General features: G+C 43.8%; 2 protein-coding genes across 8 annotated transcripts; one reads left to right on the top strand and one right to left on the bottom strand.

The window, feature by feature from the left end:
- Positions 1–4,549: 4,549 nt before the first annotated feature.
- On the top strand, positions 4,550–21,438 carry LOC129675836 (galectin-3-like). Of its 4 annotated transcripts, none has more exons than XM_055605938.1 (6): positions 4,550–4,630; positions 14,387–14,408; positions 16,308–16,589; positions 17,653–17,741; positions 20,118–20,283; positions 21,179–21,438. In XM_055605938.1, exons 1-6 carry the CDS (start codon positions 4,590–4,592, stop codon positions 21,332–21,334), a joined length of 756 nt encoding a protein of 251 aa, XP_055461913.1. In that variant the 5' UTR covers positions 4,550–4,589; the 3' UTR covers positions 21,335–21,438. The 4 variants fall into 4 exon arrangements, with proteins under 4 accessions (XP_055461913.1, XP_055461916.1, XP_055461914.1 ...); XM_055605941.1 differs by lacking the exon at positions 4,550–4,630 and adding an exon at positions 8,061–8,124; XM_055605939.1 differs by lacking the exon at positions 4,550–4,630 and adding an exon at positions 8,314–8,376.
- A 65-nt stretch (positions 21,439–21,503) lies between these two features.
- On the bottom strand, positions 21,504–60,770 carry Dlgap5 (DLG associated protein 5). Of its 4 annotated transcripts, none has more exons than XM_055605937.1 (17): positions 60,647–60,770; positions 58,296–58,531; positions 55,505–55,698; positions 55,227–55,289; positions 53,690–53,774; positions 53,477–53,599; positions 51,536–51,606; positions 47,790–48,064; positions 45,247–45,341; positions 44,569–44,686; positions 39,455–39,540; positions 37,854–38,014; positions 35,957–36,046; positions 32,036–32,255; positions 29,182–29,362; positions 26,398–26,458; positions 21,504–23,871 (listed from the first exon to the last, which is right to left on the bottom strand). In XM_055605937.1, the coding sequence occupies exons 2-17, from the start codon at positions 58,528–58,530 to the stop codon at positions 23,731–23,733; spliced, it is 2,199 nt and encodes a 732-aa protein (XP_055461912.1). In that variant the 5' UTR covers position 58,531; positions 60,647–60,770; the 3' UTR covers positions 21,504–23,730. The 4 variants fall into 4 exon arrangements, with proteins under 4 accessions (XP_055461912.1, XP_055461909.1, XP_055461910.1 ...); XM_055605934.1 differs by lacking the exon at positions 60,647–60,770 and adding an exon at positions 60,251–60,305; XM_055605935.1 differs by lacking the exon at positions 60,647–60,770 and adding an exon at positions 60,251–60,305 and having other exon boundaries at positions 45,247–45,338.
- Positions 60,771–65,075: the final 4,305 nt, after the last annotated feature.

Genomic DNA, 65,075 nt, shown 5'->3' with positions numbered 1-65,075 from the left:
TGTGTGTGTGTGTGTGTGTGTGTGTGTGTGTGTGTGTGTGTGTGTGTGTAAGTGCTCGAGCGCACTTACAGATCTGGAGCACCTATAACTCCAGTGCTTTTGAGGGGCAAAGGTGAGAGAATCACTGGGGCTGGCCTCCAGCCTAGCTCCAGGCTCACTGAGAGAGCCTGCCTCAGAAGAATAAGGCAGGGGGTAGAACAGGACGCACAGCCTCTTCCTTCTTACGTGCACAGGCACAGGCGCACAGTCCCCTCCTACACAACAAAACAGCAGAAACAAAGGAAGTAGGATGAAAGTCCAGAAAGCCAGCCGTTGGTGGCATATGCCTGTGGTCCTAGTACCAGGAGGTAGAGTTAGAAGAATCAAGATATTCTTGAGTATAATGCAGTTCACAACCAGCCCCAACTACCTAAGGTGGCCCTGTTTGAAACAAATGAATAAAACAAAGAGAGGAAAGTCCTCTGTGTTTTCTGCCCAATCAGTTCTCCCCAACTTGCTGCAAAGATTTTGATGGTTGCTGGCCAGGAAAAGCATTGAGAATTTGCCTATTGGGGTCCCAGCATGCACATCTGTAGCCTGTCTGTCCTGTTTCCCACACCGTGCCACCGCCCTGGCAAGGCCCACAGTTCTGTTTGCAGTGTGAGCACTTTTATGTCAGGGAAGTGATTCTTATCAGCAGTGTCACATGTACCCCCCACGAGCTGCCCCACCTGTCCTACCAGCTGCATCACTACCCCACAAATCCCACCAGCTGTGCCACATGCCCCACCAGCTTTCTTCCTTCTCCATTTGCTCTGAGCAACACTCACTCTGAGAGAGGGGTTTTGTTATTGTTTTGTCTTTTGAGACTGGAGCTCACTATGTAAACTCATTAGCCTCAAACTCACTTCAATCCTCCTGCCGCAGGTTCGAAAATATGGGCTTACAGGCACAAGACACTACTCTTGGCTGTCATTTTGACTCAGTCTTTTTAGCCTGGGAGGAACAACTTATTGAGCAAGTCTATGCGTTCCTGGGGGGTAAGAAGAGCATGACTGGGGAGTAGGGAAAAGGGCGGAGTTGCTGACGGGTGTGTGACAACAGTGCTGGAGCCTGCAGCAATAGGACAGGGAGAACTGATGAAAACGGGTCAGGGTCTGTGAGAGCTCACAACCCAGCTTCGGGGAGCTACCTGGAAGGTCCACTCCAACAGCAATTCCCAGAAAAGACTTTCCTAACAGAAGTTGGGTGGCTGGTTTGGGCTTCATGGGGAAATCCTGGAGCATGAGTTATGTAGCCATGTGAAAGACGTGGAAACCAGTGCTTTCTGGCTCATGCCTGATTAGCACTCACAGTCCTTCCCAAGCCAGTGGGTGAGGAGAGCCTATACTCTGTCCTGGTTAGAATGCCTTTGTAGCAGATGACAGAAAACAGCGCTAGTCAGTCCAAGCTTTAGACAAGAAATGTTTAGAAAGGGTCCCGGGAAGGGCGGTGAAAAGTGGGACTCACAGTCAAATGCAGACATGAGATCGGGTATTTAAATATGTCAGGACGGCAGCTGAGGATCGCTCCTCCTCCAGCAGGGCCCTCCTCCTCCCTCTCCCCGTCCTCTTTCTCCTTCTCTTCTCTTCTCTCTGCCTCCTTTCTTCTTTTCATTTTTCTTCAATAGGATCTTTCTAGCTAGCCCCAGCTTAGATCAGTTCACATGCTTCTGTCTCAGCCTTCCAAATTCTATCAAGATCCCTTGTCTTTTATTTTAACTTTTAAATTAAAATTTTAAGTGAGGGTACAAAAAAAAACAGTTTTGAAAAAAACACACCATTTCTTTATTTGTTTGTTTGTTTGTTTGTTTGTTTTATTGTGTATGTGACTGAGCAAATGGTGTGTGTGTCTGTGAACATGTCCCCCAGTGCCTGTATGTGACAGTCAGAGGACAACCTAGTGGAAATGGTTTTCTCTTTCCACCATGTGAGGCTCTGGGAACCAGTCCAGATTGTCTGGGCCCAAAGTATGGTTTCCACAATGTTTTTTCTCATACGTGTGGGTTACTATACTTCATTCTAATCACCCCTCCTTCCTTTCTGCCACCCTCTATCCTCCATCAAGCCTCTTTATCCCAGACCTCTCTTTACCCTTCACTTCTAAAGACAGAGAAGGTCCCAGGTTAACACTGTACAGGGTCAGCACCCATATACCTGCCCGATGTCTGTCAGGCCCAGACTTACACTCCCAGTGGGAAACTCCAAACACTGAGACTGTGCAGGTAGTTTGCCTCTGAGTCTACCAACACTAGTGGGTCAAGAATCTATAGCAGGGCCCAGCCTCTCCTTCAAACATGGCAGGAAGCTCATTCAGAAAGAAATGAGAAGCCACCTAATTCGTACCTTCTGCCCTGTCTTCCTGCTCAACTCAGTGTTCTCGCTGCCCACTTCCTCCTGTCTTCCAGGCACCCTTCTCAGTACTTAGGTCTCAGCTCAGCTATCATCTTCTAAATTGCCACTGATCATTTTAACTAACAGGACAATTACCTCCTCTAGTCCTTTCTTGAACCTAACTCTCAGTACTTTTGGATGTGACTGTATTTGGAAACAAGGGTCGTTAAGGAGCTGAGGCAGTAAAAGTGGGGTCACCAGGGTGGGCCCTGATACAGTAGGATGACTGCTGTCCTTATAGAGAGAAGACTGGGACATGGAGATGTATAGAAGGAAGAGCATGTGAAAATCCAGAAAGAACACAGTAATGTCCAAGCCAAGGAGAGAGGCCTTAGAAAAAACTTTCACATGTATGAAATTGTCAAAGAAAGGGAGAGGCCACAGAGGAGGACATTGCAGCCAGTCCTGGTGAGACCTGATAAGCTAGGGTCAGATGGAAGGGGAGGAGGACCTCCCCTATCACTGGACTTAGAGAGGGGCAGGGAGGAGATGAGGGAAGGAGGGTGGGATTGGAAGGGAATGAGGGAGGGGGCCACAGCTGGGATACAAAGTAAATAAACTGTAATTAATATAAAAATTATAAAAAGAATATGAAAGGATATTCCATTAAAAAAGAAGAGCCAGTCATGGTGGTGCACACCTTTAATCCCAACACTTGAGAGGCAGAGGCAGGTAGATCTCTATGAGTTTATGGCCAGCCTGGTCTATGTAGGGGGTTGTAGGTCAGCCAGGGGTACACAGTGAGACCCTGTCTCAAAAAGAAAGAGGAAGAGGAAGACAGGAGGAAGCGAAGGAATTAACTCACTGTTCTTGGACTTCTGGACTTTCTTTTTTTTTTTTTTTTTTTTTTTTTTGCAAGTAAGTATCTGTTGGCAAAGCCCCAGCCTACAGTACTCTACAACAGCAGCCATAGCAAACTTTTTCGTTCCTTTCCATTGCCTTATCTTTTGTCTACTTACAGGGGCAGCCGACATGTGTCAAATGCTTAGTCCTGGAAGTGGCCTCTGTAAGGGGCAGCCACAGGGGTCAGGTGTGTTGAGCTGATGTACATACCGAGGCCCCCGAGCTCCCCGGAGACGCTGTGGAAGGAGTAGAGTTTCTGGTAGCTAGTGCTAAAGGCCAGCTTTGGTTTGGCTTGTGGCAGAAAAAGGAGAGAGGTGACTAGAGGTAAGGCTGGCAGAAAAAGGGGCTTTCCACCTTTGACAGCACCTGGGCTACCTCTGAGTCCTTCATTCTGTCGGCTTCTCTCCACACTTGCTGGCTGAGGCTGCCAAAGCATTCTTAAGAGGGCTTGGGCTGTCGCCGTCTGGCCAGGGAGGCTGTGTAAATCACATTTGGTACATTGCTGCCACTGAATCCGTTTTTTGTGTTGGCTAGGTTTTGACGAACTTGTCTCTTGAGTTACAAGGAGCGGGTTTGGAAAACAGCCGGGGCATAGGTTGGGTAGCTGCTAAGCACACTGAAAATGAAGGACCAGCTGCAGACAGCTGAGATGTTAGCTGCAGAGAGCAACAGCCCTTTGGCTCCAGAACTGTAAAGTGTTCTGTCTTCAAGGCACAAATTTTGTCCCCATGATGCCTAGTTTCACCTTCTGTCCCTGGGACCTTCTGTCCCTGGGTTTCTGACTCAGAAGCCAACTATGAGCATCACATACACCAAATGTCCCCAGGTCAGCTCTTCTTGTCACGTGTCACCTGGACATAGTGACAGGATTCGGACATGGGCAGAATTGGAAAACTTGCTGTGGGAAGATCTTCTACTTTCCCTTTCCCTGGCTGCTCTAACAGTCTGCTCTCCCTGAGAGCTATCAAGGTGTTTTTGTTTGTATTTCCCCAGGGCTTCACGCTTTGTGGGGCATCCTTCCTAATTTTGCACAGGGTAGCTAGTTTCTCAGAAAATTCTCCTCCTGGCTTTATTTCATATTTCTTCACATTTTGCTTTTTTTTTTTTTCCTCTGTGAAGTCTTGGACTCACTTTGTAGACCAGGCTGGCCTGAAACTCACAGAGATCTGCCTGAGGCGTGCTCCACCACACCCGGCCATGCTTCCTTTTTATTACATTTAGTTATGTGTGTGTGGGAGGACATTGCGTGCGATGTGTATTGAATGGAGGTCAGAGGGCAACTTACAGGGGTCAGTTTTCTCCTGCCATGTGGGCCCAGAGGCTTGAACTCCGGTCATGAGGCTTGCTAGGAGACACCTTTACCTGCCAAGCCATCTGTAAGTTGATTTTATATTTTAACATGATTTTAGATGTTCATAATTTTCCTGTTCTACTTCTGGCCTTCCTAACCCAATCCTAATTTTCCTATTTAAAAAGTGACTGACTGGTTCTTTTCCAGTCTCTTTCTCTGTTTCTCTGTCTGTCTGTCTGTCTCTCTCTCTCTCAGGGATTTCCTTTGCTTTATTTTTTCTCTCTCCTGCTTTCTCTATTTGAAGTTTCCTCCTTCAGATACCTTCCTGACCTTCCACCAGCTTCCTTCAAGTTCCTCCTCGCACTGTGGGTAGGAAGCTCTTCTGAGGCCTTTGCGTGACTTTCTGTTCATTTGTTTATCAAGTGAGAGTCCTCAGACCTCCATAACAGAAACCAGCTGGCCTGTTACTGAGGGACAAGGTTAGGCTTGTTCCTTTTTTCAAACAGCACACTCATCAGTATCTAGAAGTCATTCAGTGATATCTTATGAGACTGCCTTTTACATTTATTTTGAAAGAGTTTATATAGGCTTTGGGCTGGGTCCTAAAGTCATTTACTGCACATATATAGACTATAAACTCTGGGCACTCCTTGATATAGTAATCCCTTTTTGCTAACTTTATTTGGCATGCAATTGGCAGAGAAGTGTCCTCTACAGTGGGCAGTGAAGAAGTAAGTCTGATCTCATGATTCAGGCCAGTGTGAGTAAGCCTTCTCAGTAACAAAGATACAAGGTTTATCTATCCCTAAAAATGACCAAAGATTACTCCGAGAGCCAGAGTGTGATTCACCCCTTATCTCCATAGCAACCTATTTGGCTGTCCACTTCCAGCTAGCACTTAGAGAGCACTTAGCACTTAGTTCTTATGACTCAACGTTTTACAGCTCCAAGTGTTTTCCTAAGAGACAGAAGACATTCCTGTTGCCCCATCCTGACCGATGCCCCAAGTTAATCAGCTCCAGATGACTCATTCAAACAAATTGGTTACCAGACTACCTGTGTAGAGGAGAGTTGATGGTGTCTGAATTCTTCTCCAGCCACCCAGTGACTTCCTTGTGTAAGCTTAGAGGGGGCACAGCAATGAATGCGTGAGCAGCAACATGGCCTGAAGAGCTTGTAAATCTACACGGGGGAATAAAGCAGGCCTGCTGGCCGAGTGCTGTGTGCACACTTCCCCGTGGTTTCAGGAAACTGGCTGAGATCATTTATTAATACACTCATGATTGATTATTTTTAGAGACTGCAGGAATTCTGGAGAGCCAGGTGACAGACATCTGGACTGTTCCATGGTTTACATAAGCCAGTGTCTACAGTGATTTTTTGGGGGGGTTTCGTTTTGTTTGTTTGTTTTTGAGACAGGGTCTTACTGTGTATCCTGGTGGCCTCAAATTCCTATACAGATCAAGCTGGCCTTGAACTGCCTGCCTCTAAATCCTAAGTGCTGAGCTTAAAGGTACGAGCCACCATACCTATCTACAATGATTAAAAAAGAATATCTTCACTTATTTCTACAATTTTATTTGTCAGTTTTAGCATTTTAAAATACATTTATTTTTTGCATGCATGCATGTGAGCACGTGTGTGCAGGTTAGAGGACAACATCCAAGAGCTGGTTCTCTCCCTTGTTACACGGGTCAAACATGCTGCCAGGCTTTGTAGCAAGCACGCTTACCTACAGTGATTCTTTTGACTAGTGGTTTTTGTTTTGTTTTTACAGATAAATTATGGAAGTTAGTGTTTGTGGGTTCTGCTCCTCCTGGGGAAGGAGCTTAGAAAAGCAATTTTTTTTTTTTTCTGAGTCTGAGATCATTTGGTTTTCTCTACAAAAAGAATCCCATCCTGGTAGCACACACTTGAAATTCCAGCACTCTGGGAGGCAGAGGCAGGCGGATCTCTGCTCTTGGTCTTCCAAGTGAGTCCAGGACAGGTACACAGAGTAACCTTGTATAGAAGGTTGTATAGAAGTATATACAACCTTGTATAGATGTAGTCTAGCCAAGGCTACACAAAGAAACCTTGTATAGAAAAAACAACCAATCAACCAACTAAACAATCAAACAGAAGAATCAGCGACCAGGTGGCTTGTCTGTAGTCTGGGATCCAACACCAAGGCAGAGTCTGTTACAGAGTGACTTCCCACCTTGCCCCACCAGGCACTATGAAGGCCCTGCCTTGATTTTTTTTAATTTTTATTTTAAGGTGTTGGGAGGGTCTCCCTATGTAGTTCAGGCCTTGAACTCCCAATCCTCCTGAATACTGAAATTATAGGCATGTACCACCATATTCAGTTCTTTTATCTTGGTTATTTGTTGTTGATTTGTTATAGGGTCTCACTATGTAGTCTAGGCTGGTTTTAACAGACCATGTTTGAGAAATGGGTTTACTTTATTTTTTTTCTATCCAAGAGACTGAAGTGGGGTGTAGAAGAAGCCAGAAAGAAGCCTTCCCACCCCCTTCCCTTCCTTTTTCTTCCCTTTCTTCCTCCTGGCTTCTTCTACATCCCACTTCAGTCTCTTGGAGACCAAGAATCTTCCTTAATCTGCCCCCAAATGTCAATGACTTGTGGTGAAGTCCTCTAGTTCCCAGTGGCCTGTATCAGATCACACATACACACTTCTGACTGTCATATAAAATCCGCTTGCTTTTCTATCACTTTTGCTTCTCTCACCCCATGGTAGGGGGTACCTTGGCCGTTTGAGCCCAAATGAACCTTTCTTTCTACCCATGGAACAGTCACTCCATTTTGGTGGATTTGTTCTGCCCTTGCTTGCAAATCCCATTTTAGACATGAGAAAATGTAGGTGTAGAGAATTAACTATTACCATGATCACGGTGAAAGTGTGTTAGAGTGCAAGAGTTTATAACACGGTCCCTCTGTCTTCGTCCTCTAACTAAACCCCAAAAGCTTTCAGACAGCTCAAAAGAAGACAAGCTCTTGAAGAATCTGAGTCAGACAGGAAGCTCTGGTCCTGGGCTGTGTTAGGTCTGAAAGGTCAACTTGTTCTTCCACTGTTCAGAGAGAATTTAATCTGTGGTCAATTGCTCTTTCCAGTTCTGAATGGCTGATCACAGCGTTTCCTAACGTGAACCTTCTTACAAGGGTGGCTGTTCCTTGTAACAGCTTTTCAAACAGAGCTTCACCCTGATTTAGCTGTTCCTTGCTGAGCAGCACTCCCCTCCAACCTTTGAGGAAAAAAAAATTTCCTAGGAAACAATTCACTCCCTCATTCATTCATCCACTCTCATTCATTCATTCTTTAATCAACAAATACCCACTGGGAACATACTATGTACCTCAGTCTGAGAGGATGAAAACACCAAAACTTGGGGTATTCAGACCCAGCAAAATCCAGAGCAGGAATGAATGCAAACGGGGGAGGGGAATGCCTCTTACATCTCAGAAGTGTCAGGGACACCTGCTCCTCCTTCCCCTCACTGAGCACTTCTGGGGAATGCTTCGCGTGAAGGAAATGGAGACAGGATAAGATCATGAAAGGCAGCTTCAGACTCGGGAGTCGGGTGAGCCTGGGATTGTGTGGGAGCGGACCGTCAGGGTCCACTGCCGGGCACAGATGAGGGGCACGGGCTGGCGGGCGTGTCCCTGTCCCTTGGGGAAGCTCCGGGGTCCGCAGGGCGCGGCCCAGCCAGGCGCCTGCAGGGCGAGGGATGCTGCCCGCCCCGAGAGGGCTGGCCCGGCACAAGCGTATTAGAAGCGCCGAGCCACGGCCCTGTTCCTACAGCTAGGAAGGGCGGCCTGAGCACAGTGACCAGGTGAGCGGCGCGGGGCGAGGGGACGGGTGCTGCCCAGAGCACCAAGAAAGGGCGCCGCTGGCGGGATAGCGGGCGGACCTGGCTCTGCAGCCCGGAAGGCGATCTTCAGGGTCCCAGGAGCCCTTCCACAGCCCTAGCTCTCCTTCGGGCAACATTCGGAGAAAGTTAGTCACGACTAAGTATCCTGGGGGTGGCGGGGTGCCGACGGGCCCTGAGCACGCCTCGGAAGCCCTGGCCACCGAGATCCACCTTGCAGCTGGCTCCAAGCGGTTGGTTACCCCTAGCACGGCCATGGGAACCAGGTCCCCCTCTCGGCACCTTGGGGGGCTGCCTGGAGTCTCCCTAGGAAATCTCCTGGGCTCCTGGCGTGGCCAGCAGGCTCCTTTGGTGCACCTGCTGAGCCTTCAGCTAGAGACCTTGCTGTGAGCTCTACCGGGCTACAGCCATTCCCTGCACGCTGACCACACAGAAAACAGACTATGTTTGAGAAATACCCAGGCCCTAGGGCGTATGTGGCTGGACTGTAACCTCTAAATTTTTTGCAAGCCAGGTGACTCATCTCTGCCCGGTGTGGAGATTTGTGCAATAACCTCTAAACCTAGGAAGCCTGCAGTGTGGTGGTGTTTGTGTCGGAGTGCCAGCCTCAGCTGGACGCTTTTAAAAGTTGGATTTAGGTTAGATCCATGAATGGTCCTTGGTTGGAGTATCAGTCTCAGAAAAGACCACTGTGCCCAGATATTTTGGTTCTGTTGCTCTTCTTGTGGCGCTCCTGTCCTCTCCAGGTCTTACTATCCCCCCCTTCTTTTATAAGATTCCCTGCATGCTGCTCAAAGTTTGTTTATGAGTCTCATTATCTGCTTTTATACAATGCTGGGTAGAGTCTTTCAGAGGCCCTCCGTGGTAGACTCCTGTCCTGTTTCCTGTTTTCTCAGATGTAGCCCATGGCAGCTCAGTATCCAAATGGGTACCCTAGTAAGGGAAACAGGGATGGTCTCTTACCTGAACTCAGTGGCTAGCATTTTGAGTGCCTCCCCTAGATGGGGGAACAGCCTTGCCAAGCCACAGAGGAGGACAATGTAGCCATTTCGGGTGAGACCAGATGAGCTAGGGTAAGATGGAAGGGGAGGAGGACCTCCCCTATCTGTGGACTTGGAGAGGGTTATATGGATGGCCTCATACTCAGTACATAGTCCAGGCTGGGCTTGAACCCATGGCCTTGAAACCTATGGTTTCAAGCATAGTTTCCTACATGCTGGGATACTTGTCTTTGATGGGGACTAGCTTCCTAAATTCAAAATGTTTAGGAGTTCGGTTTAAAACCTGTACTTAGTCCGTATTCTGGAGGGATTCTTTGATGGGCCTTTCAGGCATACACTTCAAAATGTTTAAGGGAAGGCTCACTAAACTGTGTGCAAAACAGAACTCCTCTATGGGTTGCCTGGATAAACTGATAGTGTTTATGTAGAATGACGGAGTCTATTCAGGGGTTTATGATCAATGAGATATTTTACTGTGTCAAAGACATGCACAAGGCCTTTATTTATTTCATTATCATTTTTCAAGATGGGGTCTTACAGGTAGCACTGGCTGAAACTCCATACATAGATCAGGCAGGCCTGGATTTATGACACCTGCCTGCCTCTGCCTCCTAAGAACTTTTCCTTGGGTGGGTGTGAGAGTTACATGCCTGTAATTCCACCATTCGGGAGGCAGAACCCAGAGAATCTCAAGTTCAAAGCCAGCATAGGCTACATTTAGAATTCCAAACCAGCCTGGGCCATACAGTAAGACCTGTTTTGAAATAACAAATAAACTTACTTCTTGCCTGTGAGCTCAAGTGGCCTAGACTGGACCTATTTGCTGAGTACCCTTAGTAGCCAGAGCCTACATCTTCACTGCAAGACACCTATGTCCAGTTTGCTGCTGACACTCGTTCTTCCTTGACTGACACTCAGCTTTTCCAAAGAGAGAAAAATCAGTAACCGAGAAAGAAGCACAAAGTAATTTCATCTTCCTCAATGTGAGCCCTAGGAGCGTCCTCTCAACCACTGTGGCTTTGGGAAGTGGCCTTCCCACAAAGGAAACGGGATGGTGTCGCCTTGCCTAGGTTCCTGTGGAGCAGCAGGGGGAAGGCCCAGGGTCACTACCTGCTGTTTTACAGTTTTGTTCTTTGTGAACAGAAGTCCCTGAATAGTAGAAGAGTCAGTGGGAACCCAGACAATTGAGTGATTGGCAGGTGGGCCCAGCAGAGCATGGTGCACTTGGTAATCCTATTACAGGAAAAGCTACCAATAAACAGCCGATTACATCAACTTATACTTAAATTCCTTACCCAGAGCTGCACTGATCTGCTTCTGCCTGCTGCTTCCAAATGTGGTCTTTCCAAAAGAGACCCAAGCCCTACACTCTGCTTTAAAAAAATATCTTTCGTGAATTTTTCTTTTTTTTTCTTGTGGTTCTTCAATTTTTTTTTTCTGGTTCTAGAAGTGATAGAATGGAGTTTATACATTTATGCTATCTGTAGAGAGAAAAGAATTTCTTAATTTGATAGTTTGAAAAGAGCATGTTAAAACCCTTTTCAGAACATAGATCTGAGCCAGGTGGTAGTGTTGCATGCTTTAGTCCCAGCACTTGGGAGGCAGAGGCAGGCAGATCTCTGAGTTCAAGACCAGGCTGGTCTCCAAAGTGAGTTCCAGGCCAGCCCAGGCTACGCAGAGAGACCTTGTCTCTAAAAGCCAAACCAAACAAATAGATCTGGAGCCAGTAAGATAGTTCAATGAGTTATGACACTTGTCACCAGGCCTGCTTGAGTTTACGTCCTGGGGCCTGCATGGTGGAAGGCGAGAACCAACTCCTAAAATTTGTCTTTTGACCCCCTCACACATATACCGCTACAGATACAAAATAAATAAGTACTTGAAAAAAGCTCTATCTGGGGGCTAGGGAGATGGCCCAGTTCTGCACAGCCAGGAAAACCCGAGTGCAGGTCTCCACTTTTACAAAGCTGAGAAGGGCCACAGGGGCCTATCTATAATCCTGGACTGTAGATGTGGAAACAGGCGGGTTCTATGGACTCACTCACCAGCCATTCTAGACAACTGGTACACCTCAGATTCAAATAGAAATGGCCTCAAAAACTAAGGCGGAGAGTGATTTCAGAGGATATCTGGGATTCACCTCTGGCCTCCCCTACACAGGCATTTGTACTTTCACAGACAGGTATGTAAGCACACATAACACACACACACACACACACACACACACACACACACACACACCTCAGTTTAAAAAAAAAAGATCTATGGTTGAGAGGTGACACAAATAAAACAAATACTGGTTTTGGAAAAACACAATTTATTGGTTAAAATGTGGTTTTTCTTAGCAATATGATTGTACACAATGGCATTCTGTATTCAGTCTCCTGGGTGTGGAATGATTCACCATGTAATGACCAAAGCTCAATCTTATTTTAAAATTTGTTTACTATTTCACTATGCTATGTAGTTCTGGGTGAACAAGCCAAAGAGTTTCTCAGTGAGGTTACTAACAATTTCAGAGAATTCGATCGTAAAACTTCAAAAATGCATGGTTTTCAGCTAGTATAGAACAAACTTGCATTGGGAGTCAGGAAACTTGGGCCCTTATCCCCAAACTGTCAATGAGATGGCTTTGGGACACCGAACTAGCTCTCTGGGCTCCCCCGGAGGGAACCCAGTAGGGAAACTCAGAGAACTCAGTCTCATCAGCTTGCTAACAAAGTAAAAACAGGTCTGTGAGAGTTCTCTGGGAACTGCAAATCACCATACAAATGCAGGGAGGGCATCAGCATCCTAACAGCCCATGGAATGTGTCACAGTGCCATGTCAAAACCACCATCCAAGGCCCACGTGAGTCATAGTGAAATCTGCTGTCTCTACGATTTCATCTGGTCAGACTAGAAAACGAAGCAAACCAGCCCCAATCAAAGGCTTTTCAAAGAACAAAGAAAAATGTGGAAGTGCCCCTTACAGTTTCTAGTTGTGCCACTCTTCACACATAATTTGAGTGGTGTCTATCAACAGAGAACTTTCTGAGGAAAATGTCGAAGTTAGGTTGTTTTTTTCACTCACATGAAATTTTCACCTGAAACATTATCTAACAGATTTCACCTTCAGACTTAAAGAGTTTAGCATGAGCCTTCAAGCCTCTTAAAACTGTCACACGCTTAAGAGAAAAATAAAAACTATTTTCTTTCGGGGGAAGTGTTTCCTTTTTTTTTGGTTTTTGGAGACGGCCCTGCTATGTGGCCTAGGTTATCCTTAAGCTCAAACTCCTGCCTCAGCCTTTTGGGTGCTAGGATTACAGGTGTGCAGCGTCACGGCCAGCAGCGGATGCTCCTGTTTTTGAAACGGGGTCTGCCTGCGACGCTTGGGCGGCCTTTACAGTTGGGGCCCTCTTGCCTCAGCTTCCCCAAGGCGGAGGTTGCAGGTGCCACTTGGCTGGCTTTAAAAACAGACCCTCCTGGTTGGTTTTCATTGCCCTGTGCATGTACATTTATGTAGCGATAAAGGCAAGCAGCCTCCATTGGTGGTTTGAGGCTGGCCTCAAACCCACGGCAGTCCTCATGCTACGGAACGCTGCTGAGATTACAGGCACGAGCCACCGCACTCACCTAAGAATGTTATTTCTTGGGACAATTGAGTAAACCCGCCACAGCTGGGCAAGCGAAGTCAGAAGAGATTCTCATTTTTTTTTCAAGGTCCAGGTAATTCTCCTGGTAGCAAAATGCTGTGATCTGAGCTCAGATGGAGCTCAGCCCTGTCAAAGCTGCCCTCTGCTGGCTGCTTGGGCTGCTTAGTGCTAGATGTTTGCCTAGGCTGACAATTTAATCCCCAGCACCGCAAGGGGTCGGGGGAGACACTAAAAGTTTCCAAACCAACCTGCCCTCTGCTGCATTCTAAGGGAGCTGGTGAAACTGGGACAGGTTCCAGGCGTCTTGTGCTTCAGTGGCCTGAGCAGGAGGAAGCAGGGTGTGTCTGCAAACCAGCCCCGTGGTGGCTTTGTGCAAGCAAACCTGTTTGGCTGTATCTTGGCCCCCAAATGCTTCTGTTCACATTGCCACCTGACTCACCCTTGTGCTGCTTTACTGCTAACTGCTTTATTTATACAAGTACCCTTTAAAAAGCCAGGCACAGTAGCCCACACCACAACCGGCAATTGAGAGGCTGAGGCAGGAGGATCATAAGTTCAAGGGCAGGGTGGGCTACACAGAAAGACTTTTCTAAAATATAAAGCAAAACGTCCCCAAATCCAACCAACCAAACACTCCCAAACATCACCTGTCCACCAGGGCCCAGGTCCAACACCATCTCCCTTCCCAGCTCATAAAGAAGCTCTCAGATTTGCATGTCCCAGCAGAGCCTGGCAGCATTGGTCACACCCTGTGTGCATGTCCCCCTGCTGGGCTGTGGGTCCTGTGATTATATGGAAAGTGGTGGCTCAGAGCAGGCATCAGTGTGTGCCAATAGAGGTCAAATAACCAGGCAGCATGTCAGCTGTTTTTGAGAGCTCAGTAGGAAGCAACACACAGCTTTCCCCACAGTGTCCCAGGAGGGCGGTGGCTGGGAAGAGAGGAAGGCTGTAGTGTCCATGAATCCTTCCAAGAGTAGAGAAACCCAGGGAGGAAGGCAGCCGAGCGAAGCTGCATCTTGTACCATCTTTCACCTAGAGAAGAGGCAGGAAATTCTCACCCTGCTCCTTGCCCCTCAAGGGCTTTCACTCTCAGGCTTCAGAACACAAGCTCCTGACATCAAGGTCTGACTTCACAACCCAAGTAGGTTTGGAATTTAGCTAGAATGTATCCCCCGCTCCTGCACAAGACGTTTTCAAGGGTCCTGCACCATTGACTTTGGCAAAATGACTGTAGACTAACTGGAATTGCCCATGACCTAGTTGGGTTGCTAAATCTCATGAAGGTTTGCAAAGTCTTTCAGGCTCAAATAATAATAACCCCCTCTGGCTTCTCTCGTAGGAAAATGGCACACAGCTTTTCGGTAAGCATTTCATGTCTGTTTTTCTAGCCCCCCCCCCCCCCCCCCCCAACACACACACACTCACCGCCAGGCTTTCCCTTTGGCCCTTCTACCGTGAAATTCCCCCAGCTCACTTGTACCCTCAGCACCAGTTAGCTGGAGGCTGGCTTTTCCCTCGGCAGAGTCCAGGGAGAGCCTCGGCAACACTGACTGCTCATGCGCACACCAGCAGCTGCTCAGGCTGATTAGAAAGCGCGTGTTTAGAAACACCAGTGCCTGGGGGAAGTTAGAAGAGCTTAGCTCTCCCTGATCCTCCACAATGAGGCCAGAATAAAATCAAATAAAAAGACAGCAGAGGAGGAGAGAGCCCTGAGAGCCCCACCGCCACTGCGGGCCTAGTCACCAGCACACCCCGGGAGGAGCCGTCACCACCACCGCAACCACGAGCAGCAGGCCGAGACCCAGGCCCTCAGCGCCGCCCACACCAAGGCGGCTCCAGGGGCTGCTGGGTAGCAGGGGCAGGGGCCTCACTTCGCGGGCCTGCCAGCCGGGAAAAGAAAGTCATCGCAACTAAGTTTTTGGGAATAGTAAAATGGTTCAATGTAAGGAACCGATACGGTTTCATCAACAGGAATGAATGACACCAAGGAAGACATATTTGTACAGCAGACTGCCATAAAGAAGAATGAGTACCTTCGCAGTGTAGGAGATGGAGACTGTGGAGTCTCACGCTGTTGGAAGAGAAAAGGGCGCAGAGGCAGCGAATGTTACACGCCCTGGTGGAGTTCCAGGTTACGGCAGTAAATACACAGCAGACCATAACCGTTATAGACGCTACCCATGTCGTAGGGGTCCACACAATTACCAGCAAAACTACCAGGATGGTGAGTGGGGAAAAGAACGAGGGATCATAAAGCGCTCCTGAAGGCCAGGCCCAACAGCGGCGGCCCTATGGCAGGCGAAAGTTCCCACCTACATGCGGAGACCCTATGGGCATCGACCACAGTATTCCAACCCTCCTGTGCAAGCAGAAGTGATGGAGGGTGCTGACAGCCAGGGTGCAGGAGAGCAAGGCAGACCAGTGAGACAGAATATGTGTCCGGGTTACAGACCACAATTCAGCAGAGGCTCTTCTCGCCAAAGACAGCCAAAGATGGCAGTGAAGAGGACAAGGAAAATCAAGGAGATGAGACCCAAGGTCAGCAGCCACCTCAAAGACAGTATCCCTCCAACTTCAATTACTAACGAAGACTCCAAGAGAACCCTAAACCACAAGATGGCAAAAAGACAAAAGCAGCGGATCCACCAGCTGAGCAGGGCTGGGCTGAGTAAATGCCGGCTAACATCATCCGGTCTGGTCATCCAACAAGAAGAAACGAATATGAAATTCCAGCAAAAAGAAATGAACAAAGACTGGAGCTGAAGACTAAGAGCTTGCTTTTGGCCCGTTGACCAAATATACTAGAACAGTTTGCATTATCTATGCAGCGTGGGGTTTTTATTATTTTTACCTAAAGATGTCTCTTTTTGGTAATGACAAACATGTTTTTTAAGAAAAAAAAAAAAAAAAAAAAGAAAAGCCTGTTTTTTCTCAATACACCTTTAATGGTTTTTAAATTGTTTCACATCTGGTCAAGCTGAGATTTTTAAGAACTTCATTTTTAATTTGTAATAAGTTTACAACCTGATTTTAAAAAAAGTCAACAAACTGCAAGCACCTGTTAATAAAGGTCTTAAAAAACAAAACAGCAGAGGATCAAACCGAAAGTCTTAAGTCCTTGGAACTCAAGAGAGTAGAACAGGCAAGAGAAAGGTATGGCTCTTTTCTAGTTCTCTGCTTCTTAGATCAAAATGCCTGTAGTCCCTGAACTCTATTTGGTGAATGAGTCCCAGCCTCTAATTGTCTGTCTTTCTTTACAGCTTAATGATGCCTTAGCTGGCCCTGGAAACCCAAACCCTCAGGGATGGCCTGCATGGGGGAACCAGCCTGGGGCTGGGGGCTACCCAGGGGCTTCCTATCCTGGGGCCTACCCGGGACAGGCTCCTCCTAGTGCTTACCCTGGCCCAATGGCCCCTGGGGTTTACCCCAGACCTCCTGCACCAGGAGCCTTCCCAGGGCAACCTGGGGGACCCGGGGCCTACCCCAGTACTCCTGGGGCCTATCCTGCTGCTGGCCCTTATGGTGCCCCTGCTGGACCACTGGTAAGAAGGAAGAACTGTTTCACTGTCTTGATATACAAGAGGAGAGGACATTAGGGGAAATTATGCTTTAAGCCTGCTGCTCTGAGGCATGTCTCAAAGACCAACCACAGAGGAGTATTGGTCAAGTGGAAAAAGGAATGTGTTCACGTTAAGTTTACTCTGTCACTTGTTAAGATATGGCACTGATAAAGGTGCTTTTAATAAACATCAAGTTAAGATTGGAGGAATGAAGCCAGGCCTGGTGGAGCACACCTCTAATCCCCAGCACTTAGGAGGCGGAGGCACAGTTGTACTGTTGCTAAACACTAGTTGAATGAGGTGGCTCATACTTCTAACCCCCCAAAATACTGAATGCTTTGCAAGGCAGCAAAGCTTTAGCTCAAACCAGGGCTGCAGGAAAGGAAACTGATGGGCAAGGGGCAGGGAGACACCTCCAGAGCAGCTGTGCAAGGAGCCTTCCAGTTCACCCATCCACGGGGAGCAGCTCCAGGAAGCACACACGAGACTAGTGCAGATCAGGGCTAGACACAAAAGCCAAAGCTAGGAGGGACCGTCATGAAGGAGAGACCAGGGGCAGGGACAGAGCGCTGGTGTCCACCACATCTTAACCACGTTGCTCAACACTTGTGGCCTGAATTACAGAAATGCTCATTCAACATATGCTCATGTGCAAAGCATTCTGCTGGCAACCTGTGAGCACAGAAGCCCCGGGTGACACAGACCTTTCCAAATGGAGAATTACAATATTGTATGTCATGTGTCAAGGGGCCTATGAAAAAAGGCCGTTGGTTAAAAGTCTAGCTTAAAATGTTAACAAAAGGATCTATATGGGTTAAAACAGGCCTGGTGATAGTCCAAGAACATCTGCTCTTTATTTGTTAACGTCCCAATTAACATTTGTGCACACAGGGAACGCTGCTTTTTATCTTTTCTACCCTGGGATCTCCAGAGGCTTCAGAATCTAGAGGGTTCCATGTTAGCATGGATTCTAACGTTTGCTATGCTTTACTTTCCCTGAGAAAACAGCTGCTTTATTGACACACCCATCCTTGTCTACTCCCAGCCAGTGCCTTATGATCTGCCCTTGCCTGGAGGAGTCAGGCCCCGCATGATGATCACAATCCTGGGCACAGTGAAGCCCAGTGCCAACAGGTACGAAGGGCATGGGCCACCACATGGATTCCCCCAGCTAGTGCTTGATGCCATGCGATTGTTCTGTCACAGCGAATGACAATATCCTCTACTCTGTATTTTGGTGTGTGTCATATGCTTTGATTCTCATGAGTGAGTGCAGGGCAAGGGCCATTGCTTCCCCTTTTGACAGACAGAACTGAAGCTCAGGTCTTACAGTTAGTGAATGGCAAGCTGGGAAGCCCAGCCTTTGGTGTGGCTGTCATTTACTTAAAGGGTTTGAGAAGATTCTATCATGTTTTAGTCAGTGTTCCATTGCTGTAGAGAGACACCATGATGGCGACTCTCATAAAGGAAAACATGTAATTCGGGCTGGCTTACAGTTTCAGGTTTAGTCCATTATCATCATGGTGGAAAGCATGGCAGCGTGCAGGCAGACGTGGTGCTGGAAGAGCCAGGTCTACATCTTGATCCATAGGCAACAGAAGGAGACTGTGTTCTACACTGGGTGTAGCTTGAGCATAGGAGACCTCAAAGCCTGCCTCCACAATGACACACTTCCTCCAGCAAGGCCACACCTCCTATCAGTACCCTGTGGGCCAAGCATTCAAACACATGAGGCTATGGGGGCCATACCTATTTAAATCACCACAAGACTGTTAAAGGTTTCATCAAAACAAATCAACTTTTGCCACTGGAACTGGTTTGATGGAGATGGACCAGGTTGGGATGAGGTAATTTAGGATATCCAATTTCTAGTCATAAAGAGAGGCCTGAGCCCAACCATCACTTCTAGTCATACTTACATAATATGAAGCCAAACACCCAGAGCAAGCTACTCAATCTGTCCCTGAGATTAGTGGTGCCATCAACACTCCTGTAACCACTAGTGCGTCTGTCTCTAAGTCTTAGGGACAAGGGGTACCCAGTCAAGCCATCCGTACAGGTTTATTCAATACTTTTTAAGTGGGGGATTGGGATGTGGTGGTGCACACACCAGCCTAGCTTGCAGGAGACAGAAACAGGGATTCTAAGTTCAAGATCAGCCTGGCATATAGAGAGAGATACATATAAAGACTCTGTCTCAAAAACCCAGAATGTACCAGTTTGTACCTGGTAAAAGAACGGGAGCCATATCCTGTCACTAGACAGACATAGCTTTGATAGGCTGATACTCACTCCTCCAGCTAACCTTCTCTGGTTCTGCGTGGGAAGTGCTGTTCCAAGCAGGAAGTGCTGTTCCAAGCTACCCTCCTTTCCATGCGGCCTAGAGAGATGCTCAAAGCCCCATCACATGACAAAACTTGTCTCACAGTAAATACTCTCTTATATGCATGTATAAGTTATATACACTTATTATTTTCAAAATAGGCATTTATACAGTCTGTCTCAACATAATGCAGAGCTACACAGTAACGTTAATAATTAAGGTTAGTGCTAGATAATTTAGTTCCAGAAACACTTGTGATGCAGCCTGACTACTGACAGCTCAAAACTGATCCTCAGTAGTAAACAGAAAAAAAAATTGTTGTGTGGCCCCACAAACACTCTAATAAATTCATGGGAAAAAGGTAACTGTGTGACAGAGATGGCAACCTCGGTCTGCAGAAGGACACAAACACTGTAGTCTGCCAGCTTCCTAAGTTATTCAGAAGCTCCAGAGACTCAGGCCAGATCCCACATGTCAGCTTCTAGTGTTACTGTAGGGAACACACATTCAGAAACCCAGGAGCTGGGCCAGGCCCACCTCATAGCATGACTGTCCTGACTTTACAACAAAGCAACAGGGAAGAAACATTAGCTACATCTGTGCATCCCTGCTCTTCTGAGCTTTCTGGTTAACCACGGGAAGGTCGGGTACTTGATGGCTCTTAAGTTGCTGGCTTCCTTTTTAGGTATTAAGAGTAATGTATCAGGGCAGGAAAGAGCCACTCTTCCTTATAGCAAGTACAAAATCATCTGAGGATAAGTCTAAAGCTACAAGGGTATCTAGAAGGGGTTGCAATACACAAGAGTGTGTCTGTGAAGAGAGGAGAGCACTACAGTCAGGAAGGATGGTGCCAAGGTCGACGAATCACCACCACAACCTCATAAACAAATGAAAACCAAGACAGCTGGTGACCACACACTTGGAATCCCGGCCAACGTGGGAGAGAATCACAAGTTGGAGGCCAGCCTAGGCTACATAGTGAGATCCTGTCTCAGTGAACAGACAACACAGACTGTCCCGCTGCACTTGGAGTTAAGCACAGTAACGAGAGGTTCGTCCTGCTCTATTCAGTGGGAACCGACGCGCTGGCTTATTAGCTTCCTGGACAGAAAACCACTTCTATATATTCTGAGAGGATGTTCTTGACTTGGTACACCCTTTAATCTCTGATTTCTGGCTTAAAACAGGTTTGCTCTAGATTTCAAGAGAGGGAATGACGTTGCCTTCCACTTTAACCCCCGCTTCAATGAAAACAACCGAAGAGTCATCGTGTGCAACACCAAGCAGAACAACAACTGGGGAAGGGAAGAGAGACAGTCAGCTTTCCCGTTTGAAAGCGGCAAGCCCTTCAAAGTAAGTTCTGCTGCTGCTGCATGCTCCCGGTGTTCTCTCAGGAAGGGCCCCGGCCAGTCTTCCCCCACGCCCAGCATCCAGGCTTAGCAGGCTGGGAAGACAGGCAGGAGCCACCTCACCATTGCCACTCCAAACTCTAACAGGGTGTCACTTTTATATATCACAAAGCTGCCACTTACAGAAGGATTTAAGGGCGAATGTCCCCTAACTGTGGGGAAAAGTATTTCCTGGCCTTTCCAAAACTTGCTATAAATCAACCAGTCCTATAAATCAATATTTGTCATTAAGGAGTTCTTATGTTGCTGTTTTAGGCCTACTAAAACTTTGGTTTTTTTCTAAAAAACAAAACAAAAACGGGGTTTCCTTGGGTAGCCCTGCCTCTCCCTCTGACAGCTGGATTAAAGGCATGCACCACCACAGCTGGGCTAAAACTAAATTTTTATGTAGGCAAACTAGGCTTTTATGTTTCCATTATCTATCCTGATAACTTTTCTTGGTTTTCGAGATAGGATTTCTCTGTGTAGTGCAGGCTGGCCTCGAACTCAGTGATCCCCCTTGCCTCTGTCTCCCTGAGTGATGGAAGTAAAGGGGCGTGCCACCACGCCCGGCTCCTTCTGATAATTTTGATGTTTTTTTTTGTTGTTGTTGTAGTTTAAATCTGGCAATCTATATTCATTTTTGCTATTCAGTTACTGTCTCTGGATCTTTATCATCCCACAAATAAAATGCTGGACTTCACGAACTCAGGCCACACTGGTTTAAAAGCAATATGTATTTGTCTTTACACTGAAATTGACAAATAAAAATTACACACAGACCATATGTCCTGGAAAACACATATGGTGGAATGCTTAACTTGAACTACTTAACACATGCTTTTCCTGACCGTTTCTAGATACAAGTCCTGGTTGAAGCTGACCACTTCAAGGTCGCAGTCAACGATGCCCACCTGCTGCAGTACAACCATCGGATGAAAAACCTCTGGGAAATCAGCCAGCTGGGGATCTCTGGTGACATAACCCTCACCAGCGCGTCACACACCATGATCTAATCCAGAAGGGCCAACCCCTGAAACTGGCTCTGAGCTCATCACAAATGAAAGAATTTACATTTATTCCTCCTCATCCTTCCATTTAGTAAATATTCTCATGCTGAGATGCCTGCTTTTTTCTTTATTTTTTCTGATACTAGGTATCAGATCTTAGGAACTTTGGAATGCTAGGCAAGTGTTCTATCACTGAGCTCCACATGCCCAGCCCTTTACTTTGTGCGTGTGTATTTGTGTCTGTGCAGCTGCTTCTTGGAGCTGGAGTTATGGGTGGTAGTAAGCCGCCTGTCTATGATGCTGGAAACCAGACTCAGGTCCTCTGCAAGAGTAGTTCCTACTCTTAACTGCTGTGCCCTTGCTCCTGCCCTTTTTGACTTCTGAGAGGGGATGGTGTGGAGTTGCCCACTCAGGCCTTGGATTTGCGGTCAGGCCCATCGATGCCTGCTTCCTTTGCCTGTCTTTCTATGCTTTTTGGAGCAGTGTAAGTAAAGAAAAGCATGTAATGTTAACAAACCATCCCGAAATACACTGAGAAGAGTGGAGACAGTTCCCCAGCAGACGCTCATCGCTGGCCACTGGGATGCCAGTTACTGAGCACTCCCTGTTGGTGGTTCCAGGTGAAACCAGACGGTGCACTTATGCATCCTAGGTTCAGGCCAATTGAGCCACAGGAGATGGGGGCTGCTGCCGGCACTGAGTCTGCACGCTGCCTTCCACACGGTGACATGCAATGTAGGCTTTGTTCTACACAACAGCGAGCAGCTGCTCACCCCAGCACCACTGCGATCAACCTCGGACGCGGTTTAAAGGGCAATCATGGACGCAGTCCTGAAATCTGGCGTGTAGGCTGTTTTAAACCGTTTTTCTTTTAAAGCCACAGGTAACTGCCTTCAAATCAGTATTCAATGCCAATGCGACTTTGTGTCTTGGTTTTTATGTACACATTTTCATACCTAACCCTTTCTAACTTTCCTATCATCAGCAAGCTCACAGATTAGGAAAATGTCAGAATTCTCCTTGTTCTACAATATTATCTCCTCTAATACTTTAAACTGGTGAACGCCACAAGCTAGCGTCTCAGGAAAAACAGAAATCAAGAGGTGTGCAAAAGCAAGCGCTTTCAATCAACAGCTGAACATGCAGAGAGCTGGGTACCTCCTTCCCCCATGAAGATTCCAGGTATCAGCCTCACGTCAGCAGGCTTGGTTCCCTACCCATCAAGCAACCTCACCACCCATAACTTTCCATCACTCACTATTGGGCCATTCAATCAGTCTTCATCTTTTGGAAAGGGAAGACAGTCTACAAATATTTTCTTATGCAAACACCTTATGTAACGTTCCAATAAATTGCTTGGGCTTCATAATAAATACTGTCTTTCCCCAAAGCCAAACACATCTACTTCTGACATCAAAAGCAGATTGAGAGCTGGGCACAGTGAGGCGAGCCTGTAATTCTAGCATTCTGGGAAGGCAGAGGCAGGCAGATTTCTGTGAGTTCAAGACCAGCCTGGCCTACAAAGTGAGTCCAGGACAACCAAGGCCACACAGAGAAACCCTGTCTCAAAACAAAAACAAAAAAGCAGACTGAGGTTTCTCTTGAAAATGCCTAATCCTAAACCTACATTGTGCTGAATGTCTCCTTCCAAAGCTCAGCTCATATTCAGACCAACAACACAGGGTCTGGCTAACAGGATTTGCTGCTGCGAGCTGTTGTTTGGAGCACTGCACTTTCTGTTTATTTTCTGCGGGGGTGGGGATATGTGTGTGAAGGAAGGGCTGGCACATGCTACATGAATGTGGCAGTTGGAGAACAACTCATGGGTATGATGGCAAGTGCCTTTATCTTCTGAGCCGTCTCCCTTCTGTATTAGCACTGTGTTTTACAATCACAGAGTTAAGGGTTTATAAAAGAAAAGGGCTGGAGTGATGACTGTTTTTAAGTGTGCACACTGCTCAGGACAGCCACCTGAGGCAGCACAAAACATCCTGTAATTTCAACATTTTTTTTTTTAAAGACCTTCCCCAACAATCTTTTCAATGGTAGGAAAAGTAACTGTAATAAATGGACTTCATGATCCAGAAAACTTTATCTAAAGGAATGTAGGAAATCAAAGCTATTTGATGTCAACAGATACAGGAGCCCAAATAAAAAAGTACAAAATGAGGGTGCAGATGCAAATACTCGCTTCACTTTTAACATTTTAAATAACCTGCAGCGCTTTTACAGTCTTACCCCTAAAGTGTGTCTTGATGAACACTGAACATTAAAACATTGTGTGATACAATATAAACAAACAGAAGTGAATACCAGTGCATAGCTCTAAAATTTCCAGCAGCTTAAGAACACATCGGAAAATTAATGATGTGAAGTAAAAGCTGTGTAGAATTATTTTTAAATTAAGAGTCCTCCTGGTGTTCTTTACTTTGGGGTCTTAGAGGTGAGAAGACGATGAGGTCATCACCAAAGGAGAAGAGTCGGGCGTGCTCTTGCTGTCTGGTCTCCTCCTGCCGGCAGGGGCTGGTGCAGCTTGGGGCTGGCTAAAGAACACATTCAGAGAAGTCACTGAATCCACCATCTAGAGTTGCCCCGAAAAAATTCTCTACACTGTTAGTTAATTTAGTGCCAAAGAATAAGTAAGTTTCCCTATGTAACAATGAAATTATTTTAACATAAGACCTACTGTAAACCTTTTTGTTTGTTTGGTTTTGGAGACAGGGTTTCCTGTCCTGGACTTACTCTGTAGACCAGGCTGGCCTTGAACAAAAGAGATCCGCCTGCCTCTGTTTCCCGAGTACTAGGACTAACGGTGTGTGCCACCAAAGCCTTTAATTAAAAGGCATACCATAAACTTTTACTTAAAAAAATGACTAATATATAAATGGACTTTGACAGCATATGTAGGATGGTTTCAGATTCCGCAAATCCTAAGCCATGTAAAGCACTCAGCGGTCTTCTACCTACTGGGATCTTTTACCTTCCCCAGCCAAGCCCTATTTCAGTTTTAAATGACGCTGTTTGGCAAGCACTAATCTGGGCCTAAACAGAGAGCTGGACTTACGTACCTAATGTTTACTATTTATGGAAATGGAAAAAAATCTTAGACAAGTATAAAGTACTAAGACCCAATAAGACAATATAACTAGAAAGCACCTATGATCATATTACAGAATAATTTTCAGATTTACTTATATATTTAAAATCAATCATTCAGAGATGAGACCTAAGAATAGGATTAAATCAGGTTTGATACACAAATTAGCCTTACATTGTTGAAGTCCCTAATCTAAATTCCAGTTTATGAGTAAAGAAAATTGAGACTAAGAAAAATGTTCATAGCAGAACATTTTTGCTCCAGACACACAGGGCAGCCTGGAGCCTGACCACAAAGACAGTAGATGTGCAAGGTCACAAAGGCAAAGACAAAAATCCTTTAGGAAATAGTTGCTTAAGGAATACAAGCATCTGCTGCTCCTTAATTCTCTAATTGCTTTAATGGATTGCTTGTTTCTAGTGAATGCATGCAAGGGCATATACACAAGAGTATATGCACGAGAGCATATGCACAAGAGCAGAGAGGTCACAGAACAGCTTGCGGGGACTGCTTCAGTCCTTCTACACTCTGATTCTGAGGAGTGAAGTTAGGTAGTCAGGCTTGCTCAAGTGCCTCTAACTACTAAGTCATCTTGCCAGCCTTGTGAATGTCTTATATTCGTATTCAGGACTAGCAAACCAAAGTCATTTCCTGATTCACTGCAGCAGCTGATCCTGCAGTCTTTCATGACAACTCAGTAAGCTGCGTCAGACTCACCGGAAAAACCAGGTGACAAGGTCCTATTCCAGATCATTGAAATGAGACTATCTAGAGATAGAATAAAGCCGCAACTATCAACCCAATAGGAAATCAGATTTCTGAAATGATGGTATATTTTACAAATATAATAAATTCACACTGTACTCTTAGTAAGAGATTAAGTATATATGTGTGTGTGTGTGTGTGTGTGTGTGTGTGTTATGCTATATACCCATGTCTGCATTAAACTAATATGGGAGGGAACTTTTACAAGAAGACTTCAGAAGTGCTAACTAATGTTTAAACTAAATTTTCAAGGAAGAGATTACTAAAAGTAAAGTCTGGGGAGCTTAAAAATAAAATAGCAAAAGCCGGATGGTGGTGGTACGTGCCTTTAAGCAGGGGGATCTCTGTGAGTTGGAGGCCAGCCTGGTCTACAGATTGAGTTCCAGAACTGTCAGGGCTACAGAGAAATCCGGTCTCGAAAAAACAAACAGCAACAGCAGAAAGTCTAAAGAACACCCTGCGCCCCACCAGTTTGCTTCACAGCACCTGCACAGACCATAAAGAGCACAGGAATGGAGACAAGCTTCTCAGCAAGCATCTACACTTAGTTCAAAGCCTGGCAAATTTTTTGTGAAGAGAAAATAAATTATAAGAGCAAACTGGACCTGGTGGCTTCCAAGGATGCTGGGGAAAGAAGGTTGCAGTTCAAGGTTTGCCAGGTCTACACAGTCATAGAAGGAAGATATAATACACCGTATAGCTATGATATCATCAAGTTTGGTTAAAAAAAAAAAAATAGAGGCCAGGGCAAGAGAAGGTTAAGAGCTCTGGCTGCTCCTCCAGAGAACCCAAGTTTGATTCCCAGGAGCCACAACCTTCTGTAACTCCAGGTCCAGGAGACTTGACACCCATTTCTGGCTCCAACAGGTACTACATGCACATGGTGATTGATACGCATGCAAGGCAAAATGTTCATATACATAAAATAATTCTAAAAAAATTTTCAAAAGAGGCCAAAGATCACTGATTCTTCCTCTTGTTCACTACTTCTGTATTCATCTTGACGTGGCTTGAAGAATTCAAAGAGGGTATGGTTTCAAACAAACCAAGAGCCATTCAAATGAGAATGATGACTGCATGACTCACTTAGACTTCCAAAAGAAATTGTTATTTTTTTCTTTCTTTAATGGAGACACTTAGTGTCTCCATTAAATGTCTGGCATAGGCAGATGACACCCTTGGCTACCTACCAACACCTTGGACTTACACAGTCTATGTCACTTGGATCTTGTTCTCTAGGACATGGAGTGTCTTCTACTCGACTGTACCTGAAACAAACAGTGGCATTATACACAAATAAACACACACAGACACTGACTTTTGCTCTGAGTCCATTCTTCACGGAGTCTGCTAGTTTGCATAATAGGGTCAGACACAGAGCCTGGCCCTGATCTATACAGACTGGACAGGTATTGTATGATGGTCATGCAGACGGTGTACTCTTTCCATGGAAGTTCCCAGGACCCTTCCCATGCCGATCACTCAAGCTAATATGGCTCCACCTGCAACATGAGCCTTAGCCAGAGCCGCATAGCTAGGAAAAGGTGGAGAGGAGGCTGCTTCTGAAGCAGAACACCTCTATTGTGCACCGAGTTTGGTTTTTTTGTGTAACAGTCTTGCTATGTAACCCAGGTTGGTTTGTCAGTGTTCCCGCTTCAGCTTCCCAAGTGGTGGGACTACAGCTGTACCACCATGCCTCCAAATTGGCTATGTTTACCTGATAGTATAATTCAATATTTTAATCATAAACTTACGGAGAGACCAGATCTGGGCATGTATGTACCCACATACATACAGACACAACAGACATAAATAAAAATGTAATTGAACAACAAAGTACAGGGCTGACAGAGTACTTGCCTAGCATGTGTGAGGCTCTGTATTCAGTCTTAGGACTACCAAAACACCAAATCCAAGAGAATGCCACAGCCAAACTCATTCTTTTGTACGTTAATAAAAGACAAATTAAGAAAATTTATCTTTCATAATCTCTTCAGGGATCCACAAGATGGTTCCTAGGTAAAGGAGCCTGCCAACAAGCCTGATGACCTTGAGTTCAACCCCTGGAACTCACATGAAAGCTGTCCTCTGGTGCCCATTCATGCATGCCAAGGAATGCATGCATGAATCTACACTTTCAAAGCAAATAAACTGAACGCTAATTTCAGTCTCTTCAAAGTCTGTGTTAAAATATGCTCTTCCAGAGAAGAGATGGAGTCTGCTGTTCTTACAGAGGAAGAGAGTTTGGTTCCCCTGCTAGTCACCTTACAATTGCCTGTAACTCAGACTCCAGGAAATCTGAAGTCCTCCTCTGGCCCCTGTGGGTACCCACACATATAGCACACAAAATTACACAGCCCCTACAGGTACTCACAAACATATATATATATATATATATATATATATATATATCTCTTCTCCACTTTTATGTTGTTTCTAGGGACTGAACCAGGCTTGCAAAAAAAGTGCCTTTACCCACTGAGCTACCTTGCTAGCTCCAGATTATCATTTTGGGGAACAAGTACTTATAATATGACTCAAACACTATTACAGATCTTCCTAATATAGATAATAAATTATAAACTATACAAAGTAGCATGATAATAAATTGGTATATTACAAAACACAGATTTTTATAATACCAAAAGTATTTTTGTAGCCCTGAAGGATAAAAATGCCCAGGTGGATCTCTGGATCTCTGTGAGTTCGAGGACAGCCTGGTCTACAAAGTGAGTCCAGGAAACCAGGGCTACACGGGGAGGGGGGGGGGGACATTCAACAAAATAGTTGAAAACTTTCATGTGCTTCCTGTATTTGAACTCATTGGGCCTGCCTCTCCACCCCAACCCCATTTCCTCCCACCGCCTTATGTATTTACTGTTTTTTGGATTTTTTTTCCAGTGAGGAGTGCTCAACACTTTCCAAACTTCAGATTAGTAATAAGCCCAACATCTTATTTAGACATCAGATACAATTTTATTTCCTACTTGTTTCAAGTTCTTTTCCCCTATCATATGCACTGCATATTTATTTTTGAACCACTTAAAAGGACAGCTTAGGTTATTTTGATGCACTGTATGAAGAATTGATCAACTGAGCAATTATAAGACGAATTTCATTAAGATACCACTTCACTTTTCTCACCCAGGACCTGACGTGGCTGTTGTAAGGGATGACACTAGTCAATAACCTGAAATGATGTCTAGGTTGTCTGCACTCACTGGCTACTTTCTATAAAGACCAGAACAGAAGTATGTGCCTCTTAACCACCCGAAAGCAGCAGAGCGCTCCACTTCTGGAGCGGAGGAAAGTGAAGCTGAGCTAATTAATCTGTCCCAAATTTTCCCAGCTGGTAAGTCATGTGGTTGGTTTGGAGCTCAGGTTTGCTAAGCACCAGAGGGCACCATACTGTTCTTTTTCTCCCGTGTATTGCACAATGCACTTTTCACTTTTGCCAATCTAAAACTGACCAACTTCAATCTTTCTATTTTCTTTTGTTTTAAGTGAGGCTATGCTGCTAAGGCTGGTCTCAAACCTCTGATTAAATAAGGGGTTTATAAGCCTCAGTCTCCTGAATGGCTATGACTACAACCACCATACTTGGTTCCAACCTAATATAAATATATATATATTTAGATTTATTTATTTTTAATGCATTGGTGTTTTGCGTGCATGTATGTCTATGTACGGGCGTAAGATCACTAGAGTAGGAGTTACAGATGACCATGCGGATAACTGGGAATTGAACCCAGCTCCTCTGGAAGAACAGCCTGTGCTCTTAACCACTGAGCTATCTCTCCAGCCCCCCAACATGAAATCTTAAATCTGTTTCCTCACTTAGAAAAGAGCAAGTCTTGCCTACATGTTATGGAATCATATGTTCTAATCATTTAATTAGAAACATATGGCTGTCACATTTTACTACCTAAAGCATGTGAAATGATAGTTTCTATCAACACGATTAAACTCATAATGCACATTAGAGAAATACCTGCTTTCAAGAGTATCTGAAAACAACGTCTTATCAACATGTTCACTTTCGCTGCTCTGATCAGGCTTCTCCAGTGACATCCTTTGTCTTAGAAGGTCCCCTGCAGCCCTGCTCTCAGGCACAACTCTGTTGGCAGAATTAAGTGTTCCAAATCTTTGAGAACGACGCTCAGAAGAAAGTACTAGAAAAAGAAAAAATAACCTCCATAGCAAAAGTCCTTTTGTTTACTTTTTATTCAGAAAGGCAGTGCAAATCCTACTAACTAGGACTTCTCTCATCAACATTTGTTAAAGTCAAGTGCCAAGGATGTTTTTTATAAAAGAGAATTAACACATTAGACTATGCAGGTAGGACTTTGGGACTGAAGAGATGGTTCAGCAGTTAAGAGCACTAGCTGCTCTTCTAAAGGAACCAGGTTTGGTTCCCAGCGCCTCATGGTGTTTCACAACAGCTGTTACTCCAGGTCCTAGGGATATGATGCCCTTTTCTGGCTTCCAGAGCCATCAGACACACACATGGTACAGACAAACATGCAGGTAAAGCATCCATATACATAAAATAAAACATTAAAACTTAAAAAAAAACATAAAAAGAGGTACAACCATGACAATAAAAGATAATAGTAAGAATATTTTAGAAGATACAATGTAAATTAGCAAGTATTCCTTAGCTACCCAGACAAATAAATGCTTGGGTCAAGAGCGACAACACAGCGGCAAGGTGGCACATGTCTTTAATCCCAGCACTGGGAAGGAAAAGGTAGAAGGATCTCTCTGAGGTTGAAGCCAGCCTGGTCTACATATCAAGTTCTAGGACAGCAAGGGCCACATAGAAAAACCCTGTCTCAAAAACAAGACAAGACAAAACCAAACCAACAAAATCCCCTCGCAAAGCAAAAAACCAAACCCAGTTTGAATAACAAGTTCCTTTGATATTTTATCCAGAATAGTATTGATGAGATCTAGCTTGAGAATAACAAAAAACAAAAACAAACAAACAAACAAAAAAAAAAAAAAAACCTGGAAAAACTGGGAACTTTCCCCTAACTGCTAAGTGCAGAGTACACCCTCTTCCCTCTGCCCCACCTCCCCCGCCCCAGGACTCAAACCTCACAGACAGTCAGACAGTTGCTGAAGAAACCCCAAGGATATAGATGCAGGCAGTCCTTGGCACATTCACACAGATGGTTGCTGGAAAAGCCCCCAAGGACACAGGTCGGGGCAAGCAATCCTTGGAGAAACAGCAAAGCAGGCAGCTTAATCCTGAGCAGGCTGGCCCATGCACATAGCTAGACCTAGACTATCCACCAATGAAAAATTGCCCTGTTGCTATTTCCAAAGTGCCTATAAAAACCCTAAGCTTTTGTTCCTCAGGGTCACCTCTCCTTATGGTACAGGAGACCCCAACATGTTGGTTTCAATAAATGTCTTGCTGTTTGCATCTGGTCTCCATGCCTTTCCTGGTAACATATGACTCCCACAAGTCTTACAGTAATTCCTGGGACAGCTGAGACACAAGCTGTATCCTGCTGTAGATGGTTATCAGATACAGCTGAACATGAGTTAGTACATGGAAATAAGGGAACAAGTGAATATTTATAAATACATTCTTGAGATACCGGCTTCCCCTCACATGGCACTGGAATGTCTGGTACCAGAATCACAGTCCTGGCAGGAAGTTAGAGAATGATCTCACTGAGAATGAGCAGCATACAGAACACCTGAATACAGGGATGTGAAGTGGGGACTGGTGGCACAAGCCTGACGCCACAGCCTCTTCAGAGGCCAGGCCAACAGGACTACAGCAAGTTCCAGGCCTGATGAGTTCAAGGACAGCCTGGGAAACTAAGCCAGGCCTTGTCTCAAAAGGGAATTTCAAAAAGGGTGGTTATAGTTCTAAGGACAAGTGCTTGCCTAGCATATGTAAAGCTGAGTTTGATCCCAAGGATCTCAAACGCAGTGAGGTACAGGTTTCCACAAAATAGTTCAGTTGCCTCCTCACCTCTGCTATGCAGAGGGGCTGCAGTCAGCTGAGGGAAGTATGACAGCTCCAATTCCTACTGCATCTTCATTCTAACCTAACTTGTCATGGAACCTTACAGACAGTGTGACTACATGGCTATAGACACTATGATATCACTTGGAAAACACAAACATGATCTTAAAAGATAAATCATGCACAAACCAATATGACCACACCTCTCAAAATGAGATTTGCAGAGCTGGAGAGATGGCTCAGAGGTTAAGAGCACTAGCTGGTCTTCCAAATGGCCCTAGTTCAATTCCCAGCAACCACATGGTGGCTCATAACCATATATAATGAGATCTGGTGCCCTCTTCTGGTGTGTTAGGAATACACGTAGGCAGAATAATGCATAAAAAATAAATAAATAAATAAACAAACAAACAAACAAATAAATAAATAAATCGAAAGAGAGAAAGAAAGAAAGAAAGAAAGAAAGAAAGAAAGAAAGAAAGAAAGAAAGAAAGGAAGGAAGGAAGAAAGAAAGAAAGGAAGAAAAGAAAAGAAAAGAAAAGAGAACCTTTGCTGGGCAGTGGTGGCGCATACCTTTGATTCCAGCACTCAGGAGGCAGAGGCAGGCAGATCTCTGTGAGTTTGAGACCAGACTGGTCTACATAGTGAGTTCCAGGACAGCCAAAATTACACACAAAGAAACCCTGTTTCAAAAAACAAACAAAGAGAGAGAGAGATTTGCATATTGGTTTGCTAGCACAGAGTCTACTTGCTAGAAATCAGTGCACTTAAATCTTTTCATATGAAAATTATTTTTCACCTTTTACTCAAGCCCTCATTTGGCCCAAGTATTTTCTCTTACATCTTAGCAAACACAAACCTGAAAATGATTTAACAGGACTCTCAATTCTGAAAAATCCAGCATCAAACACTATTTTGTCAACTTCCTTTGGTGTTTTCACAGTTGCCCCTTGGGTATGCTCTTCCTGCCTTAGTCTCTCTTTCATTGCAGTTTTTATGGCAGCCAGACGGTTTCTAGCTGCTATTCGTCCATCATCATCCTGTTTTGCTTTCATTGTTCTACCAGGCACAGTTTTTTTCTGCAAAGAGAAAGAGTAGTAATTAAGGTGTGTTCATTACCATCCATTTCCTGTTCCTTTGGTACTGAGGATTGAACCTAGAGCCCCTTCCATAGCAGGAAATCTTTCTACCACTAAAGTGAGCTGCAAGCCCTTTTGACTTTTTATTTTGAGACAGGGTCTCACTAAGCTGTAACAGCTGGTTCTAAATGTGTACCCATTCTATCCTCAGGACCAGAAGAAATTAAAGGCAGCATCATCCCAACAGGGTATCATCTTGTATGGTGGTTGATCCTCAGGAGAACTGTTTGGGCAGAACTGGATGTGGCCCTGCTGAAGGAGGGGTGATCTTGCTGGAGGAGGTATGTCACTGGGGGTGGGGGGCTCAAAATCATCCATGACCTGAGTTCCAGGGGACCCAACAGGCATGCATGTGGTTCATACACATACATGCAGGAAAACATTCATAAGAGAGAGGTAGTGGCTGGGATCTGTACCCTGAGCACTTAGGAGGCCAGAGGAAGACTGCTATTGTGGACTTGGATGAGAGCTGGACTCAACACGTCTTAAAAACACCCAATGGCATGACAACGGCATTCTTCTGAGACAGGAACCAGTTCAGGGAAAGGGTTTACTGAAGGTACTCTCAGACAATGATGAGCAGAACTTGAGCTGGAGCTGTAAGTGTTGTACATAGTACAGATGTGGGACACCAAGAGGTAGGTTAAGATGCACAGGAGCAGGAACTAGGGGGACTGGACAGCTTTTAAGAGAGCTTACTGCTCTTTCAGAGGACTGAGTCTGGGGCCCAGCACCAACACTGGGCTGCTACTAGCAGCCTGCAACTCCAGCTCCAGGGCATCCAACACCATCTTCTGGCCTGAAAACCCACACACATAAACACATCTGGGATGGAGGGGGAGGGGAAGACTGCACAGGAATGGCTGGGCTGGGCTGTAGTTTAGTGGTAAGGCATTTGCCTAGCATACATTAGGTCCCCAGTTCAATACTCTCCTATGCCAAAGACAAAAAACTAAATTAATAAATAAAACCCATGAAAAATATGTGTGAACAGAGAAAAGAGAGTTGAAGTGGGAACTCCGAATATTAAATATTTAAGGGATAATGCAAAACAAACTTGCAAACACTCAGCCTGGACCGTGGTAAGTGCACTAACCATGTCAAGAGAGAGGGCGCAGACAGCAACAAGATTAAAATGCATACGTCACGTCTCTAATAACTTCAGTAACTAATGGGGCAGAGTGACGAAACCGATGAGGAAACACACAGTAGAGACGTGCATGCTTTTCAGGAAACTGTGGCTGAGGAGGAGCTGAGAATGGGGCGGGGCGCGCAATAAGACAAGTGAACAGGCAAGCTGGCTGCTTTAGTGTAATCAAGGTTAGATCCTGAACACATTTAAACAGGGAGTAACAGAAAATAAAGCTAAATGACAAACTGAGAGAGCTCGGTGTGAGTTACAGGCTGTGTCATGAAAGTTTCGGTAAAAGGTTAGTTTTATTCCATTAACAGTGGCCTTAAGGGCCTGGTGTACAGCTCAGACATAAAGCACTGGCCCAGGGTACATACTTCCCCGGGTGATCCCGGAATAGAAAGTTCTCCCAACTAGTGGACGGACGCAAATCAGGGGAGACATCTGGTGAGCACAGGCAGAATTGCAGCTCTTACAGGACACAGCCTCCAGTACATTATTATTTTGAGAGCTAAACTCTCAAATAAATACTCCCAGGGTGTCAGGAGCAGTGGTACAAGCCTGTAATCCCAGTATCCTGGAAGCTGAGGCGGGAGGATTCCATGTTTGAGTTCAGGCTGGGACACCTTGTTGTGGATATAAACATAGTTTTGTTTTAATCCCAGGTGTGGGATGTGGGACTGATTCAGATGGTTCACAGCAGCAAACTATTTGTCTCGTGCAGTCTCTGAGAGAAGCTCTTTGCCAGCTGCAGATAGTTTAAATCTGAGGACTCTGGAGAGAGAATAAATGCCAGGGCCCAGAGGGTGTGGAGTAACTCCAAGAAAGAACAAGGCTGTTGCTGCTTACTCCCTGCGGCTCCTGTTGCTGTTGATGCAGTGAGACAGAAGTTGGAGATCTCCTAAAAGGAGGATTGGACTGGCTCCAAGGAACCCTACTACCATAGCCAGCAGGAAGCAGCTAAGAGAACTGCACACCCTCCCCCACTAACCGTTTCTCTCTCCTACCTGGTGTTGTGATGTTGGAACGGATAGCGGTAGAGTAGAAAGAAAGATAAGAAATGTATACAAGAGGTTTTCTTTTTTAAAGTACACCAACAATACCTAGTGAGACCCATCTCAAAAAAAAACAAAAACAAATATCATGGTACTAGCCCCTTTTAGAAATAACATCCTTAACTATTATAGAATATTTGATATTTATTCAACTATCTAATCTTTCAGATCCTTGCAGTGACATTTCTTTGGGATGAAACAATGAAGTTTCTTTTAATACTTTAACATTTCGCAATCCTAACACAAAATTCAGAACAGTTCTGTTTGCCTAATACTTTATAAACTATAAACCTGAGTTTATAAATTACGTGTACTTCGAAAATCAGAAGAAAACTGGCAATCTCACAAATCTCAAGAGTAAGATGGACTTTAAAACAAGGTCTTAAATTCACATACATATGTGAGTTTAAGTGTGAAAATTTGCAGGAACACAGGTGCCCCAGAGTCCACGAGAGTATCAGAAGCTAGAACTGGAGTGACAGGCCACAGTGAGCAAGCCTGTGTGTGTGTGCGCGCACAAGAGTGCTCTGAACCCCAAAATGGACTCTTAACAAAGCAGACTTTATAGAAAACCTTATCAGCATAGTGACGAAACACATAAACTATCATTCTGCTGTCTGTTCCACAGAAGCACGAAAACAGCGAGGAGGTGTAATCCACCCGTAAGAGCACGGATTCTGCGGTAAGGAAGCCTAGAATGAATTCCTTGGGCAAATGATTACAGCTTTTGTAATACTGGATTTTTTTCAACCATAAACTGTGGACATAGCACCCCTCTAAATGGACTGCTTTAAAGTGTAACGCTATTTGGAATTTAACATAAACAAAACACGAATTATCTAATGCTATTGCAATTACAAACAAATACATAAGTATAGGATGTTTGTTCTGTTTTTCTAAGAGAGTGCTGTGTGGCCCTGGCCATCCTGGCTACATATGACGCTTGCTACATGGCCCAGGCTGCCCTTGAATACATGGTAATCATTCTGCCCCAGCCTCAAGAGCTGGTACTACAAGTACGCCATACACCAAGTGTCGGCAAAGGTACAGGTCTCAGACTAAAACATCACCTGCCATCTACCTACTGTTTAGGAACATAAAAGTCACCTAGGCACCTCAATTCCATCACACATCTTTTATTTTCGTCTCTGTAGAAATAAACATCTTACATTTCATGTTGATGATATCCTTACTTTTCCCCCCAAAGGCAATCAAAATGTAATAAAGCAATATATTAAATTTAGCTTGTGAAGCAAGAAACCCAGAGCGAAATATTTTCAAAGTTTACATGGTGAAGAACCAACACCTCCAAGTTGTCCTCTGCACCCCACATGTACTCCGTGGCACAGACAGACTACCCCACCCAACTACCCACACAGAGAAATATATTTTTGAAAGCAAAAACCAGAGAAGACTCTATGCTAGAAATTTGAGTAGAAAATGCACAAACCTACCCGGAGAACTTTTTTACTTGGATTGTCATCTTTCCATCCAGATTCCTCAAGTTTGATCAAATTGTTGAATTTCTGATTCACATCATCTACCTGTTAATAAAAGCCCAAGTTCATACAATTAATGCTATGTAAAAATTGCTACTTTGTGACTCTAAAATGACTATGTTAAATAAACTGAAAATGGCAACCCAAAGCCATAGTTAGTTATTAAATTTAAAATCCTGTGTGGGGTATATGTGCAGTTGGGTGATGAGAGAGGGAGTGAGAGCAAGAGAGCGAGAGAGAGAGAGAGAGCGCACAACAGGGTCTCACGTCAACCCATGATGACCCACAACTTGCTATACAGTCCAAGAACATACCTGAACTCCCAATCCTCCTGCTCCACCTTCCAAATGCTGGGGTCATCTTGTTTCTCCAGCAAATACTAATCATGTTGTTCTCAGCACTGCACACAAATCATGCATGAACACATGCTGTGTGGTCCCAAAGTCACCACCTGAGTGTTTCCCCACATTCAGAGTATGTTTAGCTTTGCAGAGAGCCACCAAACGGTCCTCTAGCCTGGGCCTGCCATTGGCGTTGTTGTTCCCGCGTGCTGCTCGCTCGCCAGTGCTCACTGTCAGTTTTGCGCTTCTGCCATGCTAACAGGTGTCTGGTTGGCTGTCACTCTATTGCTTTAATTGCTAATTGCCTGGTGACATATGATGCTGAGCATCATTTCAGATGCTCACCATTTCAACAGTCACCATCTGTTTGCACTCTGGGCTACGGCAGCCCTTCAGGTCTTCCCTAAAATCTTTAAATTGGGTTGCTCATCTTCCTGAGTCCTTTCTCACTTTTTTAAGGGGGAGGACGAATGGGAGGAGAGGAAACCCTCCAAATTCCAAATCCAGAGATGAGGAAGAAGGTACCAAGCACTTGCCTGGCAGAGGGAAGGCCTCAGCTTAGGTCCTCAGCATGACAGCAGAGAGGGGAAAACCCCCAGATAAAATGTCAAGGTATTTACACATAATCTATGTTTATCCTTCGGTACAGTTGGAACCATATGTATATTCTTTATAATTCTGAATACAATTCTGAAGGCAAATTCTATAGAATTACTTTTCCAGGGCAATGATAGTGAAGGTGAATGCTGCCACACAAATGATCTGCTTGCTTTTTTCTTCCTTCAAGATTGATTTTATTTTATGTATATATGTTATGTGTGTATGCCTGAGTATACATATGTGACCCATGTGAGTATGGGTGGCCATAAGTGGGAGTAGGATCCATGGCACCAGACTTATAAACTTGTAAACTGTCTAATGTGGGTGCTTGGAACAGTAAGAAGAGCAAGTGTTCTTAACTGCTGAGCTATGTCTTCAGCTCCATATATATGTATGTATGTGTGTATATACATATATATGCATATATGTATGTATATGCATATGTATATATATAAAACATACATATATACATGTATGTATGTATATATACACATACATAAATATACATACATACATATATATATATATGTATAGTATGTTTTTTGTTTTTTGAGACAGGGTTTCTCTGGGTAGCTCTGGTTGTCCTGGAACTTGCTCTGTAGACCAGGATGACCTTGAACTTGGAGACCCTGCTGCCTCTGCCTGGGCTTACAGGCGTGCATCACCATGCCTGTTCTGCTTGTGCCTCTTGGTCATTTCTGGCTACACTGCCTGGCACACAACAGGAATTCAGTCACCGCACTAACTCACTCCTCACACGTGCAGTTATCAGACTCTCTGACAACACAGGGAGAAGACAGTGCAGCTTACATGGGGCCTCCTGATAGCTCGATTATTACATCCTAAGTAGCTAAATTTTATCCCATTTTCCTGTTGTTAGAGCAAATATACACAACATACCTGACACATACCTGAAAACTAACCATATCCCAAAATCCATCCAGATCTGTACAGGTGGTCTCCTTTTCACCTCGTTTATATTCACAGTTGTCCACCAGTCCTTCAAACTGTTTGAATCTCTCCTTAATGAGGAGTCTGGTTTGACCAACTGCTGTTCGAATAAGATCTTTAGCTAAACAAGTTAAGAAATGAAAACAGGCCTTTATAGCAAGCCAGACAACTGAGACTTAACTTAGAGCTTATCGAATCAAATTCTCACAGCAAAATAAAAACAAAAACACCCAAAACACTTTGCCATTGATATTGAACACTAGTTCCTTGCTTCAAGTACCAGTGGTAATTAGCAGAGTCCATCCTTAATCATACAGGTCTTCACAGTGAATATCATTCCCTTTCTCCTTGTGTTATATTTTATTTATTTATTTTATCAACTTTTTTTAAAAAAGATTTATTTATTAGGTATACAGTGTTCTGTCTGCATGTACACCTGCATGCCAGAAGAGGGCACTAGATCTCACTATAGATGGTTATGAGCTACCATGTGGTTGCTAGGAATTGAACTCAGGGCCTCTGAAAGAGCAGCCAGAGCTCTTATCCTCTGAGCCATCTCTCTAGTCCTGGACTTGCATTTTAAGAAACTTCAACCGCAAACAAGTTAAAATACATAAATATCCAAAGACATCATGATGTACTTTATATACATGACTTCTCCAAATATGGTACTAACGATCTTTGCTAAAGTTTGTTTTCATAGTGATTTGAATAATTATTATTTGAAATATACACATACATATATTTCTAAACAAATAATTATTTTGTGGTTGTTGATTTGTTTTAAAGATTTGTTTATTTTATTTTATATATACTGTTCTGCCTGCATATACACCAGAACAACAGAAGAGGGCATCAGATCTCATTATAGATGGTTGTGAGCCACCATGTGGCTGCTGGGAATTGAACTCAGGACCTCTGAAAGAAGAAGCAGTGCTCTTAACCTCTGAGCCATCTCTCCAGCCTTTGTTTTGTGATTTTTTTTTTGTTGGTGGTGGCAGTAGGGGTTTTTTGGCTTGGTTCTTTGGTTGTTTTTTTGGTTGTTTTTTTTTTGTTTGTTTGTTTGTTTTTTGTTTTTTTTGAGACAGGGTTTCTCTGTGTAGTCCTGGCTGTCCTGGAACTTTCTTTGTAGACCAGGCTGGCCTTGAACTCAAGATCCACCTGTCTCTGCCTGGGATTAGCATAGAAATATTAGGAAACATATGTTAGACTACTCTTAGTATTTTGAAGAATTCTCAAACTACAAAGCTGGACAACACTAGAATTTTAATATTGAAATGAAGGTCAAGCCCTTGCTTAGCACATGCAAGATCCTGGGTTCAATCTACACTACTCCTACAAACAAGAGAACAAGCCTTACTTCACACATCATCATCTTTATGGTCAGGTGTGTCTGAACACCTGTAAGCCCAGCCCTTGGGAGGTGGACCAGGATGACCAGGAGTTCAAGGTTACCTTCAAGTACCTGCCAGCCTGTCCTGATAGAACCTCTCAAAAACATCATCAACAAACAACACAATGATAACAACAAGCATGAAACCTAAGATAATTTTTTTCTTACCATCATCAGGAATGTCCAGTTCCAGCTTCCTATCCCACTCCAGGCAGTATGAGGTTAATCTCTCAGTTTCTGATTGGAGGATTTTTCTAAAATTGTGATATACATTTAGTGTTCCAAGTGTCACCCACCTTAGTTCAATCTTACTATTTTGACACTTTAATACTTAAGATTAGAATGGTTTAAAACAAAGGTGCACCAGGCAGTGGTGGTGTGTATGCCTTTAATACTAGCACTTGGGAAGCAGAGATAGGTAGATCTCTGAGTTTGAGGCCAGCCTGGTCTACAAAGCCACTTCCAGGACAGGGACAGCCAGGGATACAGAAAAACCCTGTCTCAAAAAAACAAAACAAAAAGATTTTTAAAAATCAGAGGAACAAAAAAATTTAAATAAAATACTCATGATACTAATTTTGGAGACATGTGTTAGGATTTAATGAACTAACATACTAAATATACTTAATATACTAGCACTCATGAAAGACACATTTCGTATGATCATATACCTTGTGTATGTCCATTCATCTATACCTAAAATTTATATTGGATGGATGATACCAAGAACCATTTTTCAAGCCACTTTCTGATTTGTTGTGCTCTCTGCTCAGAGGCTGACTAGAGCCCAACACTCCTTGCTCTGTAAGACATGCTCAGATACTCTTTATGGAACTCAGGACAAGCAAGCGACAAAAGCTGAAGATAAACCTGTGGAGTCTAGAATTAAAGTTCCAGGGCCTTGACTGGAGTGCCGAATTGCACGCCTGCAGTCCTGGCACTGAGGAAGTAAGTCAAAGTCCAGCATGGCCCACACAGTGAGTGCCAGCCAGCTATGGCTGAAGAGCAAGACCCCGTCTCAAAAAAGAAACCAAGAACAAGAATACACAGCAAACCCGTTCCAGAAGGGTATAAGGCCTTACAGAGTCTAGCGATTAGATGGGTTTCCTGCTTGAGTCAGTTTAGCTTAGACAACATTTGATGATGTCTAGAGACTTTTTTCTTTTATTGAGATTTGTTGTTGATGGTGTTTTGAGATAGGGCTGCTTTCTTTGCAGCTCTGGCTGTCCAGGCAAGACTAGGCCAGACTCGAACACAGACAGATCTGCCTGCTTCTGCCTCCCTAGAGTGCTGGTCCAAATGTGTGTCCCACAACCAGCTGGCTCTAGAGACTTTTTAAAAACAAGGTATCACTATAGAGCCCTGGCTGCCCTTGATTCTCCTCCTTTATGCTGAGACTAAAGGTGTATGCCACTGAGCCTGGCTGCTTGTCACTATAGGACAGAGATGCTCCAAACACTCAACAATGTCCAGAATGGATCCCCAACAAAAAGTGCATAATCTAAAATGTGCATAATGCTGAGGCCGAGAGCCCTAGGCCTACGAGGAGTAAAATCTGTGCTCATACAGACACCCCAGAGGGCAGAGAAATCAATACTTCAAACATGATCCAACAATCCACATCTAGGTACACATCAAAGAATTGAAAGCAAAGTCCTAAGGGCATTTTTGCACACTCACGTTCATTGTAATTGTAATCGGTAAAAGATGGAAGTGAGCCAAATGTCATTACAGCGAGGTGTGGTGGCACCAGGGTCAGTCACAGAAGGATCAATCTACATCAGAGACTGCGATAGTGAGTTATGGGCCAGTCAGGGAAACACAGCATGACACGGTCACAAAAAGAACAAAAACAAAACAAACCACAGAAATGCAAATGACAGATATGTGGAGAAGCTAACTGTGGTACATGTGGAGCACTGTCTAAGGTGTGTCTCCTTTCACGTGTTTGAGTGTTGGCTGACACGCAGTAAGGGCACCACGTGTGTACAGTGCCTGTGGAGGACACAGTCGGGTACAGGATTCCTCAGAATTGAAGTGACACTGGCGGTGGGCTGCCAGGTGAGTGCTAGAGCAAACTCCCCTTAATGGCTGAGCTCTCTCTCCAGCCCAGCTCCCCATCCCCCAGTACTATCTAACCCCGAGAAAGAACAACCAGGGACAGGCCTCACGTCTGTAATCCCAGCACTTGTCAGGCAGAAACAGGAGTTTATAAACTTCCCAGGAGCTGGAGGCCAGTCTGGTCTACAAAGTGAGGTACATGTCAGTTAGGACTACACATTGGGATCACAACTCAAAAAAAGGGGGTGGGGGAGAAATTCTAACATTACAGATCAATCTTAGGGACACTATGCTAAGTGAAATAAATCAGTCACAAAGGTAAATAAACCCTGGCCTGGCGTGGTAGATAAATGCCTAAAACTCTACCAGTCTGAAAGCTGATTCAGGAACATTTCCAATCTCAGGAAAGCCCGGGCTACCTAAAACCATCATAAAAATAAATTAAAGGCCTGGGTGGTGGCACACACCTTTAAGCCCAATACCCAGGAGGTAGAGGAAAACAGATCTCTGTGAGTTCAAGACCAGCCCAGTCTACACAGTGAATTCTAGGACAGCCAGGGATAGGAAAAGAGTCCCTGTATCAAACAACTCCCCAATTTCCCCCCCCAAAAATTAATTAAGTAAAGGCAAACAGTGTATGATTCTATTTAATTATATGATACACTAAAAAAGTTGTAGTGACAGACATGGAGAAATGGCTCAGTGTTTAAGAGCACTGATTGCTCTTCCAGAGGTCCTGAGTTCAATTCCCAGCAACCACATGATAGTTCACAACCATCTGTAAGGGAATCCAAATCCCTCTTCTCATGTGCATGAAAACACAGCACTCACATTAAATAAGTAAATAGATCATTAAAAAAAATTAAAATTATAGAGACAGAAACTAGAACAGTGCTTGCCAGGGACTCTCAGGAGAAATGAGGATTTGTCTGGTAGAATACAGAAGATGAATGTAATAGAGACAGGGGGAAGTGACAGGAATGACACTATGAACATCTTTAATACCGGTGAGCTGGACACTTAAAGCAAAATCTGCATATGTACACCTTACCTTAACAACAACAAAAAAAAAAAAAAAAAAAAAAAATTGAAAAAAAACCAACACAAACCCAAGGGAGATAAAAAAAAAAAAAAACAAACCAAAACAACACAAACAAGGTACAGGAGGGGAGTGGGAAGATTACCCCACAAATTCCCTAATAAGGAAACCTGAAGACAGTGTTGGTTTTTTGTTTGTTTTTAATCTCTTCTTTTGAGACAGGGTTTTCACTCACTACGGAATGCAGGCAGGCTCACCTGAAATCTGAAGAGTCTCCCAAGTGCTAGTATTATAGGTGTGAGCCACATCACCTCCTCAGTTTTGAGTTCTTAAAAGAAAAATTAGGCCTAGACATGTAGTGCAATGATAGAATACTTGCACAGCAGGAGCAAGGCTCTGGGCTTAATGCTCAAGAGAGGAAAATCAGAAATGACAGGAAAAGAAAAGGTTTATTGCTTACAGTCAACGGACAAACATAAAACCAATGGCTGAAGTACCAAGGAAGGATACACGCTTAGCTCTGACAGTATGTAGCTGGATAAACTGTTACCTCAGTGGCTCAGTGGCACAAGAGACTAGTGTACATCTCTAGACACCCTTACATTTAAAAAACTTTACTGCAGAAACAATTCAAGTACTTAGTAACATGAAATACGCAGGAAAAAGGTGATTAAAACAGAAGATGGCTCATCAGTTACAAGTACTGGCTGCTCTTCTAGAGGATCCAGGTTTGATTCTCAGCACCCAGAAGGCAGCTCATAACCATCTGTATCTCCACTTCTAGGTGATCCAAAATCCTCTTGTGGCCCCTGCAGGCACCAGGCACACAGCAGTGCACTAGCATACATGTAAGCCTGTTAGCATACCTATTACAAAACAACTACAAAAGAGGACAGGAAGATGGCATGTCCTCTAGGTGATTAACATGATCTAAAATATGGCAAGGACTTACCTGGGAAAATGAGAGCCTTAGACACTACTGGACAGAATGCGATCTGAGCTCAGTATTGGTTTTGTTTGTTTGTTGGTTTGTTTGTTTGTTTGTTTGTTTGTTTTTCAAGACAGGGTGTGTCTGTGTAGCCATGACTCTGTAGACCAGGCTGGCCTCTAACTCAGAGAGCTTGTCTCTCCTTCCCAAGTGCTGGGATTAAAGGCGTGTGCCACTACCATCTTAAAAACAGATCTGGTCCCCACTGATGACAGCTGACTGGGGGCAGGGGAACTGAGAGTCAGTTTCCTTTATAGGTGTGGCTCCTGGGAAGTCAAGCATGCTCCAGTGGATGGCCCCACAACCCAAGTATAAGGATAGCACAAAGAGAAGTCAATGGTTAGGTTTAAAAAAAAAAAAAAAAGTATTGGGATGGGTTTGGAGATAGATATGGACCAGGAAAGTTAAAAATAGATGTTGGGGGTGAAACTGGTGAAAATAGATTGTATGAAATTCTCAAAGGATCAAAATAAGGTCAAGCTGGTCTTAGCCAAAGATGACCTTGAACTCCTAATTCCCCATGCTCTATCTCCTGAGTGCTAAGATTATAGGCCCAGGCAGTTTATTCAGTTTTGAGATCAAACCTAGGACTTCATGAATGATAGGAGGTACATCACCAACTGACACCTCAGCCCCCATTAGATAAGATGCTTTCTCTCTTCAGCATTGCTTCAAGAGTGAACTGCTAAACCCTGTTTATACCAACTCATTCCCACAAAGTACCCCGGGATAGAGCAGGACAGTTGAGTATTCTGACCCACAGATGAGAAAGTTTCCAGGTGCTAAAATAGAATGTTATCAACATTTAACACTAAATAAAAACAAAACAGTGTATTGTACAAGACTTTTTTTATATTTTCAAAGGACAGTAAGTCTGTATTTGTCCTCAAATATATTATTTATCTCTCAAAGTATTCACACACCAAAAAAAAAAAAAAAAAAATTAATGCCTAACTGGAAGGGTGAAACTATGGGGTTGGGAAGGACACTTTTCCCTCGCATTTGCCTACCCTTTGAATAGAAAGCATATTAATGTCAAACCTATTAGAAGAAGTTAAAACTGCAAAGTGAAAAACACCCTAAGCCAGTTCCTCCCCACTTACCATATTAAATATTTATGCGTAAGATCAAACACTTTAATTTAGGACTAAATGTTAGGCATAAATGTAAGTTCTACAGTAATAAGAGACAAACCTGAAATACGGCACATCGTGCTGTGGCTGACCTTCACCTCCTTCAAGTGATGTGACTCTCTTTACGGAAAGTTGGTCTGAATTGGAAGTGGAAGCTTCCCTTTGATCTAAGCCATGCTCTATGACATGAAAAAAAATGTTCATTAAAGAACAATTTCTAGAATAACAATCCTCACAAGAGATCTTTGAAAGTCCTTCAGTTTTACTGATGTTGAACTTTAAAATTTTGTCATCCTCCCCCAAGCTTTTCTGTCTCCCATCTACATGGCAACTTCCCTGGCCTTGTTCCTTGGGAACAGTGAACCTGCCCAAGAGCTGCCCCCAACAAAGCCTGCTTTTATATCTTAATTTTGCTTGAATTGGCCCATTTAGTCAGCGGAGAATACCTATCCGAGCCCAGAGGTCATAGGCAACTGTCATTCCTCAGGTACTCTCCACTTTCTTGCTGAAAGGGTCTCTTCCCAGGGCCCGAAAGGCCAAGTGTAGTGTCCCTACCTCCCCAGTGCTAAGTCTCCCAGCTCCTGCCCCTCCCACAGCAGGCTCTGTCCTCAGGCTCCTAAACTTAGTGGTTGTCTCCCCAGCTCCTGCTCCTCAGTTTCTAATTCATCCAGGCTCTGGTCACATCACATGAGCCACCTGGTAAAGCTCTGCAAAATCATAAGCCAGAGAAATACCATACCTTCACTACTGTCTGTTAGTGACTCCACAGCAGATCCTGAGCTATTTGATTCCTTCTGTACCAAGCTTTCATTTGCTGTATCTTGAGTTGTACTGCTAGAACAACAGCAAAAAATATACTTCACAAAACAAGGAAGTTCACATATATGCAACTGAAAGAAATAAGATACAGTTTTTCTTTGGTTTTTTTGGTCTTTTTTGTTTTTGCTTTTTGAGGTTTTTGTTTGTTTGTTTGTTTGTTTGTTTGTTTGTTTGTTTTGAGAGTAGGCCTCTTAGGTAATTCACCCAGAGTTGCTTTTATTTAAATTCCTATTCCGGCATGGGGCTGCGGTGTAGGCTATAGAGGCCCAGTATCATGGATGCTGGGAGAAAACACCACTATTTGGGGTTTTTGTTTGTTTTTGACATAGCCTGCTATGAAAATGAGACTGGCCTCAAACTTTCAATCTTCCTCTTCAGCCTTACTAATGCTAGGACTGTAGGCATGTAACAGCCAGCCTAGCTTCTTATCTTTAAAAATACTTATTACAGACCTGGAGAGATGGCTCCGAGGTTAAGAGCACTGCCTGCTCTTCCAGAGGTCCTGAGTTCAATTCCCAGCAACCACATGGTGGCTCACAACCATCTATAATGTGATCTAATGGCCTCTTGTGATGTGTGGGTGTACATGCAGATAGAGCACTCATATTCGTTAAGTAACTGAATGAAAAAGTCTTTAAAAAAAAAAAAACAACTAGGGCTGGAGAGATGGCTCAGAGGTTAAGAGCACTGGCTCTTCTTCCAAAGGTCCTGAGTTCAATTCCCAGCCACCACATGGTGACTCAACATTCTATAATGAGATCTGGTGCCCTCTTCTGTCCTACAGGCATACATACAGGCAGAATACTGTATGTAAATAAATAAATAAATAGATAGATAGATAGATAGATAGATAGATAGATAGATAAATAAATAAATGAACGAACAAACGAATAAATCGTTTGGGGCTGGAGAGATGGGTCAGTGGTTAAGAGCGCTGTCTGCTCTTCCAATAGGACCTGAATTCAATTCCCAGCACCCACATGGCAGCTCACAACTGTCTGTAACACCAATTTCAAGGGATCTGATACCTTCACACTAAATACAAATAAAATAAGAATTTTTAAAACTTAAAAAAAAAAAAGAAAAAAAAACTAAACTAATTCCAGCCAGGTGCTGGCGGCACATGCCTTACATCCCAGCACTTGAGGCAGAGGCAGGAGGATCTCTGTGAGTTCGAAGCCAGTGGTCTACAGAGCAATTTTCAGGACAGCTAGAGCTACACAGAGAAACCTTGTCTCAAACATTAAAAAAAAAAACTTATGCTGGGCAGGAAAATTTTAAACCAAAAATGAGAATAGCATCTTTATTACAGTAGGATTCAAAAATGTTGAAACTTTTAGTGTAAGATTAGAAATCCACAACTGTGGATGCTGCTGACTGTTTTCTATCATGTGCAGCCGTCTCATCTGACAGGTAACTTTGCCTTTTCTTCTGAAGATTCCAACTGACCTTCCTCTTCCTACTTTACAGATGATTTTCTCCTACTATAGGCAGTTTTTTGAGAAGAAAGGCAGGCAGGGTCTATACATACAGCTCCCGGTTTAGGACATCCTGCTCTTACAAAGGACTGAGTCCAGTTCTCAGCACCCCCTTCAGGGTGGCTCAAACCTACCTCTGACTCCAGCTCTAGGGAGGCCTGATGCTTCTGGCCTCCACAGGAACCGGCACAGACACACACAGACATACACAGCTATTCAACTAAAAATCATGTTATTTCCTAACAAAACTAACAGGCAGGCAGGACTGATTTTAAAGATGGCAATATTCCTTTCATAAAAGAAATTACTTCAAGCCAGGTGTGGTGGCACATGCTTATAATCCTAATTTGGGAGGCTAAAACTGCTTAGAACACAAATGGAGTTGCTATCTCAGCTCCACCAAAAGAAAACAAACAAAACTAAGGGGTTGGTGAAATGGCTCCAAGCACTTGCTGCTCTTAAGGAGAAATCTGAGTTCAGTTCCCAGAACCCACATGGCAGCTCACAACCATCTGTAACTCCAGTTCCAGTCACTGCACATATGTGGTGACTTATATACATGAATGCAAAACACCCATGCACATAAAATAAATCTTTACAAAAGTAAAGAAGAAGGCAAATCTTACTTACAGGCTACAATTAAGCCATCTATTAAAAGCAAAAATTGCTGGACAGTGGTGCCTGGTCTACAGAGCAAATTCCAAGACACTGCCTTGAAAAAACAAAACAGGGGTTGGGGGGGCAAAAACCTACACATTTATGGTGAAGACAATTCATAGAAAATTCCAAAACTATCACAGATATTATTGTAGGCTTTTATCAACAATTTTTTTTGTGTGTGATCTATAGTTAGCATACATTACTAACTAAACACAGTGCAGAAAAAAAAAAAAAGCAGAAATGTAAGACAAACATTTGCTACTCCTTTTTAGGAAAGTGCTTATTATTAAGATTATTTGTGTCTGCTTAAAAAATATTATCTTACTCTTTTGGTTTTAAAAGGTTCCAATCACAACTGGGTGTCAAGAAGGCGTTGGCACTTCTAGGACTCATGGGAGCCACTTGATAGATCTTCAGCCCACACGGTGGCTGAAATACCCAATGCTTAGGTGCAAAGGAATCTCTTTCTTTCACTTTTGCAGGAACTGTCTTAGGCAAGCTTTCCATTTCCTGGAGGACTCCATCTGGATCCAGTTGATTTGTTACACTGGTTTGTGAATCCAAACTCTTTTTTTCAGTCTCAAATTTAGAAGAAATGACCTAGGTATAAGCAAACAGAACAGAGCTGGAATTTCTCTCCCAGGAACGTATCCAACCATTGAAAAAGGAAACACAAGGATACAGAAATTGTGGTACATCTACACAATGGAATACTACTCAGCAATTAAAAACAAGGAAATCATGAAATTTGCAGGCAAATGGTGGGATCTAGAAAAGATCACCCTGATTGAGGTATCCCAAAAGCAAAAAGACACACATGGTATATACTCACTTATAAGTGGATATTAGACATATAATAGAGGATAAATCTACTAAAATCTATATACCTAAGGAAGCTAATCAAGAAGGAGGACCCTGGTAAGATGCTCAATCTTCATTCAAAAAGGCAAACAAGATGGACATCACAAGAGGGAGAAAAAAGGAAACAGGACAGAAGCCTATCACAAAGGGCCTCTGAAAGACTCTACCCAGCAGGGTATCAAAACATATGCTGAGATTCATAGCCAAACTTTTTGCACAGTGCAGGGAATCTTATAAAAAAAGGGAGAGCTAGAAAGACTTGGAGGGAACAGGAGCTCCACAAGGAGAGCAACAGAACCAAAAAATCTGGGCACAGGGTTTTTTTCTGAGACTGACACTCTAAACAAGAACCATGCATGGAGATAATTTAGAACCCCTGCACAGATGTAACCCATGGCAGCTCAGTGTCCAAGTGGGTTCCACAGTAATGGGAACAGGAACCGTCTCTGACATGAACTAATGGGTTGGCTCTTTGATCACCTGCACCTGAGGTGGGAGCAGCCTTACCAGGCCACAGAGGAAGACAAAGAAGCCAGTCCTGATGAGACCTGATAGACTAGGGTCAGATGGAAGGGGAGGAGAACCTCTCCTATCATTGGACTGGGAGAGGAGCATAGGAGAAGAAGAGAGGAGGGTGGGATTGGGAGGTGATGGAGGAAGGGGCTACAGCTGGAATACAAAATGAATAAACTATAATTAATAAAAACAAAATAAAAAATTTAAAAATAACAAGAGCAACAACAACAAAACAATTCTGGCAATGTGATGGCTCGCGCTGGTTGGAATTCAACAGGATTCAAATTTTGGCCACACCAAAAATGCCTTTCTTAATAATAAATAAATGCCAACTTAATAAAAAAAAAAGAAAGTGAGCTGAACACAGGCACTCATTGCTGTTTCCAACATGTCCAGCTACCTCAAGACTCCACAGCTAGGACAAACTGTATCCTTGAACTGTGACTGACATTCCCTCTTAATTGCTTTGGTCAGGTATTTTATCAAAGCAAGACAAAAAGTTACCAAGAGAATATCCACATGCATAATTTGAGACAAAAATAATACACTTAAAAATGTATTCCCGAGGGTTCAGGAGCTGGCGCAGTACTTGAGTGTTTATTGATCTTCAGGGAACTAGCGGTTGATTCCCAGCACTCTTGCCAGACAGCTTACTACCAACTCCAACCTCTATCTTTAAAAAAAAAAAAAAAACATATACTAAACCAATGCTGTAGTTCAGAGCCAGTCCTTATTAAAGGAGTCAACTATACCTTGTAGATACTGTAACAAATTAAAATATAATAAAACTAAAATGGAAAAAAACAACTAGAAAATGTTTTTACCAAAATTACATGGATTATCAGAAGGCTTTGAGAATGAGAAATCTAAGATTTATTGAATAATTCCTATTCTAGAGGACAAAACTGTTAAAAAGGAACCTTGGTTTGTGGGGCGGGAACAATGGCGCTGTGGCTAAGAACACTAGCCCTCTCCAAAGAACCTGGAGATTCTCAGCACCCACACGGAAGCTCACAGCCATCTGTGACACTGTCCTCGGGGACCTGACCCCCTTTTCTGTCTCCTCAAGCCTCAGGCACACAGGTGGTGCAAAGTCATTAATGCAAGCAAAACACCCACACATAAAATAGTTAAAAATAAAGAAAACTTTAAAATAACCTTAGGTTGTAAATAATCTTGTCATAGGATTATTTACAAGGACATTTCTCCATGGGACACAATGAGATCAACCAACAGGATTTAAAGCACATTTTTCCAAGTCAATTTACTTGTTACTTGATATTTCGACATTTAAAAAAGTTGCCTCAGCACTCAGGGAGGCAGAGGCAGGCAGATCACTGTGAGTTTGAGACCAGCCTGATCTACAAAGTGAGCCCAGGACAGCCAAGGCTAGAGAAAAACACTGCCTCAAAAAGCAGGAAAAAAAAAAAAAAGAAAAAGCACAGGACCTTCCAAAGGTCCTGAGTTCAATTCCCAGCAACCACATGGTGGCACACAACCACCTCTAATAAGATCTGGTGCCTTCTGGCGTGCAGCTATGCACGCTGATGGAACATGGTATGTATATCTTTTTAAAAGTTAAAAAAAAAAAATCTCAAAGGCCAATGTGTCAGTCAAAGTAAAAATGAATAACATTTACAGGAATAATACCTTTAAACAGGGATACTTTACTGTGTGTGTTTATGGGCGTGCATACCATGGAATGGGTGGAGATTAAAACACAACTTCTAGGTGCCAGTTCTCTTCTTCCTCCTCATGAGACCCAGGAATCAAGCTCCAGTCATCATGTTTGATGGCAAGTGCCTTTACCCACTGAGCCATCTCACTGGCCCCACAAGATAATCTTAATGCCACACCCTTTAAGGGCCAGTGGACTTAAAAAGATTCACTCTCCATTTCCTTCCTGGGATTTATATTTGATATGCAATAAGGCTTTAGACAGGTTTCTTGCTCTTCAGCATGAGGGTTTTGTTTTTTTTTTCCTTTTTCTTAAAAGTTTAAGGTTACATTGTAGACCAAGAAACTAGAACTCAAAATAGTTCCTTTTTAATTTATTTAATTTATTTTATTTATTTGTTTGTTTGTTGATTTTAAGTGTGGAGGTCAGAGGACAACCTGCAGGAGTGGGTTTTGTCATTCCATCCATGTGGGTTCTGGGGATTAAGTTGAGATCATCAGGCCTGGCAGCAAGCACCTTCACCTGCAGAGCTGTCTTGCAGGCCCAGGTCCTCGTTTTGTTTTGTTTTTTTGAGGATCTCATTGCTAAATGCTGTCAGAAACACTTGCTTACTGAATTAACAACTCTGTATAAGAAATTCCACTTCAGAGATGGAAAAATAAAGTCAAATTACATGGTGTGCCCCAAACGCTCAGTCAATTAGAAGCACAGGAAATACCCTGGAATAGCTGAATACAAGCATCTATCCATCAAATGGTTCTTGCAAAACAGTTTCTCCGCTGTGCTGTTCACTCCATTTTCTCTGCTAATCAGATTGCACTTTCTTTACTCACAATTCTGAGACTAAAATACCTAGCCACCAGCATCAATAACTTGTGTGCTGCTTCCTTAGAGATCAAGGATTCAGCATGTATGTGGGTTAGTTCTCTCACGTGGTCTCATGGTTCATTTCAGATTTATGAAAGGAGCAGTAGAGTGTCAAAGCATTGAGAAATGAACAGAAGCCTGTACTCTACCTTGTCAGGCTTGGCTTCTTCCTTTTTTGCAGGTCTCCCTCTACTTGGTCCCATTCTTTCTGATACCGTCTCTAAAAACAGAAAGTGAAGTAGCATATCCATTTTAAAATAGACAAGCAATGCTACATTAAAGTTGTAGAGGTGACCTTCATGTTGTATTAAGTTGCATCTCTGAATATTCCACTGTTAATTGCTGAACCTGCAGTGAGCTAAATGGTAACAGATTCTGGTATTGTCATTGCTATTGAGGAATCTCCCGTCTCAATGCTGCGTAAAAATTGCTCCCCAGTTATCTCTTTATCTCTAATTAATAAAGAACCTATAACTGGGCAGAGGAGACAGTAAGTGGAACTTCTGTTCCCAGTCTGGAGGTGCCAGGTAGGCAGGTAGACAAGTAGGTAGGTAGGTAGGTAGGTAGGTAGGTAGATATAGAGACAGATAATAGAGAGAAATAGACAGAGACAGATGATACGGATGGATGGATGGATGGATGGATGGATGGATGGATGGATGGATGGACGGACGGACAGCTACATAGAGAAGGAGGTTGTCCATCAAGAATGATGGACCATGAGGACAAAGATGGAGCAGGAGCGGCCAGGTGAGAAAGATGGCAAGCAGCATGGGGCACAGGCTGGGAAGTAGCCAGACAGTACAGATGGGTTAGAATAGATCAGTATCTGCACAGCTGCAGTGCACTAAAGCTTATTAATAATAAGACTTAATACATTTATTAATAAATGTAGTAGGTCTCCATCTCATTATTTGGGAACTACAGCAGCATAGGAAAAAAACATTAATTTTAACATACTGTACTAGATAATTTGGTAAAGTATGGAAGAAGACCAACTTAGGAATGTGCATCTTCAACTTTTATGATTACAAGTCACTCTACTAAGGGACAAAAAAAAAAGAAATTTCCTGTCAAATACAAATCATCTTTTCAAAATGAAGGTGTTTCTCTTTTTCCGATTACTAAACACATACTCATTATTAAAAAAAGAAAACAGAACCAACACCTCTTACTGCCAACACTAAACCAACCGACCAAAACAAACATATGCACATGCCTGAACTCCAGCACCTTCCTGAAGTTTGAGGCAACAGGACCAAGAATGCAGGCTGGCCCCGGCTACATGGTGAGACCTGGTCTCAAAACAATCAGGGATGGAGAGACAGCTAAGAGATAGGAGCACTGACTGCTCTTCCATAAGGTAAGTCCCAGCACTCATGCGGAGGTTTACAACCATCTGTAACTTCAGTTCCAGAAGATCAAATGTCCTCCTCTAGCCTCTGTGAGACCAGTCACACATGTGGTACATGAAGGTAAAACCCATACACATGCCAGGTGGTTGCACATGCCTTGAGTCCCAGCACGTGGGGAGGCAGAGGCAGGCGAATCTCTATGAGTTTGAGGCCAGCCTGGTCTATAAAGCAACTCCAGGACAGTCAGCGCTACAAAATACCAAAACCAAAAACAAGAAAAACCCACATACATAAAACAGACTAAATCTTGGAAAAAAAAAAAAAAAAAAGGAAGAAAAAACCAACAAAAAATAGTCTGGAACAGCAGTTCAGCTGGCACTGTGCTTGCTGAGTGCCAGGGCTGGTCTGGAACAGCTATATGTAACATTATCTGCAGCCAGCGCTAGGGAAGCAGACAGCTGGGTCCCTGGAGCTTGATGACTCTAGCTGCACTGTCAAGCTCCTGGCAGACTATAGCTCAAAAGGCAAGGGTCAGATTAACTGAGAAAGATACCCAACATTGACCTATGGCCTATACACAAATACTAACCTCACCCATGGTCCCATTAACAATTTGATATTTCAGCATGTGTTTCCAGTATTTTTTTAATTATTATTATCATGTTCTATTTCAGGGTCACGTTCCTTTTGTCTTTCTTGATGTTTATAAAGTGTGTTACTGTGGACTCTTCTTACCGTGAGCAGCTCTTGTGACTGGCCTTCGTATAGTAGACGAGACCGTCCGGGCAACCTGCTTTGAACTCTGAATAGCAGCTGATCCGGTCACTGTCCCTGACTTGGACACCAGAGGCTGTGCTGCTGGGAATAATAATCCAATCAGATGCTTTTCGTCACTCCTAATTATTCGCGTGGCAGCACCACGTTCATCATCACTGCTCATAGTCCTACCTTTTTTCTCTTTGTCCACTATTTTCTTCTCAGAAGGTTGTCTTTGGCCATATCGGGTTGCTTGAGGAACACTCTTGCTGTCTACCTGCGAAGAAAGTAGGAACTTTGTTAATCTTTAGAAGGTAAAATGATCAACAAAGAGTCAGCAGGTCAAGAGCAGCCTCAGCCAATAGGGAAGAGTCTGGCCACATGGGACCCTGTCTCAAAAATAAAGCCTTTAAATCCAGCACTCAGGAAACAGAGGCAGGCAGATTTCTCTGAATTCCAGTCTGATCTCCAAAGTGAGACCTGCCTCAAAAAAAAAATTCTTTCTATGCTCATTTGAGAATTCTGAAATACTAATCACAACATTAACTGAGGCTTTTTTGCCCTGAGATAAGGTCTGGTTGTGTTGCTGTGTTGCCTAGGCTGGCCTCAAAGTTGTGTGCTTAAGCTACCCCCTGCCTCAGGCTCACAAGAAGCTGTGAAAAGTGAGTGCCGTGGGCACCACGGTCTAGTTATTTGCCCAGTGGTACAGAGCACGCCAAACACGCACAGATCCCTGGGCGCTGTGATCCCCAACACTGCTGGAAAATAAAATCAACAGCAAAAATCTCCCAATTTTATATTTCTCCTAGGGTGAAAGGTTTCCCCCCCACTCCCAGGGTTCCCTCACTTCCTTTAAGCCTACACCCCGACATGTAGGAATCTCAGTAGTTTCCATGACTGCTCCAACCAAAATGTTATTCAACGCTTGCTCTTACTGCCATCTCCCATCCGACATAAAATATATAATATATACACTTACATATAATACACACACACACACACACACACACACACACACACACACACACACACTTAATTTCTAGGCCTACACTATGATCCATAAAGCCTCAGAATTTTTTTCAGTGCTGTATGTATCCCAGGGGCTAGAGAAGTCACAGGAACATGGCAGTGACTCCAATCTGTTAAAAACATAATAAAACTTAGCTTCCTTACTTGACAAAGTGTCACTCCATTTCCCACCCAACATGCTTCATCCTCTCCCCAAACCTTGATTTGTTGCTGTATTTTGAGCATCTAACCCCTACTCTGCGCTTTTCATTGTTCTGCATTTCATGCAGTTAGCTGGAAAGCATAGTCGCAGCAGAGGAAACAGCCACATAATGATGAAGTATGGGACAGACCAAATAAGAAGTGTTTATATTTTGAGTGAAAACTTCCTTGACATTTAGCAAAAAACTACTCTAAATCATCATTAATTTTTATACCTTCAATTCAGATAAAGCATTGTTTATATCTGGGCTTAGGTTTAAAATGGAATTTTAGCTGGGCATGGTAGAACTGCCTTTAATGCCAGCACTCAGGGAGGCAGAGGCAGGCAGATCTCTGTGAATTCCAGGCCAGCCTTGTCTACAAAGTGAGTCCAGAACAGCCAAGGAGACACAGAGAAACCCTGTCTTGAAAAACCAAAAAAAAAAAAGAAATTATAAACTTTGAAGGGGAAAAGGCACAATATATTATTCTAATAGCAATTATCTATATACATTGATACCTTAGTCTGTTCCATATGCACTTTGGCCTTTGATCTCGTTATCCTCCCACTGTACAGAAAAGCCTTTAAAAACAGCCAAAAGAAGATCAATTAAAAAACAAACAAATAAAAACAAAACATACTGGCAAAATTTATCCCATGCATCAGTTTAAAATTTAAATTTTATCCTCAAAAACTTATGGCATAAAGATACTTGCTAAGTTAAGTATCGATTTTTTTTTTTTTTTCCAAAGTTAAAGGAATTGTTTGTCTATTTCAGGTTAAAATCATAAATGGACCTTTTCTGGTTCAGCTTTCATGCTCCTCTGGTCTGCAATGAGAAAGCCAGGCACAGCAGGTCTATAGAGACCAACTTTAAATACTCCACGTTTAGCTTTCTCTCGTTGCTCTTTTAATTTTTGAAGCTGCTTTTCTTCTTTGTACTTTTGAAGAAGCTGTTTCCGTTGGTCACTCAGAACCATATTCGCTGACCCTAAGGGAAGGAGGGGATCAAACAACAGTCCATAAAACATTACAGACAAAATATCACATCACATTTCTAAAGGCACATTTTGTCTAACTTTATCTGCTAAGAAACGTTTTTGGTTTTTTTTTTTTGTTTGTTTGTTTTGTTTTTTTTTTTGTATGTGCATTAGTGTGAAGGTGTCAGATCCCTTGGAATTGGGGTTACAGACAGTTGTGAGCTGCCATGTGGGTGCTGGGAATTGAACCCAAGTCCTTTGGAAGAGCATACAGTGCTCTTAACCACTGAGCCATCTCTCCAGCCCCTAAGAAATGTTTTTAATCCTCAGCATTCTAACAGTTATTTCAGGTTCTAATCATTTTAAAATTATATTCATTGTGTATGACTTCATTTGCTCAACCTTTAAAAAAATAATGGTATACTGATTACTTTAGGCTAAATTACTCAAAGAATTTCAGAAAGTACCATCTGGCCTGCCTTTGCCTACAGGCAACAGCCTGGAAATTTCTTTTAACATATGGCTACAATCCATCACTTGAGAGGCTTAAGCAAGAGAAACGGCAGGTTCTTGGCCAGCGTAGGCCAGACAGAACTATCTTTTGAGACCTGGTCTCCAAAAGCAAAAGGTTCTTTTGGGAGTCCGGAGTATAGTTGAGTGATAAAGCACTGCTTAGGTGCCTAGTATGACTGAAGCCCTGAGGCCAATCCCTAACAGCCTACAAACAAAACAATAACAAAATAACCATTCTTTGGGAGGGATGTTACTCACACACAAAGCCCAAGATGACAGCCTTCCTTACTGGGGCCGCAAGGATCTGAACCAACCAACTCTCTCACTAGCTTTACCTCCCGGGCCCAAGTGTATCTCTTGGTGACAATCTGCAGACTTCCTACCTTGCTCTGTCACTCCTTCACAAGCTTACTGAACTTTGGTCTAAGAAGCATTACACCTTGGTCATGCCTTTGGATTTCATTCTCTTTATGAAGACAACACCCCCACCACATAAATTTTATACGCTTTTCTGTGAACTGGCTCTTGCCTTAATTAGGTTCACAGGTCTAGCCCAAGCACATATAAGTGGGTTCTTGCTTTGCTTACTTCAAGTTGTTCACTTATTCCTAATGTACATGGTCTCCTGTTGGATAGAAATTACATCTAAGGGTCTTATTAGACTGAAGTTCAAGCTTTAAAGCAAAACTATGTCTTAGATGATACATCAATTCTCTTTCGAGTCTATTTCCCCCCTCCCGCACCTTTTGAGACAGCATCTTACTTATATAGCCCTGGCTGGCTTTAAGCATGCCTCTGCCTCCTGAGTACGGGGATCAAAGGCACAAGCCACCACATCAGGCCACACGATTACTCTTTTTAATCACCTCTCCTTAAATGCCTAATAGGGATCATAGCTTCAACATGTCTTGCAGCAGGTTGTGCTTACATACACATGTAAGGATATATATATAACAATAATAAAAGAAAAAGACTATCCATTTGAGAGGGAGCATAGGAGGGTTTAGAGGATGATACCGAAAAGAACTGCAGGGAGGAAAGAGAGTGGGGAAGTAAAGCAATTCTATTTTAATTTAAAATGTATTTTTAAAAAATAAAAATTTTAAATGTCCAAAATTGAACTCTTCGTTTTTAAAATACCCTTCCTTAAAAACTGTTGTCTTCTAAAACAGTCACTGAATATTTTAGTTGTGCTCAGACAAAAAAGAAAAACAAACAAACAAAAAACCAAAACAGTCTTTCTTTCAAAACTCTTTGATTCTAGGACTTTTTCCTTTCCTGCCAACTCCTTAGCTAAGTTGCTATTTTCTCTCTCCAAACAGACTACCAGGCCTGTTTTCTGTCTTCTTCAAACGTGCACTAGTCACCTCAGGACAGAAGAGAGAAAAACCTGCGACTGCTGCTTTGTCCAGTTCCTGCCCTCGTGTTTCTTCAGAATCACAAGAACGATAAATCTGAAAAAAAGGCTGGATTCTGTGGTACAGACTATGATCTTTCAGTGCCAACGCCATCCTTCACAAAACCAGGTTCCAATGCACCAAGTGCTCATGCCAGGAAGACAGATTGCAAACCTAACAACACAAGTTTGATCTCTGGAACCAACAGACAATGGTGGAAGGAGAGATAAACTGCCCAAAGGTGTCCCCTGACCTCCACACACTCACAGGAGAAAGTGTGCCCCACTACCACCCCACGCCCAGAGTCCCATTCCCACTTCCCCCTGCTTTGTGTTACTGCTGTTTGGTTTCTGATACTTGCTGTGTAAACAGAACAACACAGGACTCCAGTGACTCCTGGCAAAGGTGAGTCACACCTCAGCTCTCTTCCTCTGTCCCTGCAACAACTCTTGCCTTCTACGACACTATTTTCACTGTTTTTATCTTTGTTTTTGACATCTTCTTTTCTGTGGCACACACCTTTAATCCCAGCACCCACGAGGCAGAGAGGTGGATCTCTTCGAGTTCAAGGCCAGCCTGGTCTACAGACTGAGTCCAGGACAGCCAGGGCTGCACAGAGAAAGTATTTACAATTATTAAAAAAAAAAAAAAAAAGAGAGAGAGAGAGAGAGAGAGAGAAAGAAAAAAGCTTTACTTACTTGTTTTGGTGCAGGCCTTTTCTGGAGCGAGGTCTTGGGATGTCTCAAGTATATTACCAAGATTTTTACCCTCCAGTGGAATGTTGACGTCTTTCAAGCCAAAGCGTCTATTTCGCTCATGTATCTTGTATCTGTTTTCCTGCTGAGATAGTGACTTTCTGTGAGCAATCTCAGTTCTGATCATTTCAATGCTTACATCTTTCCGAAGTCGGCTGGCAAAACGCGATACAGGCATCCTGTCAAAGAAGAGAAATAGACATCAGCTTAAATGGATTTTCATTTTATTATTTAAAAAAATCAAAATCTCAGGTCAGGCTGTGGCAGCTCACCTCTAGAATACCAATACTTAAGAGACTCATTCATGAATTTGAGGACAGTCTGGGGTAGAGAGTAATAATCTCTCTCAAAGACCAAAATAAGTAAATAAAAACAATACAGATTTCAGTCCATCTCATACTATTTTGCACTCCTTTGAAACAAAAATATTAAAACTCACAACGGAATAAACTGAGTAAATATGAAAGTAGAAAAGTTATCAAAGATGAGAGATACCATAGCCTGTTTTGGGGGTTCTGAGTAGGAAGCTGCTCAACAGATCAAAATGAAGCAGAGAAAAACTATAAGCTAGGCTATAGACAAGAGGTACCACAGAAGGTGAAGACAGAGAAAGTAAAGAGGTAACGTTACAGAATGACTTCTTTAATCTTCCCCTGAGGATGAATAAAAGAACCTCTGCTTTTCTTCTCAATTCAAAAGCAAAACTGGTCTGGGGCGATGGCTCTCAGTACATGGAGGACCCCTTAGAGCCATAAGGACCTGACCATCTCTAACACTCATGTAAAGGCTGGGCACAGCACTCAGCAATCCAGTGCTGACCAGGACAGAGATGGGCACTTGGTTCCCTGGGGCTCTTCCGCCAGCAAGTCTACCACAACCAATGAGCTCCAGCTTTAATGTGAACCGTCTCAAGAAAATAAATGAGAGGACGATGACTGCCATTGACCCCTGGCCTCCACATGCATGCCAGCACGAACACACACCTGCACAAAACATACATCTAACGTACAACTCGCAATCAACCTTAGCAATATCAATTGGGAGGCTGACACAGACGGCTCAATGGAGTTTAAAGCCAGACTGGACTACAGAGTGAAATATGGTTTGAAACCCACCTACACCCTTCATTCCAGTTACACCCCACTGTGATGAATACACTCTTGTGATTGTAGCACCTGGCTAAAGTCAGCCTGACAAATACAGTGAGACCAAAAATCACAAAACCAAGACAAGAGGACTGGCTCACAGCCAGCCTCAGCTCCAAAGGGTATTGAGGCTGGGAGGGAGCTACACTAAGCCTTATTCTAATCCTCTCCCCACCAAAAAAAAAGAAAAATGAAAGAAAACAAGGCAAACACAAGATAGCTACTACAGAAAGAGTTAAAGAAAAACTCAGTAATACGGATAACCTCACCGGTTTGCCCCATTAATTTTGTCCACCTTAGAAACCATCCTCTGCAACCGCCTTTTCTTTGTCAACCGCCTTTTCTTTGTATGATCTTTGATAAGGTATTCAAGCAAAACACACGAGGACAATACGGACTGCCGTATGTTCCCAAAAATATTTCTATCCTAGTTTGCTTCCTGTTGTTATGATTAAACGCGACCAAAGCCTGCTTGGGAGAGGAAGAGGTTTATGTGGCACTCAGTCCATCACCGAGGGAAGAGAGCAGGAACCCTGACGTGAGAACCGGAGACCGTAGAGGAACGCTACTTACAAGCTGGCTGATTGACCCCATCTGGGCAAGGAGCTAATAGCCACAACGTTCTATGATTAGCGTGAAGATCAAAAGTACCTCTCGCGTCAGTTCCCTTGCCAGCGCTCTCGCCTTGCTACCCGGTATTTTAAAACACCGCGAGCTTTAGCTTTTCTTTAAGACTTTCAGTTTAATACTTACAGGTGGTAACACATGACAGCGTCTTCGGGAAAGGCAGAATCCACTGCCACCTCTGGGCTCTCGTGAGAGGTCATTAGCCTAGGCGTCGGGTAGGTTCTCGTCTCTAATACTTTGTTAACGCTTTACGACAATCTACTACACTTTTCGTGCCACTTTTTTTCCCCAGGACTTCTGTCTATTGACGTGTACCTTCACACTGGTGTCAGGAAGAGCGTGTGGGCCCTCTTGGCGCTGGAGCTCCAAGAAGTTGTGCGCTGCCCGGTAGTTCTGGGCTACCTTGGGGCCTCTGCAAGAACAACTGCTGAGCCACCCCTCCCAGACCGTTTTAAAAGGCTTTGAGACGGGGCCTCCCGTAGCCCCCGACATCCAGGTCCTTGACCTCCCGAGCCCGCTTACCTGAAGCAGCTTCCGGACCGGTCCCGACAATCCCGCAGCAGAGCAACCCCCGCAGGTCCGCAGAGGCAGCGGGCGGCCCGGGCTGAATTGAAACTTCCCGCTGCCGGCCGCCGATTGGAGGGGCCTTTGCCAACACTCCCGGAAGCTCCCGCCCCTTCCCCTCCGACGAGGCTTGCGATAGGTCGGCTCTGTGCGACGTTTGAATTGTTTGGAAGACGGAGGGTTGGGGCGGGAGGGCGGTGAGGAGGCAGTAAACGGCTGGGCGGGGAGGCGAGGCACCAGCCCGGTGGAGCTGCCGGGAGGAGCTTCGTCGCCGCCTCTCCAAGCGGGTCATTCCCTTTTCATCTTAAAAGATGTTTTTCGTTTATTTATTTGTTTGCTTGTTTTGTCGTTCTGCCTTTCCTGGAACTCACTATGTAAACGAGGCTTGACCTCGTTCTCAGAGATCCTCCTGCCTGTCTCCGAGAGATGGGATGTAAGGTGTGAACAACCACGTTCAAAAAAGAAAATGGTTTTAGTAAGGTTAAGTGAATCCATTTATTACATTTCTGTTTCCAACCGACGGTAAAATTAATGGCTGCCTTAGAGGTCAACTGAGAAACACAACACACACACTTAAGCCGGGTCTTGCTCATGAGATACCAAGAAAACAAACAAAAAATCTTGGGCTAGTGCAGCTGTGCGGACCTTGTGTTCACAGATTAAAGCGTATCCTGAAGGCACTGGAAAGATAAGTTAGGAAAGCATTTGTAAGAGCTTGGCTTTTGCTTTTCCCTGCCAACCTCTTGGTACAGAGTATGCCTGCGACTCTAGCATCAAAGAGACCTCTAGGACACACAAAAGAAAAAAAAAAAATGAAAGTAGGTTATTGACGTAGTATTTATGGTTGTGTTGGACTTGGGGGGGGGGGGCAATTTCACCGCTGCCTTTCCCAAAGTCGGGTTTTCAGAGGATAACCCATATTGGCTTTTAAGGTCCCTTTTAAGGGGAAGGTTGATAGCATTGCTGTGGAGATAATTGGCTGTTGGCACCTACCTGGTCAGAAGAGTGGTGCCTCAGGGCTCAAGGCTGCCTGTGGGCTGGGTAAGTGCAAGACTACCTCACGCTGACCCGGGAGTCATCACAGGAGCTCAGGAGTTCAGCAAGGTTAAGGCGTGGGGATGCATCATGAGGGCACAAGTTCAGGTAGGTTGAAAACATGGTTTGCAGGATACATTAGGCTTAGGACACAGAAACTTACCCTTGTAAGGTGCGGAGAGTCAATCATAATGTATGGCAATGTGGCTCCTTAGCAACAACACAGCTCCTGTTTGGTTTCAGAGTTATTTTAAAATGCTGAAACTAGGGGCCGGAGAGTTTAGTTGCCTTGGCAGTTGAGAGCACTTTCTTGCTCTTGCAAGAGGGCCCAGGTTCAATTCCCAGCACCCACATGGTGGCTCACAACCATCTGTCACTCCAGTTCCAGAAGGTCCATCACTTTCTCTGACACATGGTACACATACATATCCAGGCAAAACACTCATATGCAGAAAACAAAAGAAACCGTAAAGAGTTTTAAAATTAGTTAAAAAAATTTTTTTAATTAAATTTTAATTTAATTAAATTAAATTAATTTAATTTAATTAAATTAATTAATCAGACAGGCTATGGCGGTACATGATTTTAATCCTGGCAGTCTAGCGCCTGTCAGTTCCAGGACAATCTATCTCAATCAAAACAAAATTGAACCAGGTATGGTGGCACACACCCGTAGTCCCAGCACTCTGGGAGGCAGAGGCAGGCAGATCTCTGTGAGTTCAAAGCCAGCTTGGTCTACAAAGCCAGTCCAGGACAGCCAAGGCTACACAGAGAAACCCTGTCTCAAAACAAACAACAACAACAACTTAGGAACATAAGTGAAACCATTTTGTGTAACTTAAGATCCACTTTGTGTGACTTAGAATATAATGCCTATAAGATAGGAGCTTACCACCAGGAAGCTCTGATAAGAGCTGGGCCTCAGAACCAAACTCTGATGTGTCAGTAGACCCAGCCACATGGCAGCTCAGGTAGGAGCCAAACCTGAGGCAGGCCTCTATATGCTAATGACCTACCCCCCAGGTGGCATTGATGTTAGTAAACCACCACCAAACTATGAACCCTGAAAGCACAAAGCTACCACTCAATGGGATGATATAAAAACTGCAACTTTAAAGATGGTCTCTGGGCTCTCACAGAAGCACTCCCCAGACATGGCTTCTATAGACTCAGCATTGATACCCATGGACCAGAGGACTTGAGATCGGCCAGTGTGTGACCACTGAACTGCCACCCCTGGCATGGTCCCTGGGTTCACACTTGCCTGCCTGTCAATGCTCGCCTCTGGCCTGTGCTCTCACTGACCTCCATTAGTGCCTTCCTCCCAGCCTGCCAACACAAAGACTTCACGGCTGATAGGGCTAGAGCCAACAAAGCTCCCAAAGGATCCTCACGAAGAAGATTCCCCAGCAGAAGCCTGCAGCATTTCCTGCCCAGGTTCTCTGAGTAGTGGGCTATCTGTTTAACTTTTATAATAGCAAGGAATTACAGGGAATGTTTGCATGACTAAAATAAGCATATTTATGTGAGGGATTCTAATCCAGCAACACGGCTGCTCTGGCAAGGGATCACATCCAAAGACCCTTTAGGTCTATGTGATTAGACTGAAATACAGACTAGCTTTTAATCCTTGGAGATACAGGCATGAAGATCTTTGAGTAAGACGTAATAGAACTAGAGTTTCCAGAGCCAGCAAGCAGCAGAACTTAGCAGCTTCGGCCATATGACTCTGCTTCAGAGTCAAGAATAGAAGAGGTTACTGGGACAATTGATGCTGGTTAGCTGGAGTGAAGAAATTAGCAGTGAGGGATTGGTGTATGAAGATGGGACTGGGAAGAGAAGAGGGAGTGGGTTATGATCAGGCTGTAAAAATGATTAAATAAACAAAATAATGAAAAATAGGAAAGAAATTACCAGTGATTAAGAAGAGAGCAGCATCATTGAAATGAAATTTTCTGGGAGGTGTTTTCTGAGAGGACAAAGAAGCTGTGTTTCACAGACAGACCTCGTGCTGGCAGCTGGACTTGGTAATGTGCCAGAGTCACCCATGTGGACTAGCTTTGAAGGCATGAAGGGGTCATAGAGAGTAGCTGAGCTTGGCACTGTCAGAGCCTGAGAGAGAAGCCAGTTTGAATCAGTCAGCTGGGCAAGGCATCTGAGCCAGAACTGCTGAGTTGAACCAGCCAGCCAAAATTCAGAAAGAGCTAGAAAGGTTGAGCTTATTCAGCAGTAAGCCTCAGACACAACAATTAGATCTGGCAAATACAATTTACATTTTTGAAAGACAAATCTTGTGTGAACATCCTTATTGTCAGGTGTCTCACAGCCTACAGGCCATACTCTCTGCAAAAACAAAACAGATATTGTTTTTAAAATATTTTTAAAACCCAGCCAGCTGGGTATGGTGGCACACAACTGTAATCCCAGCACTATAGGAGGCAGAGGCAGGTGGATCTCTGTGAATTCAAGGCTATCCTGGTCTACAAAGTCCAGGACATCCAAAGCTACACAGAAAAACCCTGTCTTGAAAAAAGAAAAAAATTCCTGAGACCAGGAGCTGGGTGATGGTGGCGCATGCCTTTAATCCCAGCATTTTGGAGCCAAAGGCTCTCTGAGTTCAAAGCCAGCCTAGTCTACAGAGAGAGTTCCAAGAAGAAACCCTGTCTCTAAAAACAAACAAAAAATGCTGCGACCAGGAGCTAAAGAGATGGTTCAGTAATTAGGGAGCACTTACTGCTATTGCACAGGAATGGAGTTCAGCCAGTCAGGCAGCCTGTGTAACACCAGCACCATCTTCTGGCCACCATAGGAACCCACACACATGTGCACATATCTGCACATAGACACATACATTAATATTTAAAAAGAAAATAAAAGCTTCAAATGAATAGTGGTCTAACCTCCTCTTGGGTAGCTGTTAGTTATTGATAATTATAGAAAAGGGAGACTCATGGTCTTCCTTTGGTATCCACTGCTGAGTGCACCAAGGATGACCAAGGAGGGGAAGGGTCACAAAGCAAAATGGAAAGGCACAAACATTTAAAAGAGATTTGTAGAGATCTGACAGACTAGGATCAGAAGGAAGGAGAGGAGGACCTCCCCTATCAGCAGACTTGGGGAGGGGCATGCGTGGAGAAGGGGAAGGGAAAGTGGGATTAAGAAGGGAGGAGAGAGGGGTTTATGGGGGGATACAAATGAATAAAGTGTAATTAATAAAAGTTTTAAAAAAGATTTGTAGGGAAAGGATCAAGGAAGAACATGCATTCGTTAAAATCTTTAGCTATTGTGTCTTGATAATGACATACAGGGGAGTGTCTTAGACACTGTTCTTTTGCTGTAAAGAAACACCATG

This window comes from Psammomys obesus, unplaced genomic scaffold (genome assembly GCF_907164565.1).
Source record: "Psammomys obesus unplaced genomic scaffold, mPsaObe1.curated_primary_1811, whole genome shotgun sequence".
NCBI classification, from domain to species: domain Eukaryota; kingdom Metazoa; phylum Chordata; class Mammalia; order Rodentia; family Muridae; genus Psammomys; species Psammomys obesus.
Note: the sequence above shows the minus strand (reverse complement) of the source record. Positions and strands in the feature narration are given on the sequence as shown.

Bases quoted from the DNA above. Each gene is read 5' to 3' on its own strand.
- LOC129675836 (XM_055605938.1), top strand. From the start codon at position 4,590: ATGAGGCTTGCTAGGAGACACCTTTACCTGCCAAGCCATCT. The intron at 14,409-16,307 runs GTAAGCATTTCA...CTTTCTTTACAG, and splicing joins AAATGGCACACAGCTTTTCG to CTTAATGATGCCTTAGCTGG. The intron at 20,284-21,178 runs GTAAGTTCTGCT...GACCGTTTCTAG, and splicing joins AAAGCGGCAAGCCCTTCAAA to ATACAAGTCCTGGTTGAAGC.
- Dlgap5 (XM_055605934.1), bottom strand. The intron at 39,541-44,568 runs GTTTGTCTCTTA...TCACAATTTTAG, and splicing joins CACGATGTGCCGTATTTCAG to AAAAATCCTCCAATCAGAAA. The intron at 36,047-37,853 runs GTATGTGTCAGG...TTTTATTAACAG, and splicing joins GGGATATGGTTAGTTTTCAG to GTAGATGATGTGAATCAGAA.